The sequence below is a fragment of the Hemicordylus capensis genome, chromosome 2, assembly GCF_027244095.1.
Source record: "Hemicordylus capensis ecotype Gifberg chromosome 2, rHemCap1.1.pri, whole genome shotgun sequence".
Taxonomy (NCBI): Eukaryota; Metazoa; Chordata; class Lepidosauria; order Squamata; family Cordylidae; genus Hemicordylus; species Hemicordylus capensis.
The window spans coordinates 335,395,804-335,467,892 of record NC_069658.1 but is presented as its reverse complement, the minus strand read 5'-3'; the positions used below and the strand labels follow the sequence as shown (position 1 = coordinate 335,467,892).

Genomic DNA, 72,089 nt, shown 5'->3' with positions numbered 1-72,089 from the left:
GGAGGCTGCTCCGCAGGTTAGAGCTTATTGGGGTTGCTGCTAATTTGTTTGTAGGGCCAGACCACAACACCAACAGGAAGTGCTGCTCTTCGAATGTAGAGAGAGGGTGACGACTTGAATCATAGTCAAGGGCCTCTTGGATGTCTCTTCAGTACACTGAGAACCACTTTGGTAGGATTGCTTGTATAAAGGATATCTTTTTGAGGATACTGAAGAAGTTGTACTAATTATAAATTATTTATTGTTGTGAGCTGCCCTGAGCAGTAGTGTCCTGGAGGGGCGGGGTAGAAATATTTTTTAAAAATAAAATAATAATAATAAATAATTGTTATATACTCATGGGACACATTCTGCTGTTATACATGTTAGAGTATATGGTCTACAATGATTATTAATATACCATGTTTCAAGAATCTTTGGACTTTACATCTTTGGACTGACTTCATGGCTTAACTGTTATGAGATGCATACAAAGGCATGTTAGAGTCACATAAGAATGCTGTCATCTCATTGACTTCAACTGCTCTCATTTATCCAGCTGAGAGAGCTGGATAATAGTAGGACTTGTGTTGCCAGGCTATACAGGCACATAAGGAGTTTATACAGGTTATACAGTGCATAAGGAGCCAGGAGGTTGCCAGGCTATACAGGCACATTTTCATAGGGCAAATACTCAGGAGCAATACTTAGGGACTTAAGGAGATGAGAGTTCACATCTAGAGGACATGTCAGGCAGAAAGGGGGACACAATCTTATATGTAATCTGCTGTTATTGAGCAAGGTATCCAAGGCTGGTGACCCAGCTCCAAACATTCCTAGATTATACTGCTTTTCTAGATTCTTATCAGTCTGGGTTCTGACCTGGTTCTGAGACTGTGTCATGACTCCAGATTTGGAATCTGCCTAATTACAGGTGGGGAATGAGATAGGGTGGTAAGACCCTATGACCCAGACCCCAGACTATTGGAATCCCACCCCCTACCCCATTCCAGGAGAATCCAAACCAGCATCTCCACCATGATCACATCTCCACATAGTCCTGCCTTCATCCTTGAGGTTCTGCCAGTCCTAGTAGAGGTCCCTAAGTGCTGCCAGAGTCATTGCTTAGAAAATCGGCACCTTCATATGCTCCTGAACTGTCCTGACAGATTTGGTTTGTGGGGCACTGCATTACAGTGGCTCTGTTTGTACCTGTAGGGTAAATCCCAGAAGGTGGTTCTAGGAGACTACAGACAACCCTTTGGATTATAGGATCCTTTAGGGTTCCATCTTGTCTCCTTTGTTTTTCAACATCTACATGAAATGACTGGGAAGGGAAGGTCATGTAGGGATCTGGGCTATAGTGTCATCATCAGTATGCTGATAACATCAAACTCTCTTATTTTCATCAGAACCTAGGGAGGGAGTAGAAGTCCTAAATCAGTCTCTGAACTCAGTAATGAGCTAGATGTGGACTAAAAAGCTAAAAACAGACAAAACAGAGGTGTTGCTGATCAGTGGAAGAGCTGATCTAGATTTAGATGTGTACAGCCTTTGCTGGATGGGGTAGCACTCCCCTTAAAAGATCAGGTTTGCAGTTTGGGGGTACTCCTGGATCCAGCCTTGCTGTTGACCAACCTGGTGGCGGCTATGGTGAGAAGCACCTCTGCAAAGCTTCAGGTGCTGCACCAACTGTTCCTCTTTCTAGAGAAGGCATAAAAACACTCAGAAACTTCAGCTGGTCCAAAATGTATTTATTTACTTATCATATTTCTATACCACCTTTCATGTGCATCCCTAGGCAGTGTACATGAGTTACAATATAAAAAGAGGATAAAAGGGTTAAAACAATTATGATATAAAACCAATTAAAATTAATTACAAGCCTGAGAAAACAGATACATCTAAAGGGTTATTTGTGGATGCAAGTTGTTGAAGTCTTTGCTTGCAAGGGCATGATTCCCATTGTGTTCATCTACATTGATTGCCTATTCACTTATGGCTGATGTTTCATGATTGCCTTTAAAACCCTGAATGGTTTGAGACCAGATATTTAAAGTACTGCCTTGCCCCATATAAGTCTCCCTGCTCACTCTGTTCTTCATCTGAATCCCTGCTTCATCTTACCTCACCTTTGCTGTTAAAAACAAATTGCCTGTCGTTAACCACTGTTAAAAGAATAACCCTGTGCTGAGTCATTACAAACAAATAATTGCAACACACTCTGGTGATGACTGTAATGTGTGTGACACTACCTTGTGGAGGCTACCTTTGCAAAGTATTCAGAAACTTGAGTTAGTTCATCGTAGCAGCTAGGCTGCTGTCAGGAGCTAGTTATAAGAGGTATGATGTGACTCCCTTGTTGTACCATCTACACTGGCTCCTGGCTTGTTTCCAAGGACAATTGAAGGTATTAGTCATCACTTTAAAGCTCTAAATGGTTTAGGGCCTGAGTATGTAAAGGACCACAGAACAAAGATGCACTAGTTAGGAAGCAGCCTAACAGAACAGTTAACACCACCAGTGCAGCAGGGAAGCAACAATTTTTTTAATTCTCCCCTCCCCCAGAATGTTATTAGTGGCACCCCAAAATATGTCCATGAGGGCTGTACAGCCCTCAGGGACATATTTTTGGGTGGCACAGAGGACTTCCTGAGGAAGGGGGGGTGTCAACAATTGCTGCTTCCCCACTGCACTGGTGCAGTTAGTTGCGAAGTTGTGTTAGGCTGCTTTCTCACTGTACTGGTGCATCCTTCCTCTGTCTGTCAGTCATTAGGTTTAAAAGTTGCAGATGCACAGATATGTCTCATCTTCCTCAACCCATCTTAAAATATATTCAATTCTAGTGAGGGGATGATAAAGTGGATACCTATTTGATTTGATTCGTTTGCTGCTAACTTGTCTATGATGGCTATTTGTTTTTAAGAGAAGCACTTTATTTATGTTATATCCCACCTGTCATGAAACTCAAAGTGGTGTATATAGGGCTCCCAGGTGATCTCCCATCCAGGCATTAAGCAGATCCAACCTGATTAGCTTCAGCTAGCCTACTGCACTGTGTGCCTTTAGGCCATGGCTTGGGTGTTTTTATATTTTGTATTCTATTTTTATGTGATCTCATTGAGCTGCTTCTCAGGCTCTGCCAAGAAGTAGGTAGAAAATTCAACATAAATAGAATTTTAAAAATACTTCTAAATGCATTTACTTGCAAATGTGTGAACTGCAAATAGGTTGTGGAGTAACTTCTTTGCAAGTTACTCTTTTTCACGAATTTCATGAATCCGAATGTATTGGTGCAACTCACAAAAGTGCATCCATGTTCTAAATCATTAATACATGAAGGACTGCTTTAATGACAGGTCCTCACAGATTGATAGTCACTGCCAATCTGCAAGGACTTGTCATTAAATAAAAGCATTTAACACTTTTGTTTCATTCTCTGCTGCTTCTTGAAACTTACAGTATTGTTAACATACTTTCCAACATGTCAATAGTTTCCCATTCAGGTGAATGGGAATATAGGGACATGTTGGCAAGTGTTAATCTATGTAAGGGATAAAGACTTTAAGGCTCTACACACCATCCATGTGTAGAGCCAAAAGGGGGTTTGCGGGGAGAGCAGGCTTGACCCTCTCTCCCCGCAGATGATCACTGGACCATTGCTGGGCGATGCAGATGGCCCGCCCATTCGCGCTGTAGATTCGCTCGGGAACCACACTGCTCCCATTGCAGCACACAGCCAGCCAAAACCGGGCTGGTCTCCCTTAGCCTGGTTTTGGCTGGTCATGAGAATCACCTCTTTCTTTTATCTCAGCTTTGCTGAGGAAAACTCCCCAAAGAGGTTTTGTTTTGGTGCTCTTTTTGCCTTGAATTAAGGAGGCTGATAATGGTAAACCTTGAAACTCCTGGACTTGAGAAAATGGAACTGTAGAAAGTAAGCCTCAAACTGACAAATCCAAGTACTTTGAGCAGCCTCTAGTGAGCTACTATCTTTCCAAAATTCTGCCTTTCAGTATTCAGTCTCAGGGGCTGCTAGCGATTTATAATAATGAAAGTAACATACCAAAATGATGAGAAAATGCATTGAAACAGCAGATACCATAGAAACAAGTAGTGACAATGTGAAAACTATTCAGATTGTATTTTTAATTCCCAAGGAAACTAAAAAGTTAGAGCTTTGAGTTTTATAGCTGTTTCCCTCATAAACATAAAGCAATCTTATGTTTGTTTGACTAAGCTTTATTCAGAAAGCTTTATTTTTCTTCTCCTTCCCTTCCCTTTTCTTTCTGACTTCACACCCCATAATCTTTACAGGATCCCCACCAGGACAAACTTCTAATTAACAAAATATGAAAGGTTGCAAGATAGAATACAGGAGAACCTTGTTACTTGTGGGGGTTCCATTCCTCGCCTACTACCATGGGTAACAGAACTGTGAATAATGAGCCCATTATGACTATGAGAAAAGAGGGGTTAGGTTCTAGAGTAGAAGGGAAATGGTGAAAAAGTGGCTTAAAATGGAGAAAAAACTTACTACTACTACTATGAATATTTATATACTGCTCTTTAACCAAAGTTCCCAAAGTAGTTTACACAAAAAATAATAATACATATATAAGATGGTCCCCTGACCCCAAAGGACTCACAATCTAAAAATAAACTTAGGGGCTATTCACACAATTGTAGAAAATCAAGCTAGCTTCCACTAGCCCGATTTTCTACAATTGTGAGAACCACTGGGCTCGGCTGCAAGCCCGGTGGTTCTTGAGCGGGTAACCTGCTCAAGTAGCCCGCCCCTTAAACCAGGTTTGTGGAGCGAGCACTCCACAAACCCGGGTTTTTTAATCGTGAGTAGCCACGGCACGGCTCCACACCATGGTTACTCATAAGTAGTCCCCCTGCGGGAGGCTGAAAAGCAGCCTCCTGGCTCGGGGGTCTCCTCAGTATGCCCTGCACGCTCGCACAGGGCATACTGGTATTTCTGGGGGCCACATGGCCCCCGAACTCCCCAGTCCCTGCCGGCTCCATCATGGAGCCGGCAATTGTGTGGGTGGCTGATTCGGCCGCCCAGAGCTTCCGCCATGATTGCCACCATGATGGCTTAGCCTGCTCTTCCCGCTGAGCTTCCCAGACTGGGTCTTACTGATTGTGAGACCTGGTTCTTAAAGTTGACACCAGCAATAGCAACTGGAGGGAATCTGTGCTGGGGTTGGATAGGGCTAGTTGCTCTCCGCTTGCTAAATAAAGAGAATCACCACTTTTAAAAGATGCCTCTTTGCTCAGTTAGCAGAGGTTACTGTGACATGTTCTATGAGGTCTGCACGTGTTGAGGAATCCCCCATGTGGCCAGCCCAGGAATGCCCCCAAAAGGAAGAAATGCCCCCCTAATTAACAAAATAGTCAATTTTTTTAAATAAGCAAGCCACTTGTTTGCCACTTGTTTGCCTGCAGACAAAATAGTGGGTGGAAGTTTCCACCTCTGCAGTGGAAACTGGAAACAGGTGTCTATTAGATATGCAGAATAGCAGTTCCACAAATAAAGAGGTTCTCCTGTACAACACTTTGTTTACCCTGTCTGATACGCAGATATAATTGTGCAATTAGTAATGACAGGATGCCTGTTGTGAACCTAATTGTATGCAGTCTCCTCCTGCCCCATTAGCCTTGCAAAGTTTGATTGTAGCCATGTTTCTCTGCTCTTCCCAATTCATTTGTGTGCATTTTTGTGATACCAACTTTAAACAAACAGGTTCAGGAATAATTTAAACCCTACATGAAAAATGCTAAAAAGTGTTTTCACGTGGCAGAATGTGGTGAGCATAACATTTAAAATCCTTTTACAATGGACCCAAGCTGAATACCATCTGGTGTTGGTGTGGAGATTTATCCAGCAAGGTGGGATCAGAGGGCTTCTGCAGCAGAGGGTAGTCAACTGCCAGCTTCAGGCAGGGTACATTAATTCCTTTCCTTGCTCACTTGATCAGTCAGTTCTACTCTGGCAGCTTTTATTAACCAGGAGGGGGCAAGAGTTGAGCATGCACATGGATGACCTCACACTTCTGAGGAGCCCGTCCCTGCCCCTGTCCCCCCTCCCTGGATCCTTAGGTGGATCAAGCTGAAAAGAATTCATAACAGAACAAGCAGTTCCTCAAGCTGCTTCACAGGGAACTGCTATTAATGTAGACACTAAATCATGGCAGATGCGAGCAATTTTATCTGCAAAGTGTAAATGGGTCACAGTTGGCTACAGAGGTGGGGTACTGGAAATGAAAAAGTGCTTGGTTAGGCACAGTACCAAGTTGCTAGACTAGGAAGGGGGATCAGAGGCGTAACTAGGGAAAATGGCGCCTAGGGCAAGCACTGAAATTGCGCCCCTGTCCAAACAGGAATGATGGGACTTGTAGTCAGCAATATCTGGAAATCCCCATTAAAAGGAACACTGTACCATCTAGACATGGTTGTTGATCAAAACCTGAAAACATGAGCCATCTCTGTAAAAGACTTAGAACAACAGTCAGGAGTTATGTGAGGATTCCAAGTGTCATTTTCTTTGTCTCATCTCATTCTTTTTAAAAAACATGACTTTGTCCTAGAAGATCATCTGCCCAAATAGCCACTAGCAAAATAGGGGAAGAAGAAGGTGGTGGTGGTGTGTGTGTGTCTATAAACCAGTGAATGATTCCTGCCAGCCTTTGTCTTATGATGACTGTTGGCTCATGATGGGGTATATGTGCATTCACCACACTAGTGCTTACTTTGACACCAAGAGGGAGGAGGATACATTAGTTTGCCACACTAGACAGAGGCATTTGCAACAGGAGCAGACAGCCAAGTTCTGCCAGGGCCAAAACCAGCCCCTGCCAGGCTAAGAAATCATTGTAATTTGCCCCTTCCTGTCACAAGCAGGGTGCTGTTCTTTTATGATTGACTCTAACTCTCAGATATCCCAGTCATGGATGGAAAATTCAGGGTCAATTTACAAGAGACACATTTTCTACATAGAAGTTTCTTCTGTGCAGGTGTTGTGCAGAAACCCATGTGTAGTGACCGCCAGGGACATAGCAAGGTTGGAATGGGTCCAGAGACAGGATTTCAAAATGGGCCCCCAGACCCTCAAAGTCCAAGGCCTCCACACACCCCAGGCCCCCAAGAATTTACATCTGATATTTCAAAATAAGTATGCTGCCTGGAAATACATTTCACTGAATACACACACACACACACACACACACACACACTTCACAGTATATAGTGATATACATTGAGTACTATATATTTGTGCTACTTTTAATGCCTAGAACACAGTGTAGCAACACTAATTATTAAAATGGACCCCTCGCTGCAGATTAGCAAAGGAGACTTTCAACCATGCAGGGTGAGCCTATGTTTGTTTTCTCAGAATTCTGAACAAATTCAGTAAAGTTTGATTCCAGGAGGTTTTTCACATGAGGCTTTTAAAGCGCTTTAACACACATCTCCTCTGGAATGGAGGTGCTGTAGTCACATCTTGGCCAGATTTACCCTGAAGTCCCTGCAAGTTTTGGGGGAGCAGTTCACACACATGAAAAATAAGATAAGATAAGATAAGATAAAAGCACAACACATGCTTCACAGTTCTCACTCAGACCTTCTGGGTTGCAAAACAACTTGAACTAAGTACATTTATGAATGAAAGAATGAAAATAAATAAAATATACTTGTTCCAGAAGTTTTTGTAATTTTCTGCCCTGAAACAAGCCACTTATAGGTCTTTTTAGATAGTTTTTGTTTTTAAAGCCAGCACATTTTTCAGTCTGTTTTAAATTAAATATTCAGAGATTTCTCAGTCTCGCCCCACCCCCCATATCAAAGCCCTATGGCAAGCAGATTCCTATAGGGGTGGGGGGACCACAACAAGGAATTCACAGCCTACCTGGCAAAAGCTGTGCTGGATGGTCTGGGCAGAGGGTCTGCTGCTGCTGCAGAGAACTCTGCCTGCTTCCTCCTTCCTGGCTTGCTTGGCCTGCCGAGTATAGGCTTCAGGGAGGCCTACTCGGAGGCCTCTCTGGAAGCCCCGCCCACCCACCGATCAGCTGAGAGGCGGGGAAAGAAGAGCTCTGCAGTTTGCAGGCCTTGCCGATCCTAGGTCTCGCCGATCAGCCGGAGCTGGAGGCAAGTGGCTAAGGGGCCCTGGGGCTGGGCAGGTAGGCAATGGGGTGGGGGTGATAGGAACTGGCATGGTGCCCCCACCTCAGTGGCACCTAGGGCACATGCCCTGCCCCCTCCAGTTCCACCTATGAGAGGGATAGAGGCTTAAGAGTGAAAGAAAAGAGAAAGAGAAAAAGCGTTTCTTGTAGCTATCTGAATCTAGCTGGGGAAATTCCTTCTCTCTGGGGAGCTCAAGCATAAAGCACAAAGCACAAAACAAGCTCATTGGAGTGCATCCAGATGACTGATATTGTTCTATTTACAATCCTTGTTTTATTGGTTTCATGTAATATTCTAATTTTCTGGGATTGTGGATTTGGGGTTCTCATGAGCTGTACACCATGATCATCACAATTATAACAAATTAAGGCTTGACTTATCTCGCTTTGCATGTAATGCGTCTATCTCATATATCAGTTTCACCTTTTAATTTGCATTACTGAAATTAATGAACTTTTGCACGATATTCTAATTTTTCGAGTTTCACCTGTAGTCAAGCTGGGAGGTTACCAGCTGATGCACCACTGTTTATAGACTTAACTCTGCATAGCTCCTCTTGTACAATTCTGAGACTGTTAAACATTTGGGCACATTAAAACATATCCAATTTCTCCCCACCCCACCCAACCACTCTCTACTTTGCTTCAAATCCCACCTGATGAAGAGTTCTGGCAAATTTGAAACCTTGCTGCTTGAGACCTTTGGTTGACCTTTGGAGGTGCACCTAGGTAATTTTGGAGGCTAGGCCTAAAGGCCTTTGGAGGCTGCTCCTCCCCTGAAAATTAAGCATCATAATGCTTGGCGAGGAGGACCACACCACTTGGGACAGACTAAAGAGGATTTGGGGTCCCCAGGGGCTGTAGAGGCCCTGGACTTGGGCCCGGAAGTCCAGGGGTAAGAGCGCCTCTCGTCCTAATAAAATGTAGTAACTGGTTGTGGCTTTGGGATTTTTTTCAAGTGGACCAACATGATCAGCTTTCCCCCCATAAAAAATGGAAATGTGCTGTGTGAATCTGCTCATGTGTTGCAATCTTGAAACTCCTTTCTCTACTGACTTCCGTGTAAAACAAAGAAGATGCCCACTTCTCTAGTTTCATTCTAACCAGATTTTGGAGCTTTTAATCATTGTAATTGCTTAATTGCTGTTTTAAAATGTTTTAAAATTGTTAATTGTAGTTATATTGTTTTTAATTTGTTTTAGTTCTTTATTATTTTAGTGGTTTGTTTTAATTGTAAACCACCCTGAGCCATTTTGGAAGGGCAGTATACAAATCAAATCAAATCAAATCAATAAATAGATTAGAAATCCCCTTGATATGTTTTTTCTTGCTTCCCTATCCAGTTATTTAAATAAATAAATGGCATATATGCACTTGCTCAAACCAGTACTAAATTAATTATATCATGGAAGAAAGCAGGAAATACATTGCTCATCCTTGTATGTATGCTTCCTTATATGTCCACACAGATTTACATGGCATCCTGGCAATTGCCCTGGAAATAAATGAGCAAAATAGCTTTTCCTAGTGAGTTTCTTTCAAGAGAGAGTTGTACCTCTTCTTTAAAACTACTGTATGAAACGTTCTACTTACTCCCTTCCCCCAAATTATGGAGAGAGAGAAATCAGATTCTCCATTTTTTGTGTTCTCATTTCTTCCTGTCTGTAAATGTTCAAGAATTTAGTTGTGTTGAGGGTTGGGGTTCATAAGGAGTTTGGCGGCACATGCATCACATCATTAAAACTGGCTATCTGTCAAGGCTGTGTAGGAAATAATGTGCCCATTCCTAGAATCTCACTCCCCCACTAATTTAATGCCCCTCCAGTAGTACACTGTGTACAGTCCATCTGTGTGGGCACCTTCAGAGTGGCTTGACAAACAAACATCTTGTCACAGAAACTGCCCATGGGTTGGAGAATCTGAGCTGTGGATTGGGCTGCTCCAGAAGGGAATTCACGCTATTCAGGAAGACTCCGGAGCATCTCAAAGCACAAGCAATGGTTCTACTTCTTTTCACCCATGCCAGCAGCAGCATACAGTCAGCAGCAGCAGCAGCAGCAGCTTGCATTAATGAATCCTCAGAATGACACATAATTTGAACACTTCTACAGAAGAACAGTTAGCAAAGCATTCCTTTTACTTAGATGTTTTATTTACATTTGTTTACAAAACATTTTTACATAAAGGTAAATGGATCACAAGTGATAGCAAACATGAATTGTCCCCTTTCACTTGGGAATATAATAAGGTGAAGGAAATATTATTTCTCCAGTTACACGATATTGAACGGCAGGAACTTATGTCTTCGGCCAATAGGACTTGCTCCCCTTTACATTTTGGGATTTTGCCACCTTGAGGAGATGGAGGAGCTAATTACTTAACAACGCTGCATTTTTCTAAATTTCGGGTTTCATTTGCTCGGGCCCAGTTTAATGTGTTGCCCTCTTCTCTTTTGGAACGGAGGTTTGCTAAAGATCATCCTGCTACGGTTTTCTGCCCTTGTGGTGTTGGCCTCCTGGAAACTGTCACCCATGTTTTGCTATATTGCTCTTTATATTGGGATGCTAGAGAAGAACTTATTTCCCCCCTGTTACTCAAATTTCCCGGAAGGTGTGATCTCTTTTATACATATTACTGCCTTGCAGATTCAAGCCCCAGGATTAAAACAATCGTGGCTAAATTTTTCTATATTGCCATTAGGTTAAGGTCCCTCTTAAGTGCTTAATTGCGAGAGCTGTCTATTGTTTTTAAGTAATTTATTATGAGTGATTGTATTCTGTTATATTGTGTTTTAGCATTGTTTTATTGATCGTTGTATTGAGTATATTTGTTACTCCTATTTCTGCTGGCCAATGGCCGTAATAAAAATTGTTGTTGTTGTAGAATTGTCCCCTTAGCTAAGCAGGGTCCACCCTAGTTGCATATGAATGGGAGACCACGTGTGAGCACTGTAAGATATTCCGCTCAGGGGATGGGGCCTCTCTGGGAACAGCATCTGCATGCTTGCATGTAGAAGGTTCCATGTTCCCTCCCTGGCATCTCCAGATAGGGCTGAGGTTGCCTGCAATCTTGGAGAAATCCCTGCCAGTCTATGTAGACAATACTGAGGTAGATGGACCAATGGTCTGACTCGGTATTCTGCAGCTTCCTATGTTCCTTTGAAGCAGGAATAAAGCAGAGGAGAGGGGCATAGGTGAGTGGGAGGGGCTTGAATGCTCCAAGCTCCTCAATACTGAGGGCACACCAGCTGCCATTGAAGCTGTGAAAGCTGGCCGACACTGTCTTCATTATCTGAGCTCCTGTTTCAAGGAATAGGAAGCAAAATTACTTTGGGTGCACATGGAAGTGTTTTGACACAGTTTCAGATCATCTTCACAATGAAGCTCTTCTGCACGAAACAAACAAAGCATGTTTGCAAACTAAAAATCACATTAAGTAAGCTGAGAAAAGTGCTGAGACACCCTGTATCAGCTAATTTTGCAGCAGGAAGTATTCTGAATAGGTTGCACAATGTGCACCTGACAACTTACTTGCCTTAATTTCTGCTGCAGTACTGAGGTTCTTAGTGCCAAAATCAAGTCATACAGTAAGTAGGTGGCAATCTTGTGGAGCCTGTAATGAGGCAGAGGGGCTACAACTATGTAATCAAGCCCTGTGTTGTATTTAACAAGAATAGGATAGTCTATTTCTCTACTATTACCGCTGGAGAAGGTATTCTATTTCTCCTTCAAATAGTAAGAGGTAAGGTTTTTTAGCAGCTGTTGTCTGAATCTAGCCTTTGGGAACATAGGAGGCTGCCTTATACCATTGGTCCATTTAGCTCATTCTTGTCTACATGGACTAGCAGTGGGTCTCCAAGATCCAAGGCAGGAGTCTCTTCCAGCCCTACTTAGAGATGCCAGGAGATTGAACCTGGACTGTTTGCATGCAAAAAGACACTCTACCACTGAGCTGCAGCCCCATCCCCTTTGCTGAGACAATTCCACTTGGGATGTGCAAAACTAGCCCAAAAGCCAAGGTTGTTTACCTGGGACGACCAATCCGCAGAACAGGCAGCCAGGATACCTTGGTATATCTGTTTAGGAGCAGGAGACATGGCTATGGAATAGCTACAGAGTAAGGTTTGTACTCCTGGTCTGCCTCTCAGGCAGCACTGTGTGCTCCATGGCACAGAAGGGCAAGAGATGAAAAGACACTGACAGGATACAGACATGTACTATAGTGCATACTAGAGAAGCACTGTCTTATAATGTAGACTGAAATACATTTGGTCTACAATCTTGACCAACTTCTTGTTTACTGGTATCTTTTGGACCATTTTTCTGCTCCAAAGAGTAGTACTTCTTCAGTCCAATACATAAATGTTTTCCTGTGCGTGGATTCCAGATTCTAGACTGTGCTGAATACCCCCAGTCTCTGAGTTTGAGAATATCACCGGACTGTAAAGAGAAAACCGTACAGATGTCAAAAGGGAATATTTGAGCTACCGGTAGTATTTCATTGATTTACTGGACTACTACACTAAGCTCTTCTATTGGCTAATTCATTGACATATATGCTTAGGTATTGGGTGCAATACCTGATGTGGCATGCTACTGCTCAACCCACTTTAATTCTCCCCTAGTTTCTGTCTGTGCACTATTTTGGTTCAGTTTGCATCTGCAAAGGGCAGACCTTCCAACTTGTTATCCATCCAGTCAAATATGGTCTACCTGCCATATATGGTGCTTGATGAGAGGCAGCTGCCCGATTATTTACTTACTTACTTACTACATTTATACCCTGCTCTTCCTCCAAGGAGCCCAGAGCGGTGTACTACATACTTGAGTTTCTCCTCACAACAACCCTGTGAAGAAGGTTAGGCTGAGAGAGAAGTGAGTGGCCCAGAGTCACCCAGCTAGTCTCATGGCTGAATGGGGATTTGAACTCAGGTCTCCCCAGTCCTAGTCCAGCACTCAGGTTTTGCTGCCTGCTTAGGACTGCAAATTCTAGGAAAGAGGGTATCAAGCACCTGGTAGGTCATAATACCAGTCTGTCTGTCTACCTTTGGCATGATACATCACCAATTGTGCAGACTTAATTAAGGTTGCCATCTGGGGCAGAGCCACCATTGAGCAGACGGGTTCAAAGAACCTAGGCTACTGCCAATCAGGGGCCGCACCTGGCACCCCAGCCACACACCCTGCATCTGACATCAGATACAGGCTGCATGGTTTCGCTCCCAAACGGAGCCGCGTGGCCCTGTTTGGGAGCATATTCTGGCCAGCACTGCATTCACAGCATGGCCAGGAACACTCCCCTGCCTTTAAAGGCAGGGAGAGAAGCTCCCGGCTGCACTGAAAACACAGTGCTGGCTGGTGTTTGCTCTCAAACGGTTTTGCGCGGCCCCATTTGGGAGCAAAGCCACGCCCCCTGCATCTGGAGGCACAGGAGGACATGGTGGGAGGTCCGCCAGCAGGAGGAACAAGGGCCGCTGCCTGGCTTCCTCCACCAGTGCTGCCATCTTTTAATCTGGCAAATTACAGAGCCCAACTTTCACTGCATCAGTGCAAAATGAGAAGGAAAAAAACCGTTTTCATTCATTCATTCATTCGATTTCTATACCACCCTTCCAAAAATGGCTCAGGGTGGTTTACACAGAGAAATAACAAAGAAATCAGATAGATCCTTGTCCCCAAAGGGCTCACAATCTAAAAAGAAACATAAGGTAGACACCAGCAACAGCCACTGGAGGTACTGTGCTGGGGGTGGATAGGGCTAGTTCCTCTCCCCCTGCTAAATAAAGAGAATCACCATGTTAAAATGTGCCTCTTTGCCAAGTTAGCAGGGGTATTATAATTGCAATATAATCAAACATATTCGCATCATTTGAATTATGATATGGGGAGAGACCTGTTAAATTTCCTTTCTGAACCCCATCCCTATGCTGAATTATGGAACTACCACCAGAAAGATGGCAACAACAACATATGGACAAATTTTAATTGAATATGGTATATTTATTTATAGACAGAGGTTCTGAAAAAATGAACAAGCCATTTTTAAAAAGATTATGCTCAGGATCCAAAGAGTTAATTTTATGTGCCCAAGAACTTAGATGTGCCAAATGGGGTTTTTACTCTCCCCCATTTTGAGCAGAAAACTTCTATGCCCTTTCGAAATCTGCTTTTGAAGGTCCCCTCAATTTTAAAGGTGGTCTGTCAGGCCTACACTTTGGTCTGCCTCTCATATGAACTCCTAGGTAGGACTGGGAAGGCAGCTGCTGTTTCCAAAGCCCCATTGGTCACATGGAACTAGTTATGTGGGCGGTTTTATTTTTAATCCTGGCTGTTTGCATATATAGCAACTTTACACAAGAGACAACTATTTCCATACTGCTGACTTCTCCAACTCCAGAATTACACTTCATGTAATACCATTGGTCCAAACATATAAGAAGTTATGAAATGATTCCAGTGTCCAGTCTTCCTACTAGTAGTAAAGTAGTAACAGAGTAGATAATAATTACCTTGCAAAATTAATAATCTTCTGCTTCTTGTGTAGATGCCCTAAAAGATATTAGAAACAACAAAAGGATCCTAAAATTAAAAGGGGATATGAAGTGAGAACCGTGCTTCCCTACATTACTTCACTTCAGAAAGTCTTACATTCCATTTGTTTGTCCAAACTCTTTACTTGCTTTTGCGCAACTGAACCATACTGATATTGTAAGTAGGAGATGTCCTATGACTGCAGTTTCAAAAACAGCACAAGACTGAGGTTATGGTGGTATCTGAGTTTGGATGTAACACCTCGGCAGCGAAACCTCAGGTCTCGGTGGCGGAACTTACTGAAAACCAAAGGTTCAAACTGAAGTTTGCCAAGGAAAACTGGAGGTCATTTTCTGCTCAAAACTGCGGTTTCACAAATTCAGACATACTGGAGTTCCAACCCCTGCTCCTTTTAACTCCAGTTTTGTGTTACGTCTGAATCTGGCCTAGATGTTGTCCGAATATGTGAAGAGGTCATTGTTTCAAATTTATACTGCAGCATTCAGTGTTACATTTGAGGAAAGATGGGTTAAAAAAAGAACCAAGTTTCAATAGTTAGCAGATGTTCAGTATTTACTCTGAATCTTACTCTGTGATATTTCTGTCAAAAGTCACAGGAGGCCACAATGAATGCAGTATGTTTCAAATTCTCTCTCTCTCTCTCTCTCTCTCTCTCTCTCTCTCTCTCTCTCTCTCTCTCTCTCTCTCTCACACACACACACACACACACACACACACACACACACACACTTAAATGGTGGAGTGCTTGCTGTCAACAAAAAAGCAAATCTTAAGCTACAGTTAAAACCGACACAAAAGTGTCCTCTAGTAACAGACACTAAGGTCATGCACACAACCAATACTGCTGGCGGGGCAGGGAGGCAGGCTCTTGCCTGCCTCCCAGCAGATGATCAGTGTTATTTTACAGGCTCTGCTGCTTGCGCAGCACATGAGCTGCACTGAGGAAAGAAGTCCTCTGACATCCTTCAGTGCACCACACCAGGAGCTGAGGGATCCTCCCTCAACCGGGAGCTCTTGCCACTTGGCTCTGTGTGTGCGTGTGATGCCTGCAGCCCAAGCACACACATTTGACCCCATACCTGGGGTTAAAGGCAAGCCCATGCCCTTAAACCCAGGTTAAAGCCTGGGGTAAAAGCTGGGCTCGATCCCAGTGCTTCACATGGGCAGCAAAGCCCAGGCTGTGCTGCCCAAGCCTGGGCTTGGCTGCTCGTGTGAACAGCCTCCCTCTGGGTGTAAATAAGAGGAAACTGATATAAAATAACACAAAGATCTATGTTTATGTTAGAACACCAGATATATACATAAGAACGGAAGTTCATTTATAGTTTAACTATCCATCAAAGCAGATCTTTACTGAGAGAAAGCACAAGGGAAGCTGGAAAAGGAGTGCTAAGCAGTGAAGGGATCTGCAATGCCTCTGCTTAGGGTCTCATACAAATAAATGTGGCACCATGGTCATCAATGGCCCCAGGAAAGTCCTTCTATGAGGAATGGTGAAGTGGTTGCCTCAAGCAGCAGATTATTGGCACACCAGCAGAGTAGTAAGATGCCCCCTACAGCCCCCACACCTCACTTGCCTCCAAGCATTTGGAAAAAAGGAAGGGGTCCTCAGGTGCAAAGATGTCTTGGACCACCACCACAAGCCCAAGGTGCTCATCCATGCCATGCTTTTGCATTCCACACACAGCCTGGAGAGAGAGTTTCACTGAAAAGTACTTACACTTTAGTAGCAGCAGAGTAGCAACAATGATTAATAATCCAGCACATGTTCCAATGCCAATATACATGCCTGTCTTGGAGTGTTCGATGTTCTTTTGTTCTTTTAACAGTGTTGGGATCAATAGAGACAGATTCTGTAAAAGCACAAATGTTCAGAAATGAGCAGAAGCAGAAAATAAAGAATATAAAAACCCTGCCATAACAACATGCCAGCATTTTACATCCACAGATTAGGGTTTCTTTTCAGAAAAGAGAACCAGAGTTAGATTAAAACAGAATCTTGTTTTAAAGTAAACTTCTAATCAACTTAAAGTTAAAAAATATTTTTTAAATTTTATTTTTGATTGATTGATTAAGTGCCATCAAGTCAGTGTCGATTCTTAGTGACTACATAGATAGATTCTCTTTAGGATGATCTGTCTTCAACTTGGGCTTTAAGATCTCTCAGTGGTCCATTCATTGCTGTCGTAATCGAGTCCATTCACCTCGCTGCTGGTTGTTCTCTTCTTCTTTCCTTCAACTTTTCCCACCATTATGGACTTCTCAAGGGAGCTGGGTGTTTGCATAATGTGTCCAAAGTAGGGTAGTTTGAGCCTGGTCATTTGTGCCTCAGGATTGATTTGTTGGATTTCTGGATTGATTTGTTCTATGATCCATTTGTTTGTTTTCCTGCCTGTCCATGGTATCCTCAAAAGACTTCTCCAGCACCAAAGTTCAAAAGCATCAATACTTTTTCTATCTTGCTTCTTCAAAGTCCAGCTTTCGCATCCATAGAGGGTCACGGGAAAAACCATTGTCCAAATGATTCCATTTTTTGTAGGTATAGACACACCATGGCATCTAAATATCCTTTCCAAGGCCTTCATTGCAACCCTACCAAGTGCTAGTCTGCAGCATATTTCTTGACTGCTGGATCCTTTACTGTTGATGGTTGATCCTAAAAGACAGAAGCTATCCACCACTTCAATGTCTTCATTATCAATTCTGCGGCTGGTTGCTGTCATCAGTTTAGTCTTCTTTACATTTAGTTGTAGTCCCATTTTTTCACTGTGCTCCTTGACTTGCATTACTATAGCTTGACCCCTTATTAGTTATGGGCCCTACTTTTTTTGCCTGGCTCATCTTCCAGCTGTTGACATGCCAGAGCTCTGTGTGAATAGTTATTTCAGCTCTAGATGTTCATTTCACTGCAGAGACGCTACCATGGCTAACTGGATCAGCAGCCAGAACATGAAGCAGCTACTGTTGAGTAAAGATCTGATTTCCATAGGAATTCAAGTGCTCAAGGGTTCCCAACCAAACTCTGTACACTGAACTTTGGTGGTAAGTTGTTGTGAGCTGCTCAGATAACAATTTCTTATGGAGCGGCTAACAAAGTATATTAATTAATTATCATCATCATCATCATCATCATCATCGCTTGATTCATGAATATTTTTACTTCAGATGAACATGCACTGAGCTTCTCTGGCTGAAAGTGGGGTGAGAGACTGAACTTTGTTACTTGTCAAAATGCCAGCTATCCAGTAGTGTAAGCATTTAGAGTAGAGCTGCACATCTTTGGCCCTCCATATGATGTTTGGCTATAATAACTGTGGCCAGTAGTCAGAGATGATGGGAGTTGTAGTCCAGTCTCTGCAAGAAGGCTAAAGTTGTGCTGTCCTGATTTAGAGGGTGTCCATGGCAAGGATTCCTGCCTAGATCAGGTTTCCTGGATAAAAAGTTATAATTTAGTATACTTGCACTCTATGTGGGGCTACCTTTATATGTAGTCCAGAAACTGTAGTTGGTACAAAATGTGGCAGCCAGGTAGGTCAACCAAAGGCAACAAAAGATACCATATTACTCCTGTTTTAAAAGCATTACACTGGTTGTCCATAGGTTTCCAAGCAAAATTGTTAAACATATAGAAGAACAGGCCTTGCTGAAGGAGAACCAGCATGCCTTCTGCAAGGGCAGGTCTTGCCTCACTAATTTTTTGGAGTTCTTTGAGAGTATCAACAGGCATGTGGATAATGTGGGCTCTTAATACTAAGATCTTCTGGAGAGGTCCCCCTGCAGTTGCCAACAGCTTTTCGGGTGGTGATTCTGGGCCAAGCCTTTTCTATAGTCACCTCGAAACTTTGGCATGAACTCCCTGTGGAGTGTAAAAGCCTCCTCATCTCTGGTTGCTTTTAAAAGAGTTCCCAAGACTCATTTATTTAAGCAAGCCTTTGACTAAGTTGTAAATTGGTTTTATTACTGTTTTCATTTTTTAACTGTTTTAATGTTTGCTTTTTAACTGTGATTTTATTGTTTTATTTTTATAAACCACCTTGGGACATTTATGTGGCAGTACAGAAATGTAATAAAATAAAATAAATATGTTCTTCCCACCTCGAAATTTGGTTTTCTTTCCCTGCTTCCTTCTGCTGAATGGGCAGAGATCTCCACAACTGAAGATGTGTTTGTATGCAAAAGACTTAAGGAAATTGGTTTTTATGTCCAGGGTCTAATTGACCAGGAGATTGTGCCAAAAGCTTCATGGGAACGTGGGTTTTAAGGAGGGATTTGAACAATGGAAGAGAAGTGCCAACCTGGAGGTGTTCTAGATCACTTCTGTACTTATAGTTCTAATGATTCCATACTAAACTGCAAAGAGACAGTAAGGATGCTTACATCTGGTGGGGATTCTGTACTGGCGGTCAATCTTGGTTCCAAAGTAAAGTCAGAGGTAATGGAGTGTGTAGTAGCTGGACAATGCAAAAGTAAAGCAATATGTTCACATTAGTATAATACAAAAATTTCTGTTTACAACTGTCTGTGTCTTTCAAAACACAACATAAAAGGATGCATTTGGGTAAGAGAGTCCCATGACATTTTTGCTCTATTGCTTTAGAGCAGGGGTTCCCAACCTTTTAAAACTAGTGTAGCCCTTGTGTTGCAAACGTTTAGCTCAGGTACTCCATAGAGTGTATGTGTGTATTTGTGTACACATACGTACACAGTCAGCCCAATTTGAATGTTACAGTTATGGGACTGGCTTATATCCAGACAAAATAATCCATTTTTATTCCCACTGAAATTAATAAGACAAGTAAAGTTGTCCCATTAATTTCAATGGGAGTGCTCAGTGCTAATTTTCTGAAGCCTGTCAGTCAGGCTGAAGTCAGAGGTATGTAAGCCATTTTATTTTTATTTATAACTTTGTAAACCACTTTGGGAAATTTTTGTTGGAAAGTGGTATATACATATTCATCGTATTTGTAAGCTGCAGCATGTAGTCAGCCAATCAGGAACAGAGGCAGAGGGTGTTCACCGCCTCCCTCCCCTTCTGCAGCGGACATATTGATGAGGATGTGACGGCTTCAAGTCAACCATTCTCAAATGGGGAACCAATAGTGCAGCATGGGGAGGCAGGAGGGCTCTGAGTACTCCTTGGAAGCCTTTCAAGTACCCCCAGGAGTACTAGTACCCCCTGTTGGGAAGCCCTATTCTAGAGCAAACCTAATGCCCCTTATTGAAAACTGCAATCATGCACGCACAATTGTTCACTGGATTGTAATCTTTATATATTTAATGTGTCCCTTAGGGGATGGAGCCACTCTGGGAAGAGCATCTAGGTTCCAAGTTCCCTCCCTAGCATTTCCAAGATAGGGCTGAGAGAGATTCCTGCCTGCAATCTTGGAGAAGCCACTGCCAGTCTGTGTAGACAATACTAAGCTAGATGGAACAAGGGTCTGATTCAGTATATGGCAGCTTCCTATGTTCCATTATTTCACAAGTGAACAGGTGCACTGCCTAATTTTCAGCTTCCCCTTCCTCCCCCAATTGCCACCCCAAGGTCACTGAGGAACCATCTTGCCCTGAGGGGAGAACAAGAATCCAGTTTTAAAATACAGCATGAAAATATCTGGCAATTTAAAAAAAAATCTGCTGCTTGTTTTTTTGGTTAATTGCATAATATTTTTATTGATGCTTACTGGTTTAATAATTTCATATAAACTGCTTTGTGAGGTTTTCCTGAAATGAATACATCATTTTCTTTCTTTTAGATTGAATACCTGCATTACATGGCTCACGACATTCTCTCCCCATCTTTTCCCAGTTAAACTCATCTTTTTCTTCCTGCTTAGTGTTAGAGAGAGTGATAATAGAGTTTGCATCAGCCCTTCTGACAGGCACTACATACTGAAGAAGTTTATTGTAGGGATGTGCACAAAACGGATTCTGGGGTAGGGTGGGGTTGAGCTTGAAACAAAATGCAGATGGCCGAAATGTTTTATCGAAACAGCAGTCAACCTGGTTTCTTTGTCAAAACAAAACCCAAAACATTTCAAGTGTTTTGGCCATAGAGAACAATGAGGAAACTGGAAACATCCCTTTGTTCCCCATGGGTAGCTCCTCGGTACACCAATGTGGGTTGGGTAGTAAGACATGATGGGTGCTACTTACCGTCCAATCCCCAAAATAAATGAGCAAGCAGGCGATTTTTAACAAATTTTTAACCTTTCCCACAAAGCCCCATAGGATCCTATTGTGATAAACATTTCTATCAAAATGGGGTTGTTTTGTTCCAAGCTTGAAATAGGCCCTTTATTTAAAGGGCATTTTGTTTCAAGCTCAAAATGCTCAAAATGGCCTGTTTTGAGTCAAAATGTTTTGACGTTGAAATGTTTTGTTCATCCCTAGTTTATTGCCCAACTTAGTACTTAGACTAATTTTTCATGGTCTTCATTAATTTAGAACAGAACCCCTCTCCACTAAATCAATATTGTTCCTTTGGTTACAGAACTCCAAGAGATGAAAGATACATCAGAAACAAATGTAGAGACATTTCTGAAAGCTTCCTAAATATTTATCTTTGTAAGTATTTCTCTAAGGCATACCCATGGCTAATCCCATGCATGGTTGCTCTCGTGAGAGGTCGGAGAGCTGCCGGATAGCCACAGGATGGGTGGGGAGAAGAAAATGGTGGTGGTAGCTGGCTGGCCGGCAAAAAAATGGCAGCAAATGGTGCTGGCCCGCTGAAGAAAAATGAGGTGGGAAAACAGATGGCCAGTGGGTGGGCAGGGAAGGAAGAAGACAGCGGGCAGGTGGTGAAACAGACTGCTGGCAGGTGGGGAAGTAGATGGGCAGGGAAGCAGAATGCGGCGGTGGGGGGAGAAAGCAGCGGTGGCAACAAACTAGGGGAACAGATGCTCTCCGTCGGATCAGTTAGTTTTGAATATTTATGTACTGCTTTTCAACAACAACAAAATGTTCTCAGAGAGGTTTACATAGCAAAAGGAAGGAGAAAATGATTACCTGATCCAAAAGAGCTCACGGTCTAAAAATAAACAGAGGGGATACCAGTAACAGCTACTGGAAGAGCTGCATGGGGACAGCTGCTCTTCCCTGATAAACATAAGAGAACCCATACCACTTTAAATTGTGCCTCTTTGCACCGTTAGCCTACCCTTCTTCCAAGAGAAGGTCTAAACAGTATATCAGTTCTTTCCCATGTGATCTTCACAACAACTCTGAGTCTGTGAGGTGGGTTAGGCTGACTGGCCCCAGGCCATGGCGACTCCATGAAGCTCATTTTTGTTCTCCTTTGAGGGTACTTGGAATAAAGAAGAACTTTGTTCCTTTGTGACTTACAAGTTCTCATACTATACTTCCTCACCAGCACTTGCATATCTACTGCCTTATGCCATTGCTATTTAGAACAGAAACTTTTGAGAGGTTTCACTTCTTTTTATGAGGGGAATTGTGTAACCATGCACTGTCTGTAGACACATCCGCTACCAGGCCCATGAAATTAATCTGCATATAAACCTGAGTGATTATGCTTTTTGTTAAAAAGATTAGAAAGCCCAAATTCCCCTCCTCAAAATGCCTCCAGATTCCCTTTGAACTAGAACATAAGATTTTATTTTTTAAAATATTATTGTTTTGCTAGGGAGTTAAACTTGTGAAACTGCAGAACTCTTAAATGATTACAATAATATTGACATACATTGTCAGTTTAGCAGGATCAAGACAACTGCACATGCATACAACAGGAATACAGTAGAGGTTGTACATTCCTATTTTTTTCAGAAGCAGCATGGTTGCTGCCAAGAAAGCATGTAGTTTCAGCAACATCTGAATTCAGCTTCCACATGGACTGGCCTTATTTATACCAAGCAATTGTATAAACAAGCAAGCGCCCAGCAATTTTACTTACTATGCAACATATGAGCTCCGTTACACACAATGCCCTCATTTATTTTGAAGTATTAACCGCTAATCCTGCTGCTGCTTTAGCAGGTGTCATAAACACCTTTGGCCCATCATAAGAGCAAGAGCCAGCATGGTGTATTGGTTAGAGTGCTGGACTAGGACTAGGGAGACCTGAGTTCAAATCCCCATTCAGCCATGAAACTAGCTGGGTGACTCTGGGACAGTCACTTCTCTCTCAGCCTAACCTACTTCACAGGGTTGTTGTGAAAGAGAAACTCAAGTATGTAGTACACCGCTCTGGGCTCCTTGGAGGAAGAGCAGGATATAAATGTAAAATAATAATAATAATAATACCACACAATTAATTGGGAATAATGAAGTGACTGTCACAGAGGGCTGGTTTGGACTAACATTGGCCGGCACACATGATAAGGTAAGGGACACGCCCAAAGCGCACTTGTTCTGATGTCACAGGAAAACATCCTGATGCACTCCTGGGCATCCTTTAGTTGTGTGAGGGGGTGATCATCTGAACAAAACAGATAATCAAAACAGAGTTTTGGAGCTTATGTAGAGAGGTGATTCAAATGAACAGCTCTCTCACAAGATTAAGGCAAACCCCAAGAGTGCATCAGGAAGTCCTCCAGTGATGTCAGAGTGGGTGCAGTTCTGCCACATGCCTGACCTTATCACATATGCCAGCCAGCAATTGTCTGAACCAGCCCAGAGGCTTTGGGTATTCCTAGGCAAGCTGAATGCATGCCTTACTCAGTGAATGGCTACATCATTAGAAAACTGAATTTGTTTCCTACTTGTGTTTCCTTATTCTCTCTCTGGTTAGCAAATTAGTAAAGCTTAATATGGATAAAACCTACACCAGATAAAAGCAGACTTGGGTGAAACCTCTGCTTTGCCTCTGAGGTAAGGTTAATATTCTAAAAATGCTAACTGGGCAGAGAGGCACCTTCCAAAGGGGTGGTTCTCATATATTTAGTAGTGAGGTTGTAAAACTATTCATCCCAGCATAGTGTTATACTCAGTGGCATTGATGTCTCCCTTACATTTCTTTTCAGACTGTGAGCTGCTTTGAGAACTTTTTTGTTGAAAAGCAGTGTATTAATATTGTGAACAGCAACAATAATCATGGTGGCCCACATGGTGGGCAGCCATCCACTGCTGTAAGGGAGGCCTGTTGCTCTGCCATGAGGCTACTCAGCCAACTTCATCTCAATCAGCCATTGCCTTGAAGACAGGAGGAAAGATTCTAACAGAAATGGCTAAGGGGATCTATGGAGTTTCCTATACTACAAACCCACAGGGGAAAGTGCATACATTTAAATAACATATAAGCTGGCATTGGAGACAGCCAAGCAATGTTTGCAGCTTGGCCTCCCTTCATCATATACAGTCACAGAATGCATGAAGTATATTCCTAGTATTTTATACCTGTCCCTAGTATTTTCAGCATTAAGAGACAATGGAGATCACCACACAACCACCACACACATCTGTATACATACCTGGCACTCCATTTGAAACTGGACCTGAGTCTACTGAGACAGAAGGGAAACAAAGTAGCCAGTTACACCACAGAGCAGCAGTGACGATTGAAAAATTAATTCTTTGGGGGCTTAATATAGCATAAAAACCAAGATGAAGATTCATTAGACTGAGAACACTTGCCAAATTAGGAGTGGCCTCCCATTGCAACTAATGGCACTTTGGCTGAGCAAAAGCTACATAAATGAATTTGCTTTGCACTTGTCCAGTGGTGTCCTCCTTTTGGCAGGAGATCAACAACTGTATCAGTTTTATTTTGAAGCCATTGTAAGAAATACTTTGTAGTAGTAGTAGTAGTAGTAGTAGTAGTAGTAGTAGTAGTGAACCCACAATAAATTGCATTGTCAGAATAAAGGAGATTAATAACAAGATAACTAATGTTAATAAGTGTGTGTGTGTGTGCGTGCATTTTTAATAAAGCTAATGGTTGTACGTTATGTCACATTATTCCAAAGCATAATAAACATGCCAGTTTTTGAATAATGAGATGATTACTTATTCTTCTTTCCCTTACTTTGACGTTTTGTTAATTGTACCCTGTAAGGCATGCCCTTAATCGGTATTAGAACTACCTTTCATTACAGCAAAGCTCAGCTGCATAACAGTCTTCTGAGCTCCAGCTAGATACAGTCAATGGTTCCTCCTGTTGACCTTCTTAGTAGTCACGCACCTAATGTTGCAGGCCTAGAAATTTTAACCAGTTCCCAGAAATCAGTTGCTGGCTTTCAATCTTGCTAGAACTGGTTGTTCAGAAACAAAACACAAATATGAAACTGCAGAGTTTCTAGTAGGTACCTAGAAAGAAGGAAGAGCCATTCATAGGAGATGGGAATCCAAAACAAGAAGTACTCTTTGATGTCTTCAGTTGTGTGTATGTATGTATTTGGGTCTTTTATGAAGAACTCAAAGACATGAGAATAAAAGAACCTTGCAGGATCAAACCAAAGGTCCAAAATTGGCTGCTGGGGGCGGGGGACAGCAGGACTTGCGGAGCCCAACACATTGTTTGTGGATTTGCTCAAACCACCAGGACAAGAAACTAATGTAATATAGGCTGTCAAAAATTCAGAATGTACCTGAAAATAGGTGTATGAATATAATTTATGTTCTACATAGAACTACACACATTTAAAATCATAGCATAAAAACATTCCTGTGCAGACAACAATATTATACAAAAATCTCATAAAGGAATATATAAAAACTAGCTGGAACATTTGTGCCTCCGGCCGGCCGGCCCACCCACCACCACTACCTTTTTCTCCCCCGCACCTGCCGGCCCGCTTGGCTTTCTGGCGGGCCAGCTGGCCCACTTCTCACCCACCTACCCCACTCACTTTCTAGCTGGCGGGCCAGCCGGCCGGCTTCTTCCCCTCCCCACTTCTACACTACCCCTCCCCTGGTGCTTTCTGGCTGGCAGACCGGCCAGAAAGCCAGCCCACACGCCAGCTCTTCCCACCCGCCTGCAAATTCCCAGCAGCAGCTGCCTCCTCCTAGTGGCTGGGCTGGCCTGGCCCGCTGCCACCTCCTGCTGGCCAGGCCAGCCGGCCACCAGCCAGCATCACTATTTTCTCCCCCATCCCCATCGCTATCCTGTCCGGCATCTGCTCGTGAACTCTCATGAGAGCTGCCACACATGGGATTAGCAACAGGTACATTTAAGAGAATTAAATATATAGATGTCCCTGAATAGTCAAAGTAGGTTCACAGTGCGCCAAAGTCCTAATGAAGACTGAATGCCTTTCCACCAAACAATAAGAAGTCTTTTCAAAGTATAAGAGACCTTTTCAGTGGGTCATTTCCAATGGGTCAGGCACATTTCGACGTATGTCTTCCTCAGTGACCTCTACCTTCTTAAAAGTGTTGTGACTATTCAGGGACATTTTTATATATCCCTTTATGTGATTTTGTATTATATTGTTGTCTGCACAGGAATGATTTATGGTATGATTTTAAATGTTTGTAGTTGTTCTATGTATAACTTGTAAATTATATTAATATACCTATTTTTAGGTACATTCTGAATTTTTGGCAGCCTATTGGTGGCGCAGAGCCCCTGGTGGCGCAGTGGTAAAACTGCCGCCCTGTAACCAGAAGGTTACAAGTTCGATCCTGACCAGGGGCTCAAGGTTGACTCAGCCTTCCATCCTTCCGAGGTCGGTAAAATGAGTACCCAGAATGTTGGGGGCAATATGCTAAATCATTGTAAACCGCTTAGAGAGCTCCGGCTATAGAGCGGTATATAAATGTAAGTGCTATTGCTATTGCTATTGCTATTATTACATTAGTTTCTTGTTCTGGTCTTTTTTGTTGTTTTTTGCATCTACATTCTTTTTTTGGATCAGCAATACACCCTATTTTGTGTTGTACTTACTTTGCTCAAATCACCACCACCTCTGCACATTCTCCTGCCAAGAGCTGTGGCTTATGTCTCCATATTACTTAGTTATAGAAGCTATTCCTACGATCACTAGAAAGCAGGCTAAGAGCCTAGCCCGCTTTCTAGTGATCGTCAGAACCACCGGGCTCGTGGGCAGGCCCTGTGGTTTCAAGGCAGCTAGCCTGCCTAATCCCCCATCCCCTTAAACGGGGTTAATGGAGCGAGCGCATGCCCTAATGGAGCGGCATGCCCTAATGGAGCAACTCCTGCCTGTGGCTTCCAGTGGCATCTGGTGGGCCACTGTGTGAAACAGGATGCTGGACTAGATGGGCCTTGGGCCTGATCCAGCAGGGCTGTTCTTATGTTCTAACCTTGGTTTTTTTGCTCATGTGCTTCTGCAGCACATGGCAACACAAGAGTAGACCCCTGACCGGGAGGCTGCAGCCAGCCTCCTGGTCTCTGGGGTCCCTCCAGAATGCCCCATGCACTCACACAGGGCATCCTGAGACTTCCGGGGGCCAGGGGGCCCTGATCCCTACAGCCCCTACCAGCTCCGTGACAGAGCCGGTAGTCGTCGGCCACCCAGGGCTCAAGGTTTGATCATCTCAAAGTTCGATCAAGGTTCTTGATTGTCTCGAGGTTCGAGTATGTGTAGAGCCTCATAGAATTGCAATTGCTTCTGTTCTGAGAGCAGAACCTGTGGTTCCAGAAAAGCACATGTGTATTTTAGCATGTTTATAGTTGCTTATGACCCAAATATTGAAAAGCAATTTCCCTACTTTAAAAAAAAAAAAAAAAAAAAACTTGCTGCCCATTGAAACAAAGAATACAGGCAAAATTTGACAGCTCTAGCTGATGTCTTTCTGGGAATCTATTGACTCTTTTTTTACTTTTAAAATGGCGGGGGGGGGGAGAGAACGTGACAGAGGAAAAGGTTGGTGATACTTTTCATCTAGGACTGCAGCCTTACAGTGAAATCTTAAGGATGATAACTCAGAAGTAAGTTCAATTTAGTGCAATGAGATTTGCTCCATGGGAAGTGAGGTTAGCATTGAAGCCCTCTCCATACTGTTGAGCTATTGTTTTAAAGCCGTGTTTTAAAACAAAATATTGTTTTATTGCCATGCTTATAATATTGTTGTGGAGGAAGGTATGAGACCTAGATCTCTAGGTTTTTGTAAAATAAACCCTTGAATTGTAAAATTGAATAGAGATTACCAAAGCTCCTCTTGTTGTAAATAATATTCCTAAAACACTTCTTATTGTTAATAGTATATATAAAATGCTTGCAAAGTCCCTATGTTGCAAAGAATGCTGACAGGGTCAAAAGGTCATGCCTGCTGTATTTTAGTTTCACATTTAGAATGTCAATTTGACAGTTTGGTTTGGGGAAAAGATTTTTTTTTTTTTTAAATGGAGGGAACTTTGTGTTATACGGATTGGATTGTTTAAAAAGAACTGTTGGAACAATTTTTGTATATATAGGAGGCTGCTTTAGAAGAGAGTTAGGGAGAGTCCAGGAGAAAGTCAGAGTTCAGTTTTTTGAAGAGAGTGGAGGGTCTGCTGATACAAGAGCTGGAGTGTGCAGAAGTGAAGGATCAAGGAGAGAGAGACAAGCTGTCACGGAAGGCAGAGTTGGTGCAGTGGAGTGCTGCAGAGAGCTCCGATTCAGAAGAAGAATCAGTGTGGTTCAGAGTCTGAAGTCACAAGCAATAGCTGAAAATCACGACAGAGATTGGAGACTCTCTGAAGGGCGCTCATCACAGAACCACGAGTCTGGATTTAACCCCAGAGTGGTAAAAGCAACTAAGAAAGAACAAGCCAGATATGACTGCAGAGGACTCTGTATTAGGGACCAGTTTAAGTTAGGTTAGTGAATGCATTTCCCCTAACCCTTTTATTTTTCCCCTTTATGCTCTTGTGGGAACTGTTTTGTTTTGTAAGAAACTAAAGCGAATGTTTTTTAAAAATGACCAGATTTTTCCAAAGTAAACTTTTTGTTGCATCTTAAAATTTAAAGCATCTCCACCCCACACCTAAAGCCTTTCCACCCCACTGAGAGATTTTTTTTTTTGTATTTTTGAAAAACTCTAGGACTGTTTTAGTAGACCCAGCCCTATAAAAGAAAAGTCTACTTGGTGACAGGGGGAAAACATAGATATCACGGGGCTGGTGGGATCTGTGGTTCTTCCACATGTGGTATCACACAGGTGCGTCTAGTAAGAGTTCCTCCACAGTTGAGCAATTTAGCAACTGAGGCTGCAACCAGCACCTTCCTCTTTGCTCTGCAGCAGTGTTCCCTCTAACAGGGATTCCCAGATGTTGTTGACTACAACTCCCATAGCCCTCAGCCAAAGGCCATTGTAGCTGAGTATGCTGGGAGTTGTAGTCAACCACATCTTGGAATTCCTGTTAGAGGGAACAGTGCTCTGCAGCCAGTGACTGAGCTAAAAAGTGGCTGACTTTTTCCGCAAGCCCCTTTCTTCCCACTGTCCGCACGGCCCTTCTCATTTCCGCTCTTTGCTGGCTGCCTGGTCAGCTTCCCCATCATCTCTTCTTTGCCTCTCTGGAGTGCACCTCTTCTTTCCCCTCTCCCCATGACACCACAGCAGTAGTCACCTGGCTTCCCTGTCATCTGCTCCTCCTTCCAGAAGCTGGAGCAATTCTCATCTTTGTCTTTTCCTTAACTGATTTCCTTTTTTAGGGAGGAGAAAACCACTAAGAAGCCAACCAGCTGCTGCACTGGTGACATGGGGTGCAGGGATCTAGAAAAGGAGAAAGGAAAGACATACTCTAGGGGCAAGGAGTGTGGACTCCCTGCAGTGCTATCTGCAGGCCAGGTATGGGGGTGTTCCTTGTTCCGTTTCCCCCTTGGTCAAGCTGGATATTGAGGCTCCCTTTGGTTATCATAACTAATAGCTATTGATAAATCTATCATCCACAAATGTGTCCAATCATTTTTTAAAAACCAGCTTTGTTTTAAGGGGGAGTGGGATGTCAGAATAAATTAGGATTGTTGGTCTACCTAGCAGAAGTTGCAAATTTGTTTCCTGAAAAGTTTAAAAATCAAATTTAAAAAAGAATAATATTGTTTGAGATATAACATATGGTACATATGGTTAATGTAACTAAGCTTTGCTCACCTTTCTCAATGACAACCTTCACATGTGATTTGTGATCATTGAACCAGCCTGGTATCTCCACACGGCAACAGTATCTCCCTTCATCATTTTCTGTTACATTCACAATGGTCAGGGACACATTTCCTTGATTAACATCTCCCATTACTTGGTACTTGCTGGACTGTCCGACAGTCACTTGTTTTTCATCGATCCAGAGAATTGGACTGGAACACCAAGAATGAGGACAAGATCCTCGCCCCCAACACATGCTTGTGGTCCCATGCTTAGCAGTAGAGTAGTGGCAGGGTAAATTGATATTCTGACCCACCATTCCTCGCACTATTGTCTCTGCATGTGTTGCCAAGGAACCTGCAGAAGAAGATGCTATAGTGATCAAAAAAGGAATGGCCTTACAACAAATAGCTACCCTGTTTCTCAAACGATATACCAATTTAACCTCTCAACAAAGAGGAAAATTCAGAACTGCACAATGGTACAGAAGTGTAATTTGTGCACATAATGTGCACCACTACAACACACACCACCTGTGAATTTTCCTTGTAGCTTCACACATGCTTTGTTGCCTAGAGTCACATTCCATGGCATTTAGAAGCCTGTACAGAGTGGGAGAAAATCCCCAGAAGCCTTGCTCCACAGGTTTCCTTCACAAATTGCCTCATTCTCATGAAAGAAATCTAGAAAATGGAGGGACATGTTCATGTGCTGATAGGAAGTGTTTTTCTTCCTGCCACAATGCTTATTCATGTTTCAAATGCTCATAAAGTCAGACTTTTCAAAAGCAATCTCACTTCATATACTTCAATAGAATTCTGTTTTTTAAATATTTGGTAAAATCTTTAGTAGGTGGCATAATATGGTATCACTTGAGACATTTTCGGTTACACGGGCTTCTTTTGTGCTTCAGTTTGGAATATCTTTGTAAGTGTGCTTCTCTGCATGGGTGGGTGTACCATGGAAATAAGTGTTTGAAGCAACCCTGCTTTTTAGCATAATGAATGTCACCCACTAGAAACGAAAGAGCACCAATCTAGAGTTTTTGTGCTGATAGGAAGGCCTTTGGTGGTTAGGATTTGTGGTCTGATAAGGTGATCACCCTAAATCATGTTCTGCAAATATATTTTCATTTTTAAATGCTGAACTCTCGATCTTGACAACATGTTACTCATACCCTCACAGTTCTTGCCATCACTATTTCCTGGTGAATAAGGATCACAGTTGCTTTTTAGTATTAAAATAATAAAAAAATACCATAGCTTAGGGTCACCATAGAATAAACCCTACAGCAAGAAATTGCATAGGTTTTCAGTCTGGAAGTTGGATTGCTGCCACTACTGGAACCTTTAATTATGAGCAGGTATTCTGGAAATCTAGGAGACATATGGCAACTTATAGTTTCCATATGATTACTATATGCATCTCTTTCCATGAGACAGATTTGTATTACAGAATATTCATAGCAAGCAAACCAAGCTTGTTTAAAGCCATAAAGATAACCAATCATATTTATTTATTTATTTATTTATTTATTTAACAAATTTGTATACTACCCACTACTGAAGTCTCTAGACAGTTTACAGCATAAAACCAAGAATTTTTAACAGTTAAAAAATTATAGAAGATCAAATTAAAATACCCATAAAAACACACCAGCTACCTAGAAAGCTTGGCTGGAGAGATGTGTCTAGCGGTTTCCTAAAAGCCATTATTTTCCCATAATGCTGGGAAAAACTGAAGGAAAGAGAAGAAGAGGACAACCAGCAGCAAGGGGGAGGGACTCGATTACGACAACAATGAATGCACCACGGAGAGACCTTAAAGGCCAAGTTGAAGACAGATCATCCTGGAGAAAATCGATCTATGTGGTTGCTAAGAATCGACACTGACTTGACGGCACTTAATGAATCAAAAGCCAACAGGGATGGAGCAGCTCTAATCTCAGCAGGAAGTGTATTTCATAGCCCTGGGGCAACTACAGAGAAGGCATGCCTCTGAGTTGCCACCAGATGAGCCGGTGGCACAATCAGATGAACCTTCCCTGAAGATCTTAATAGGCCTCGGGGTTCATAATGAAGAAGGCATTATGCCTGAATTGGGCAAGTTTTAATTCCCTGGGAGGCCGGCAAGGGGAGAGGTAACCTCCACAGATCCCACCACCACCTGAAGCTCCCAGAGGGGGTAAGTTTAAAAAATAAAATATATTTTTATAGTATATATTCCTGGAGGGAGTAAGTTTAAAATAAAATATATATTTTAAAAAAGTATTGTTTGGGGGTCAACCCGAACTGGGCGTGGTGTGGTTTTGGCTCAACCCTGAACCATCGAACCGGTTTGATTTCAAACCTGTTTGCACACTCCTAGTGTGTGCTTGTGCATAAATAAAATGGCAATATTCAAATCTGTCCTCATGTTAGAGCTCAGCTTGGTGAAGTGCTTTTCAGTCTATGAATAACTATAGCCAGGTCCCAAATTCTCTGGGGCTAGGACAGCAACTTTCAATTCAAGGCAAAATACATAATTCCTCCAGAGATATTTTAACCCTGGCACTTCTTGTTTAATGAATCAAGCAATAGTAGAAGTAGATCAGCAAAAAAGGCATATATTTTAACATTTCAAAACTCTCAGGCCACTTCTTTTTAGATGGAATAAGACATCCCATGCTAACCATCCATCAAACCAAATGAACTGCTTTAAAGCCGTGTTCTTCATTGCAGTTAGGCTCCTTGACTAATTGTTTATTGGGCCTGTGCAGAGCTTCAGTCAAAGCTGAATACTCTGCACAGTCTCTGTGGCACGAAACAGAGATGACCATTCCCACTGCTGGTGGCGGGGAGGGCTCCTTTGAGGAAAAATGGAGCCCTCTTTAGCCCATGCACCACCTTGGAAGGTATGGACAGAGTGCTGAGAAAGTGTAGCCTTTCCCAGTGCTTTCCCCACAGAGCTCTTAAGAGAGGGCGCTCTCTCTCTTAAAGGGCTCTCACAGCACTGAGAACAGTGCACTACTATGCAGAGATCAGCAGAGTGGGAAATGGCTCTCACATTGAAGTCTTTTGCTAAGGGAAGAGTTCAATTGGGTTTACTGACACATTGCTTTTTTGTGTTGTTCATTTGTTGCCAAATAAAACTGCAGCAAACTGGGGCCTTGGCAATTTTTTGTAAATGCTGCTAATTACAGAAATATATCTATAAACTACCAGAGAAGAGGTACTCTCCCATCACTATGGTACCAAGTATAGTTCCAGTTCAAAAACACTATACAGAGTTAACACTGTTCATCGTAGATTGTTCATCTAATAAAAACACTTGTCTCATTCTCATAAGAAAATATGACTATCAGAATGATAGAATATGCACATTAATAACATTAAGTATGTCATAATATTGAAGTTGAATTATTGTTAGTTTTCTATTATCTTGAAAATATGTACCATAATAAATAACATCCATATATTAATTTCTTTATTTCATGCATCACAGTCCTAAGCAGGTTTACTTTTAGTTCATGGAACATATTCCCTAGCCTTAAATATTATACCAGAAATCACCATCACTTGCCAAATATCTGATTTTGATTATGGAACATCTTTTCTTACGTTAATTTCCAATAACTCTATAAAATTCTGAAGCAATGAATTCACAAAAGTGTCTTCCACAATCATGTATAATTTTAGGATTTTGTTACCTGTAAATACCACCACTAGCATCCATTCCAGATACAAACAAGGAAACATAGTGAAGATTGAGATGGCATCAGAGGATTGCCTTGTTCCTTCTGTGAATGTATATTTAAAAGAATGTGATTCATTTCCAAAATAAGCTTCTGACTTCTCTAATTTCTGAAGTACATCATGTGACATCATTCACAGAGGCAGTAGCTGTGATGAAACTTGTCTTTTCCTGTGGTTAATTCCGTTTTCTTTGGACAGCCCAGTGCTAGTGTCTTGTGAGCAGTACTGTGGCAAACTAAGTTTCAAGTTTAAATGTTTAAAAAGGTCTCACAGCAGACTAAATTTGGTCTGAAGTGCTCAGCACCACTTCAGAAGATGAGATTTGTATTGTACTTCCCTAGTCTTCAGAAATAGCTCTGCAGATTTAAATATGAAAAAGTGTACCATTTTTTTAAATCTCTGTGGCAATAAATTGGAAATTATGGATATGTGGATGAAATTAGGCTTAGCTGTCAAACCATTCTTTGCAGACAAAATCTCCTGTATTTGGGCTGACTTGGACTCCACTGTTTTTGCGGAGTCTGTTAAGGTGGTGGCCAGCAATCCCTCCTACAGTATTAGATTGGATCAGTTTCAATCTGTGATGCCTGAGGACATGGACAAGCTGCTTGGGGCGGTGTGGCCTAACAGTTGTTCTCTGGATCCTTGCTCAACTTGGCTGCTTCTATCTAGCAGGGAAATTGTTGGAGATAGCCTAGTTAATATCATTAACCCATCACTGAGTGAGGGTAGAATGCCTCCTTGTTTGAAGGAGGCAATGATTAGACCACTTCTTAAGAAACCTTCCCTAGATCCCTTAGTGATAGATAGTTATAGGCCAGTCTCCAGTCTCTCTTGGTTGGGTAAGGTGATTGAGAGGCTGGTGACCAACCACATCCAGGCAGTTTTGGAGGAAACCAATGATCTAAGAACATTTCAAACTGGCTTTAGAGTGGGCTATGGGGCTGAGATGGCTTTGGTTGGCTTGATGGATGATCTTTACCAGGGAATAAACAGAGGGAGCTTGACTCTGTTGGTTCTTTTGGATCTCTCAGCAGTGTTCAATACCATTGACCGTGGTATCCTTTTGGACCACCTGGGGGAGTTGGGGATAGGAGGCACTGCTTTGCAGTGGATCCACTCTTATCTCTCAGGCAGATTCCAAAGCTTGGTGACAATTGCTCTTCAAAAGGGGAGTTATTATATGGAGTCCCTCAGGGTTCCATTCTGTCACCAATGCTTTTTAACATCTACATGAAACAGCTTGGTGAGGTCATCAGGAGATTTGGTGCAGGGTGTTATCACTATGCCAATACATCTATTTCTCCTTATCATCATAATCATCATCATCAGGAAATGGCATTCACTCCCTAAATGCCTGCCTACAGGCAGTAATGCTGGATGAGGCACATCAAATTGAAGCTGAATGCAAGCAAGACAGCGGTGCTCATTGTGGGAGATCAGAATTTGAGGGATGCGCTAGATCTTCCTGTGCTGGATGGGGTTACACTCCCCCAGAAGGAACAGGTGCACAGCCTAGGAGTGCTCTTGGGTCCAGCCCTCTCCCTGGTATCCCAGGTGGAGGCTCTGGCCAGGAGTTCTTCCCATCAATTTCAGTTAATTCAAGAGCTGCATCCATCCCTTGAAGAGAATGATCTCAAAACAGTGGTGCATCAGTTGGTAACCTCCAAGTTGAACTATTGCAATGCGCTCTGCATGGGACTGCCTTTGTACGCAGTTTGGAAACTTCAGTTAGTCCAAAATGCGGCAGCCAGACTGGTCTCTAGGGTAACCTGGAGAGACCATATTATGCCTGTTCTCAAGCAGTTGCACTGGCTGCCGATATGTTTCCCGGCAAAATACAAACAGCTGGTTATTACCTTTAAAGCCCTGAATGGCTTAGGTCCAGGTTACCTTAGAGTGCGCTTTCTTTTGTATGACCCCCATCATATGCCAAGGTCTTCCAGAGAGATCTTACTCAGAGCTGAGCCTTCTCTGTAGCTGCTCCTGGTTTGTGGAATGCACTCCTGACAGATATCCATAGTTTGGACTTCTTGTTGGCTTTCAAGAGAGCCCTAAAGACTTACCTTGCAGCAGCCACATATAAACATTGTACTTAATGCAGACGATAGTGGGAATCTATTTGATGAAGGTATGCTTTTCTTAACTAAAAAGTTCAACCAAAAATTTTATTGGTGAAAAACTTGATGATTTTGTTTTGGTTTTATTGTACATTGCTCACCACAATGTCATCAGCAATAGTTTGTGTTTTCATGACAGGATAGGTGCTATTTAAAATCTATATTTAAATAGCAAATGAATAATCTGTTAGTAGTTTTTGCCCCAGAATGTATTGTTCTTAATAAAAAAGAAACAAAATTGCAATGACTGGCATGTAATACGGTGAGAAAAGAAAGCAGCAATTCATCTTTTACCCAACACATTATGAAAATGAATTACCCAAAATTGTTCAGATGGCAGTCTTACCGCAGCCAGTAGACAATCCCACTAGAAGTAATATGCGCACAGGCCACTTCCTATGCAATAGGCTTGAACAATTTGTATTAGCTGTAATGTCATTTCTCTGAGACTGGTGCAGCCACATCCCCACAAAAAGAAGAAATTGGGCCTGATGGATTTCAAGGCACAAGGTATTTATATTTTTGCTGATTCAACATTCCACAATTTTTTTCCAGCTACAGGGCAGATGTAGATGAAAACATCACACATGTATTATGAAAAGTAATAAAAGACAACCACTTTCCCCAATTATCATTACCCCCACCCCTTTTTAAGGAACTATTTTTCCAGCAATTGCTGCTTCCATAGATGGTTTCTCCACTCATCAGTTGTTAATAGGGATTCAGCAGAGTTGGATTATGTTCCTCCACAAAAATAGGGAGGGTTCTGATCCCTCCCCTTGTTTCCAGGGGGTTGGTGTTATTTGTCCTATTAAACAGTCTTAACCTTTATTATCCCCTGTGATGGAAATATAGCTCTGGCCTTTTCCTCAACCATCACATATAAAACAAGGGCTCATGCAGCCCTTGATGATGATGATGATGATGATGATGATGATGATGATGATGATACCATGAGTGCTGTTAACTACACAGCCTATGCAGGTAGTGAATTGGAGAATGGAGGGCCTAGCCAAATTTTGTTTCTATGGTTGTGATTTTGTAATCCAGTACAATATCTCAGACTGGACCAGGGCTGGAGCCACCATAGGGCAAACAAGTGCCTCACAGCCCCAGACACACATCCCGCGTCTGACGTCAGACACGGGGGGGGGCATTATTTTGCTCCCAAATGGGTGTTTGACCCTGTTTGGGACTGAAATTGGCCCATGCTGCATCAGCAGCGCAGCTGGAGTGATTCTCCCTGCCTTTTAAAGGCTTGGAGAGCCGCTCCTGGCCTCGCTGCCAATGCAGCGGAGCCAACCTCCCGCCCAAACGGGGGTGCGCAGCGCCCTTAGAGGGAACATCCTTAGAGGGAACACTGGCCCCTTCCCATTTCTTTTATGTTCCAGCAAGGAAAGGCAGTCTGCTTCTTACTGGTACACAAACTGGCTGGTAACTGGGGTGAGGGGAGTGGCCAGAGTGGGGCCTGGAGAAAGACTAGTGGCAGCAATGGCAGCCAGAGTGGGATTGGTGGAGGCAGCAGATGGAGTGAGGCAATGGTGGCTGAAGCAGGGCCATAGCAGGGCCAAAGTGGGGCTGGCGCCAGTCGCTACATTAGGTCCTGGAGTGGAGCTGGCGGCGGCAGCAGCAGCAGCTGAGGTGGAGCAGGGCTGGGGTCAGCAGCCAGAGTAGAGCCAAGAGTGGGGCTGGCGGTGGCAATGGTTGCCAGGAATGGGGCTGGAGCAGGGCTGGGCTGGCAGCCAGAGTGAGACCATTACCTCTGGTTCTGGTTGTCAACCAACTGAGCTGCAGGACACACAGAATATCTGTTAAAGAACTCAGGAGGGGAGATTTCTTTATCTGCCCCAGCTATCGCGGACGTGCACCGTTAAGGGAGCACTGCTAATTAATATTGTTTGGAGATATGGAGTTAAAGAGTTCCAAATAAAGTAGTTTATTTAGGAAATCCATCAGGGTGAGAGCCTGAGACCTATCATACTGCATTGCTAGCTACATACAGAAAGTGGGGAGGGAGAATGGAACATTGTACTTACTGATGGCTCAGCGGGGGAATGCTTGACTATCAAGCAAGAGGTTGCTGGTTCGAATCCCTGCTGATACACCTATATTGGGCAGTAGCGATATAGAAAAATGCTGAAAGGCATCATCTCATACTGTGCGGGAGGAGGCAATGGTAAACCGCTCCTGTATTCTACCAAAGACAACTGGAGGTGGCACATGGAGCGGCCAATCCCTCTGCAGGCCTTTCTTTTGTTTGGAGCCTGCGTTGCGAGGCTCGCGAGGGGGCACAAGGTGTGACACCTGCCTCGGAGTGGTCTGCTTCAGGGCCTGACTCCATGTTCAACATGCTCCTCCGTGTGTGTGTGTGTGTGTGTGTGTGTGTGTGTGTGTGTGTGTGTGTGTGCGCACGCACGTCAACTACTCAGTTAGGGAGAGTAGTAGTAGGAAACTCCCTCAAATTAATTGTTTAGTAGTTTTAGTTAGCCAAAGGGCCAGAAATAAAAGAAAATCCAAGAGCACCGAGGCTACCCTGTCTAATCGGAGCGAGACAGGGCGGAACTGGGCTCTCAGGAGAGGCTTCTCCCACTCTCAAAGAGGGAGGCTATCTGGCCTCTTTTCTTTTGCTTGACCCTGTCTAGGAGCAATGAGGAGGCGCAACCTACTGTCGGATGCACTCCCTATCCTCTGCTGGAGAAGAAGTAAGTCTCTCTCTCAAGTGAGAAAATGAAACCTGAGACTATCAGTCTAACAAAGGGGAATCAGAGTAGAGAAAACATGGTCAGAAGGGGAATGCCCTTACTGGCTATCTCTACCCCTAATGCGGGGTAGTGGTCAATAGGTGGTCAATAGGTTGCTGGTGCCAACAGGAGCTGCATCTCCAACAATATCAACAGCTGCTGCTTGGACCCTCGTATGCCAGTCAAAGTTGCACCAGTTAAGTTTCTGCCTGTCACAACTGTTAAATGTCCTGAACCCTCTGGTCCTTCCAAGGAACGCAGCAGTAGGGATGTGCACGGAACCGTTCGGTGCCATTCTAGGAGTGCCGAACCAGTTCCAGCAACCAGCATTTGAACTGGTTTGGAGAACGTGGAGGATTGCTTTAAGGGGCAGGGAAGGTGCTGCCTACCTACCAGCCCCCACCCTGCTACTTTCCCCCACTGGTGCTCTTCCAAAAAGCAGGCATGCAGGGCTGCAGCGTGCCTGCTTGCAGCCAGGATCAGCGTTGTCACGCAAATAGTGGGGCAGGAGCTGGCAGGTTGGCAGCACCTTCCCTGCCCCTTAAAGCAACCCCCTGCCCTCCTGGATGTGTACGGAACCGGTTCCGTGCACATCCCTACTTAGACTTGCATCCAGCTCTTTGGTTGTAAAAGCCATACAGGGGCATTGAAGCCTACCAGTTTTTAGGTTAAATGAACAAAATAGAAGCAGCCAAACGTAAGAAACTGTTCTCCCGTTTACTCCAAATATATGAGTTCTACTGACATGGTTACCCTTTCAAGACATTTCTTCTTTGGGAGTGCAGAAGCATTTCCCCAGCTGGTCCCTTCAAAACCCCTTTCACAGCTATTTCCAGGGCAACAAGAGAAGGAGCTGTTTAGTCCCCACTCCCTTCTCTGACCACTCAAGGAGCCTATTCCCACAATCACTGGAAAGTGGGCTAAGGGAACCTAGCCCACTTGCCAGTGATCGTCGGAACCATCGGGCTTGCAGGCGAGCCCAGTGGCACCAAGGGAGCTAGCCCGCCTAACCCCCCCTCCCCTTAAACGAGGTTAACAGAGTACTCCGTTTACCTTGTTTTTTGCTCGTGTGCCGCGCTGATTTGTGGTGACACACAAGTTGACCTTCAACTGGGAGGCTTGGCCACCCCCCCCCCCCCACACCAGAATGCCCTGCATACTTGTGCGGGACATCCTGGGACTTCCAGGGGCCACGCTGCCCCCAATCCCCACAGCCCCCACCAGCTCCATGATGGAGCCGGTAGTGATGTGGGCAGCCAATCTGGCCACCCAGGGCTGCAGGCCTGATCATCTGTGGGAAGAGCAGGCTTACCTGCAGAGCCCGGTAAGGCGCTTCACATTAATCTTGTGAAGCACCTCAATGCCTTCACCCTCACCTTTTCTCCTCATGAACATTCTGTCTTATCTGAGCATGCCCATCTTGACATTATGGAGCCCTCTTTGTTCAAAGACAACCACAGGGCTCTGTGGTCACCAGGAGTCAACACCGACTTGACAGCACACTTTACCTTTTACCTTTGTTCTTAATTTGGAGAAATTCTAAATCTGTTTCAACTAACTCATGAAAGTATGTCATATGAAACTCAGACCATCTAAAGAGAGCTTTCCTAAAGCAACTGCGTTGATCTGTGCTTCCTTGTTTGGAATTTTCTTTTCTATTTAAAAATTCCATTATAAAGATAGTGGGGGGAGGGAGGAAGAACCTAAATGTGATCTTGAGGCTTCATATCAAGACCGTTTTTCAACTTTTACTCCTCATGACATTGTTCCACAGTTTCCCAACAAAAAATTGATACAGTTGTTGAGCAGGCAATTCTGAGCGTAACAATGCCTCTTCTAGCACAAATAGTGCAAACAGAAAGCTTTGAGAAGCTACAGAAGGTTTTGGGAGGTGGGTTTCAGTCAAAATAACATGACGGAATGTCGTTTTACCTCTGTTAAGTGTTACAAATGGCTCTTGGCTCCTCTGCTTTGGTAATATGTTCTGCATGCATTCTATTACTTGCTTTCCACTTCTGGCATGCTGGTAGTCAGAGAACTAGTAGAAGGCAGAAACTGGGTGGGCGACGAAATGGCAAATGCGGTTCAATGTAAGCAAGTTTCAAATGATGCATATTGGGGCAAGAACTTCACATATACACATATGGGGCCTAAGCAGTTGATGACTGACTAGGAGAGAGAGCTTGGGGTCATCAGCTCATTGATATCAGTTCATTGATATCAACTCAGTGTGCAGCAGCTATGGAAAAAAGGCAAATTTCATACAAGGGATCATTAGTAAGGGGGTGGAAAATTAAAATGCTGATATTATAATGTGCTTCTACAGATCTATGGTGCAGTCACATTTGGAGTACTGTGTACAGTTCTGGTCAGTATCTTAAGGGCATTGTAGAACTGCAGAAGAGGGCAACCAAGATGATCAGGGATCTGAAGCACCTTCCTTATGAGGCATGGCTACAGCATCTAGGGCTTTTTAGTTTGGAAAAAGAGAGGACTACAGCAAGACATGGTAGAGGTTTATAAAATTATGCATGAAGTAGAAATAGTGGACAGAGAGAAATTTTTCTCCCTCTCTCAGAACACTAGAAGCAGGGGTCATCCCATGAAACCAATTGCCAGGAAATTTAGGACCAACAAAAGGAAGCACTTTTTCACACAGCCCATGATTAAATTTTTAGAATTCTTTGCCACAACATGTAGTGATGGCCACTAGTTTGAACAGCTTTAAAAGGGGCTTAGACAAATTCATGGAGGAAAGGCCTATCAATGGTTACTAGTCTATGACTATAGGCCACTTCCAGCTACAGTGGCAAGATTCCTCTAAATACCAGTTCTAGGGGAGTAACAGCAGGAGAAAGGATATGCCCTCACTGGGGGTGGGAGGCAGCGGCAGGCCAGGCCATCCTGGGTAAGGGCAGTGGCAAAGCCCGGCCTGGCCGTTGATTTCATCACCTCACCCCCAATTTCTGTGTGGGTACTTGAAGAATACTGGCAGCAGTGTGCATCCTTTCTCTCCAATTTCGTTCTTTTTTGTTAGCTTTCCAGAAACACATGTCTACTTCTCCACTATGTTTATTTTCTGTGCAAGTCCCCCTTATTGAGTTAATCTAAATGCTGCCCTCTCTGACCCGTTTTCTTGCAACTACTTCACTACATATTAGGCTCCCCTCCCCCCAGCACAGTATGGACAAGCATTTTATTAGTAGTAATAATATTTTTTCAAGTAACTTTTTATTCATAGGTGTTTATTCATAGGTGTTAACTGTCCTAAGACTTTGCTGTTGGTTCAAAATAAAGCGCATAAGTAATTCATTAGTATATTTTTAAAAAGATGCAAGTAGTTTGCTTTATTTTATACAAAAATCTACATTTCCTGGTCACAAGATGGATTTAAATACAGGTGAAACTCGGAAAATTAGAATATTGTGCAAAAGTCCATTAATTTCAGTAATGCAAATTAAAAGGTGAAACTGATATATGAGACGGACGCATTACATGCAAAGCGAGATAAGTCAAGCCTTAATTTGTTATAATTGTGATGATCATGGCGTACAGCTCATGAAAACCCCAAATCCACAATCCCAGAAAATTAGAATATTACGTGGAACCAAGAAGACAAGAATTGTAGAATAGAGCAATATCGGACCTCTGAAAAGTATAAGCATGCATATGTATTCAGTACTTGGTTTGGGCCCCTTTTGCAGCAATTGCTGCCTCAATGCGGCGTGGCATGGATGCTATCAGCCTGTGGCACTGATGAGGTGTTATGGAAGACCAGGATGCTTCATTAGCGGCCTTCAGCTCTTCTGCATTGTTTGGTCTCATGTCTCTCATCCTTCTCTTGGCAATGCCCCATAGATTCTCTATGGGGTCAGTCCAGGCGAATTTGCTGGCCAGTCAAGCACAGTACACTGTATACTTTTCGGAGGTCCGATATTGTTCTATTCTACAATCCTTGTCTTCTTGGTTCTATGTAATATTCTAATTTTCTGGGATTGTGGATTTGGGGTTTTCATGAGCTGTACGCCATGATCATCACAATTATAACAAATTAAGGCTTGACTTATCTCGCTTTGCATGTAATGCGTCTGTCTCATATATCAGTTTCACCTTTTAATTTGCATTACTGAAATTAATGGACTTTTGCACTATATTCTAATTTTCCGAGTTTCACCTGTACTTCCTTTAAATTCCTGTGATCATATTCATGCTTTTCCATTATTCCCTCGCCCATCATTTTCTTTAACCATTTTCTACTTTGTTCATAACTGATCATCTTTTAGAAGATATCTATTTGCTCCTAAATAATAGTTAATGGACTTAGGAAATGTATTGTATTTAAACACAAAAATAATTACCACCAAAGTTAGTTAGCATCAAGTGACTGCCAGGACCATACTAGAAATAGTTTGCAGTTTGTCTGGTGAGATTTTAAAAAGGGAAATAAGAAAAATCACGCAAAGCAGGAAAAAAAATACTACAACCCTTGCCTGCCCACCCAAAAGACAGAGAAAGAGGGAGATTCAGCCATCTAATTATAACCACAATCCTACATGGCTTTTCAAGTAAATGTAGTTCCAAGCTGCTTGTCGTAACTAAATATCAAGAGAAGTGTACTTTATTCTTAGCATTAAGATTAAAGCCCAAAGAATATGGTTAACATGATGATATTAACTGAAATCTTTTAACACCACAAAATTGGTACCACCACTGCTAAGCAATTTCTTTGACGATTTGCAAATAAGTGTGGGGAAATTTTATCTCAGACTTATGAGAAGATTTACCATCATTTGCTAGGGAGGTGCTGCCCTCTTTTGATATCTAAAGGAAAATCCTTGTTAAGTACATTAAATTGCATATATGAACAAACCTTTAATATTACAAGAACAGCAACCCAGGAACTTGCCAAATATATTTAAACTCAAAGAATGTGTGTATTATATTTAAGTAAGTCTAAACCCTTCATTCAAACCCAAACTTAAAATGTAGCTATTTCAAATAAAGACGATACATACATCACATACCTGCCAAAAACTGGTATGATTTTAGAGGCTCGATTTTTGGCAAACTAGTTAGTGAAATGAGCTAGTGACAGTTTCAGTGAAGAACCAATGTTTCCATAAATTAATGACAACTTACAAAGAGAACACAAGACAGATCCACACAATTCAGCATATAGGAAGCCTAAGGAAATGATAGTCAAAAGCCGAAGAACTTGTAAGCCATCGTAATTAGAAGTTTATAGAAAGTAAAGAGTAGAAAGTTCATAGCAAATAGAAGTAAACAGAAGTTGGGGATCCATCTGCTGAAGATAAAACTGATATTGTCATTATGTGCCCATGCAAATGAGTAGCTACCTTGCACATGAAACAGGACAGAAACCATAGGGTTGCCACCCCATCTTGATGCAGTAAAATCAACATCCTGGTTTTACTGTAGAGCTCTTCTTGCTAAGACACAGACCCATTTCCACAATTAGGTGGTCTGTGGTTGAAAGTTGCTGATACAGCTCACTAGCTCCCAATAATGCAGCTGCTTCAGAACTCGCTAGAAGCTTCCACTGCCGTCACAGGAAGATGGCAAGGCTCATCCTGAAAACTGCAGGGCTAACTAGATACAAAGACCCCTACAACAAACAAAACAGAAGTATTTTAAACTAATACATTCCTCTCAACAGTCAGTCAAGTATTCATTCTTTTAAAGGAGTTTGCTAGACACATAAGAATGTGCACAAAACCACAATTGCTTTGATTCATGCACCTAAAGAAAATTTAGATACTTTCCAATTTTAATGAAATGAATGCACTACTGTTGCAATATTGTAGCATATTGCTTTTACTTTGAATATATGCAGATTTCTTAGTTTTAGGCAAATTCTTTACAGAACTTCTCATACTCATTTTATCTATGTGTATCAGTGAGAGCTAGGCAGTGATTCATTACAAGAATGAAACTTTCTAGCAGGAACAGTAATCAGTCTGCCTTTTTTGTTTCATCAAAGGCAAGGCTACAGATCATAGTCCACATGGAAAATCTACAAAAATAAGTTTTATTGAATCTTACAGGTTGTGTTCCATGATTGCTTATTATGTATCACTATAAAATGGTAGCACAGAAGAAAAACTGCAAACTCTACCAGACTCCATAGCATCAGTTTCATTCTTGGTCTCAAGAACTATTACAGTGACATAAAGGGACTCTCACAAGGGTCCCTTTCATGTCATTTCGTCAATAATGCTACACATGGCAGCATCTTTATCTAGAACTTGATCTTTCTTGATGCTAGAGTTCACTCTCTGCTGCTCATTCTGTCCAATACAACTACTACTATCTTCTGTGTCCATAGGTTCAGTTTTCATCCTCATCCCTCCATCTGAGTGAGGCAAATCATCAGGCAAAGAGGCCAGGCAGTTCTGAATCATTTCAATGACTCGCTCTAAATGCTTCTGGAACCTCTCTGCTGTCTCTAGACGCTGACGTTTCTGTACTTCCATCATGACCCTCAATGTTTCTCTGGCCTGGTGGGGGCGATATTCATTTATAAGGTGGTGAACATGAACAAACAGCAGTTTTAAATCTTCCAGCTTCTCTTCCCGTTTTATGCTGCCTGGACTCCTTATTAATATATCCAAGAGATCCAAGAAGTTGATCAGGATAGACATGTTGAGTTTCCTTAGCTCCTTCTTGTGGTCAAACTGCATGGGATGCAGTCGTTCGATGCCTTGACTTTCCAAGGGTCGAATAATGAGATCATCACACTGAAACTGGTTTCCAAACATCATATAGCTATCTTTAATAGGAGGCGGAGGCTTCGGTGCCACACCTTTTCGAATATTTTCATCAGTATATTCTTTAATATACTGCATTGGAGGTGGAGGGAGGGCACTCACTTGCTGAGGTTCACCCATTGTGGATGATGAAGGTACTAGAATAAAGAGTTAAGTTTAGTTTATAACAAATGTAAAAAAGCACTATGATATCTTATTGTATTAGACAACAAATTATTTGGAAACTAGGAGAGAACTTGGGATTTTCTTAATGAAAGGCGGGGTATAAATGTAACAATAAATAAAATAAATAAAATTTATTTATTTTCTTTCTTTTCTTTCCTTCAGGCCAGCTTTGTGCCACATGATTAGCAAACATGTTTACTAGAACTTTTGTGGATGCATGCATAAGGCCGTTTTTAATATGCAGAATGAAGGACAATTCACAGCAGTTACCATTTGTACCACATAATGTTACAAACCAGAGGCAACACCTACGCAAAATTATTTAGGCCAGAAATGGCCTAAATGTTACATAAAAACCAAAATTTGTCACAATTATCAACATTTGTCACCATTATCAACATACAACCAAGTTTGGAACTTGCATACAATCCTAAGGATGTTTACTCTGAGTTCAATGTAGATATGCTTAGGACAACAGCCTACAGAGATCCTACTCATAAGAGATCCTAAATTATTTTAGTATCTTCAGCCAGTAATATGGGTTTCCTGAAAGTTGTTCCAGTGCCCTAAACTGACTGGGACTTGATTTAGTACATTTAGTAAAAACAAGCACAAAACTAAAGAGTATGTCATCAGTTTTACATGGCACATAAATCTCTCAACTTTTTCCAATATCCAGAAATATTTCATGATTCAAGAATTTCATGATTCAAACTTTACATGGAAATCATATTTTTTGGAACACTTGAACATATTTTAAGACATGCCAATTAAATAGTATATACTACCTAATACTTTTATGGGGGAGAGGAAATAAGTCTCTACAGGCTAATAACATACTAATTAATGTGAGCATGTCCAGAGAGCTGTATGCATGTACGTGCCACACAGTTCCTAGGAACAGTCACCACAAACAAGATCTTTGCTAGTGAAAAAATTGTATTTTTAATATACAGTATAGCCTATTTCTACCAAAGGTTATAGAACAAAGCAGTGTATACGAACAAAACCAAAAAATGGTAAGAGAAAAATATAAAACCTAATAATGGCATAAATTTAAAAAAACAGCAGAACCCAGCATGAACTGTTCAAGTTGACAGGTACTTTTACCCAGTAGTTAGGTTACTGGTTGATTTGATGAAACAATGCATTTTGAGAAACAGAAACATTCCCACCCACATGACTCGTTAATCTACACAGAAAAAAACACAAAAGTAACCATACACACACACACACACACATATATAATACACACAAAAAATTAGGAATTTACAGGACTTACTGGCACACAATGCTCTGAAGGAGGTATCGACGCAGAGGGTCAATACCCTTGATGGACAATTCCTGAGGGGGTCAATATACCTGTGGTGGATGCTCAGTTTGTAGAAATTGTGTGAAACTGAAAACGTTAAGTAACCCCAAAGAGTGGTGGCTAACCACATCCAGGCAGTTTTGGAGGAAACCAGTTATTTAAACCCATTTCAAACTAGCTTTAGGAGCAGGCTATGGAGTTCTGTCTGCCTTGGTAGGCCTGATGGATGACCTTTACCAGGGAATCGACAGAGGAAGTGTGACTCTGTTGGTTCTTTTGGATCTCTCAGCGGCATTCTATACCATCGACCATGGAATCCTTCTGGATCTCCTGGGGGAGTTGGGGATAGGAGGCACTGATTTTAAGTGGATCCACTCCTATCTCTTAGGCAGATTCCAAATGGTGAAACTAGGGGATGGTTGCACTTCGAAACGGGAGCTATTATATGGAGTCCCTCAGGGCTCCATTCTGCCACCAATGTTTTTTAACATCTACATGGAACCACTGGGTGAGGTCATTGGAGATTTGGTGCAGGACGTTATCACTATGCTGATGACACCCAAATCTATTTCTCCTTATCGTTGTCATCAGGAAATGGCATCCACTCCACAAATGCTTGCCTATGGTCAGTAATGGGCTGGATGAGAGACAAAAAATTGAAGCTGAATCCAAGCAAGACAGAGGTGCTCATTGTGGGGGACAGGAATTTGAGGAATGAGTTAATCTTCCTGTGCTGGAAGGGATTACACTCCCCCAGAAGGAACAGGTTTGCAGCTTGGGAGTGCTCTTGGATCCAGGCCTCACCATGGTATCTCAGGTGAAGGCTATGGCCAGGGGCACTTTCCATCAGCTTCAGCTGACTCAACAGCTGCATCCATTCCTTGAAAAGAACGATTTCAAAACAGAGGTCTATCAGCTGGTAACATCCAGGCTTGATACTGCAATGTGCTCTATGTGGGGCTGCCTTTGTGCATAGTTCGGAAACGTCCGTTATTTCAAAATGCGGCAGCCAGACTGGTCTCTGGGGGAACCCAGAGACCATATTATGTCTGTTTTAAAACAGTTGCACTGGCTGCCGATATGTTTCTGGGAAAAATACAAAGTGCTAATTATTACCTTTAAAATCCTGATGGCTTGGGTCCGGGCTACCTTAGAGATCACCTTCTTCTGAATGATCCCCATCACACATTGAGGTAATCTGAAGAGCTCCATCTCCAGTTACCACCGGTACGTCTGGTGGCGACTCAGAACCGGGGCCTTTTCTGTAGCTGCTCTTGGCCTATGGAATGCACTCCTGGCTGATATCCACAGTTTAGGCTCGCTGTTGGACTTTAAGAGAGCCCTAAAAACTTACTTGTTTGGCTTGGCCTTCCAAGGTTTTTAAATTGTTTCTAGTATTTTAATTGGTTTTAAATGGTTCTGAATTGTTTTTATATTGTTTTAAGCAGTGTGTTTATTTTTATGTCTTTTTAAGCTTGTGCACCACCCAGAGCATTTTGATGGGGTATTCTATAAATGTAATCAATAAATCAAGTTAGTTAGTCCCTGCCCACAATTGTATGAGAGTATGACATCTAGACGTATTAGAACTTGGATTGTAGAGCATAAAGAGTTGCATATATAGAAAGAGTTGGGAAAACACAGTCACCCTTAGTTAGACATTTTATGGAGTATAACTACCAGGCAGATCAATTAAAATTCTGGTGTGTAGAAAAGGTTGAAGCGATTAGGGGCAACATGAATAGGGCTTTGTTATCCAAGGAGTTGTTCTGGATTCATACACTCTGAACTGAGGTGCCTAGTGGCCTGAATGAGGATTTGAATTGGTATAAACTGGAGGTGTGAGATGTAATTACTGTAGATGGATTACAACTGGAGCCATGTTATTTAAGTTTTAGTGTTGGGAAAGAACTGTATGTAGAGAGCTACTCTACAGAGCATAAGAATTTTGCTTCTGATAGAAGGATCACTGGTGTTGCACTCACTGTGAGTACAGTAATATGATTTTGTCTTCCTAAACAGTTTCACTTGAAATGATAGTTCTGTGGTTTCAATATGGATGGATGTATTTATAGTGATCTGGTGGATACAATGAAATTAGTACTAACATAGCCTGTATTTTGAAGCAACACCACTGAAGGCAGCCTTATTTTGGCTGAAATACATCTGGCAGTTTATCAGGACAGCAGTTATTTTAACTTTTGGTCTTCTTCAACTCCAGAATTTACAAATGAAATGCACCATTGGATTCTTTATGGAACTATTGGAGGAACTGAGGAGTAACGCCTGCTAACTTGGCAAAGAGGCACCTTTTAACATGGCGATTCTCTTTATTTAGCAGGGGGAGAGTAACTGGCCCTATTCACCCCCAGCAGTTCCTCCAGTGACTGTTGCTGGTGTCTATCTTGTGTTTCTTTTAGACTGTGAGCCCTTTGGGGACAGGGATCCATCTTATTTATTTGTTATTTCTCAGTGTAAACCACCCTGAGCCATTTTTGGAAGGGTGGCATATAAGTCAAATATAATAATAATAATAATAATAATAATACTTTCACTCTTTACTTTATGGTGATACTGGTTTAATTCTTGAATTAACAATCTTTTGTATATTTTATGAGTATGTTATTAGTACTGTATTTTTTTTTGTAGTCTACTTATATAGATATTTTGTATTGTCTTGGTGTATGTGAACCCAGTCACAGATGTGTGTGTCTCCTGTTAATCTATAGTCATGGGTTAATGCCACTTCACCTCACTTTCTTGTTACTCATTCAGAAGCTCTCCTGGCCCCAGCCGCAGACGCCTGCCTTTCCCTGCTATACGGGAGGGACTTCAGAAGCACCAAAGGGATATGCCGACGGTGCTCTCAGAGGAAACTTTTCCTTCAAAACCTGGTAGGTGGATTCCAGAGAGGAGTGGAGCAGAGTCCGGGGCGAGAGGAGTCGTGGATGCCTATTCATGCAAGTGCAACTGGAAGAGGAGCAGGCAGAGAGATTGCGGAGGAAATTGGGGAGGCACTCAGGCAATCAGCAGTTGCGATTGGCTCGGAGTGTTCTCCAGATATGGAGACCCTTCTTAGGCTTACCTGTTTCAACCACACAGTCATGCAGACCCTCACCTGAGCTCCCCGTTGCAGCTCCGGCTCCTACTGCCGCTTCGCAAACCCTCTCCTCTGTTCGTTTGTTTGTTTGTTTCTTCCTTTCTCCCCCTCTCTCTCCTTCAACTACCGGTACAGAGCCACTTCCGGCGATAGCCTTCCGCTTCCCTATTGGCTCAGCTCCTAGGGAGGGCAGAGCGGAAGAAAGAGGGCGGGGAACATGGGAGGAAGGAAGGCGGCCGCCGGTGGAGTGATACGTTGCCTTTTCATTGGCTCTTCTGAATGGCAATCAGCGGTTCTACAGTATCCATGTAGCAGCTGTCTCTGTGCGGAGGCTTCTTTACTGTCTATGTTTTTGGAGAGGGCCGCACATTAAATGTGGTGCGCGCGTTTTCAAGGCGGAGGTCTTCGATGTGTTGCAAACCGGGTTTCCTGGTTACATTTGAGAGCGTGTTATGTTTGGTTTTTGTGTTAAGACACAAAAGTGACAGCAACTTATGGAAGGCAATGGGGATCTTTATCCTTGGTATGAGTATGACTGAACAGTGTGTTTCACTCACACACCCCAGTGGAACAAAAATGAGGATTTGTGCTTTTTCAAGCTGAAGTATTGTTTGGAGAAAGTGTTCTGAGATTTATTTATTTATTTTTAAAAAATGCCCTGACGATGTCTCAACCCTAGGAAACGAGAAACAAATTGTCAAATATTATTTTCCCCATATTGCTGAAGCAGGGCATGGGGTGCTGAGAGAAAACCTGTCATAGGTTGGGCATAACCCAGTGTTATCCTGAAATTGCAAGATGGCAGTAGGGGTTGAAGCGGAGAGTGGTTTACGCAACCCGGCAATATCAGTGTTATCTCCATATTGTAGACAGGAGAGGGAAGATTATGCATTATGATCTCCGCATTTCATCATAAAGACTTTAAGAAATGCCGCATAATATTTTTCCTGGTGGCACAGAACTTTCACAGCTACAGGTCTCCACTGCAGCACTGTACACAATTCATATGCTATATGAATGCAGATACAAACGATTACCCTTAGGATATGCTTATCTTTTCTGTCACCTGACATTGTCACACAGTCATATTGAAAGCAGAGAGAGCAGCAAGCAATATATCACTAAAACATACCTCAGGTTGCAACAGTGGTAAACTCAGTGAAGTGTTGTCACTTAAAACATGTGGGCAGTGTTAGGTGCACATAGATAGAAACTGTTAGGTGACACATGCACACATTGTGTGCTGCACACCCCGCTCAGTTGAATGGAGAGCTTCATGCACTTGTGGTCCATTCACATGCAGACATATTGTGCTTTTGCCCAGCTAAGAGTGTAAAACAGAAATCCTATTAGGAAATGGGACATGTGTATCCCAGTGAATCCATGGATTTGAAACAAAGTCTCCAAGAACTAAGCTTACATGCTGACCATTTGACTACATTAGCATGTGTTCCTTATAGAACTTCACATCTCTGCAGAACGTAAAAAAATATTCTCTATTTTTAGTGCACTGAACTAAATTATAAATAGGACATAAATTTTATTAATCCAGAAGACTAACGAGTCCCAACTCCCAACATGTTTCAAGATGCGTGGCCCTTCCTCCAATAGAAACGACTGGTAAGGATGCAGTAACAGTCTTGTTTATCTCTGTGTTGTGCCTGTTTTAGACAGTAGAGAGCAGCAATGAGCTTGATCTGAGGAATGCTCTCATTCTTTTGGCTTTGTGAGAGTTTATGTTTTTATGGTTTTATGGAGATTTTATGGAAAGCACTGGATATGCCTTCTGGAGGGCAAAATGTGATTCAAAATTTCAATGGCAATCTCTTTTTCAGGCTTCTAAAGGGAAAGGGCCAGTGGGGTTGCTTGTGCCCCCGCCCACCGGAAGCTAACAACAAGTAGGTAGTGGATGGATTCAGATGGGTGGGGGGAGTTTAACACCCCTCCCCAGCACTGCTTCATTGATCAAACGATCAATCCCCTACATTTGCTCTGAAGGAAAGAAAAATATGATGGGAGATCCAGTCATGGTTGGGCTTTATTTGTCTTAAACCTATATGTGAAATAACATTTCCAACTGTAAACCACCTTTGGATGCAAAACAGACAAAAAGTTATAAAGTTTATTTTTCATTACAAATTTTGTAACACTGTCTTTCAACAACTGCGAGTACTAAATAGTATCCTTTTACCATTCATCCATAGTTAGTACATTGTCAGAACATAGTAAACTGATTGACTGACTGATTTAAGTGCCGTCAAGTTGGTGTTGACCCTTAGCGACCACATAGATAGATTCTCTCCAGGATGTTCTGTCTTCAACTTGGACTTTAAGGTCTCTCAGTGGTGCATTCATTGCTGTTGTAATTGAGTCCATCCACCTTGCTGCTGGTCGTCCTCTTCTTCTCTTCCACTTTTCCCAGCATTATGGACTTCTCAAGGGAGCTGGGTCTTCGTTTAATGTGTCCGAAGTATGATAGTTTGAGCGCGGTCATTTGTGTCTTGAGTGAAAATTCTGTATTGATTTGTTCTGTGATCCATTTTTTGTTTGTTTGTTTTTGTTTTCCTGGCTATCCATGGTATCCTCAGAAGTCTTCACCAGTGCCAAAGTTCAAAAACATCAATGTTTTTTCTATCTTCTTCAGAGTCCAGCTTTCGTATCCATAGAGTGTCATGGGAAAAACCATTGTTTAAACGATTCTAATCTTTGTAGGTGTAGACACATCACGGCATCTAAATATCCTTTCCCAGGCCATTATTGCACCCTACCAAGTGCTAGTCTGAGGCGTATTTCTTGACTGCTGGATCCTTTACTGTTGATGGTTGATCCTAAAAGGCAGAAGCTATCCACCACTTGAATGTCTTCATTGTCAATTCTGAGGCTGGTTGCTGTACCCATTGCCATTAGTTTATTCTTCTTTACATTTGTTGTAGTCCTATTTTTTCACTGTGCTCCTTGACCTTCATTACTAGAGCTTGCAGATCATCCACATTCTCAGCTGTCAGAGTGGTGTCATCAGTGTAGCGCAGGTTATTGATGTTTCTTCCTCTTCCAATCCAGCTTCTCTCAGTATATAAGTTGAATAAATCAGGAGAAAGTAGACAGCCTTGTCTTCCTCCTTTGCCGATCTGGAACCAGTCTGTTTCACCATGTTCCATCTGGACTATGGCTTCCTGACCTGTATATAGGTTTCTCATGAGAACAATGAGGTGTTCTGGGATGCCCATTTTCCTAAGGATATTCCACAACTTGACATGGTTGACGCAATCGAAGGCTTTTCTGTAGTTATTAAAGCACACATTGACTTATTTCTGGTATTATTTGGCTTTCTCAGTTATCTAGTGTGCATCAGCAATGATATCTCTGGTTCCTCGGCCTTTTCTGAAACCAGCTTGAACATCCGGCATTTCCCTTTCCGCGTAGGGCACTAATCTGCATTGGATGATCCTGAGCATTATTTTGCTAGCATGTGAAAGTAAGGATATTGTGCGTATGGTTTGCGCAATCTGTTAGGTCTCCTTTCTTTGGCATGGGTATGTAGACTGACACTTCCAATCTGTTGGGCACTGTGTTGTCCTTCAAATTTGCTGGCATAGTTTGGTTAGAGCCTTGACTGATTCTTCTTCTGTTGCCTGCCATATTTCTGTAGCTGTTCCATCAATTCCTGTAGCCTTTCCAACATGGTAATGACTGGAGTGCTGATCTAACTTCATCTTCCCATACTAGAGGTTCTTGCAAGTAGGGACTATCTTCTACAATATCTTGGATGTTGACATCCCCGCTGTACAGATTTTCAGTATACTTCTTCCATCTCTGTTTGATCTTCTCTGAATCAGTCACTATCTATCCTTTGGCATCCCTTAACATACCAGTTTGAGGTTGGAACCTCTGAGTTCAGAGATCTTTTGGAAAACATGCCTTGTTTTTCTGTGTCTATTTCCATCCTCAAGGTCTTTACAGATGTCACTGTAGTACTGCTCCTTGTGTCTTCCTGAGGTATTCCTTCCTGAGGTATTTATCTTTCTTGACTTTGGCTGCTCTCCTCTTCTTTGCAATTTCCACTTTCTGTTCTGACATCCATTTTTCTTTCTTCTGTTTCTTGGTCTTTGGCAGTCCCTTTTCACATTCGTCCTTAACAACAATTTTGATTTCATTCCACAGTTCCTCTGGTTGCCTATCAATGAGGTTTAGAACATCAAAGTGGTTCCTGATGTTCTCCTTGAAAATGGTGGGTACATTCTCAAGATCATATCATGGAAGCTGGATAGTCTTGTTTTTCCGCTTTAGCTTGACTTGGAACTTGCGCATGAGCAGTTCGTGATCTGTTCCACAATCGGCCCACGGCCACGTCTTTGCTGTTATAACTGAGCTCTTCCACCAATAATGTAATCAATTTGATTTCTGTGTACTCCATCTGGTGATGTCCATGTATCTAGGCGCCACTTTGGTTGTTTGAAGAATGTTTCCTAAGCCATATAGGCTGACTGTGTTTTCCTGCTTACCTTTCCCAACTTTGGCATTCCTGTCTCCAACCACCAGCATCACATCTTGCTTGCATGTTCTGTCAATTTCAGACTGGACTTGAGCGTAAAACTCATCAACTTCCCCTTCTGCATCATTTGTTGGGGCATAGACTTGAAGAACTGTCGTGTTAAAGGTTGTCCACGAAATCTAATTGATATTAGTCGGTCACTGACCGCATTGTACCCAAGTACTGTCATTGCTATATCCTTCCTGACTATGAAAGCAACACTGTTCCTTCTTTGGTATTTGTGTCCTGAGTAGTAAACAGTATGGTTTTCTGACTGAAAGTTTCACATTCCAGTCCATTTTAAGTGACTGATGCCCAAGATGTCAATCTGTAGTCGATTCATTTCCTTTTTCACTGTGTCGAGCTTTCCTATATTCATGCTTCTTGCGTTCCACATTCCCATTGTAATTCTGTCTTTGCAGCTTTGGATTTTCTTTTCCCGTACAGCAACATCAGCTGCTAGACATCCAAAAGGCTTTAGTCTAACTACGTCATAAACAGCATTGGTACTCTAAGAGATCCTCAGCTCTTCCTCAGTAGCATGTTGAGTACCATTCGACCTGAGGGGCCCATCATCTGGCACTACATCGATAATCATTCTATTTTGTCTATCGATGTGGTTTTCTTGGTAAAATACAGGAGTAATTTACCATTGCCTTCTCTCACGCAATATGAAAAGATGCCTTTGTCATTGTCACTGAAGTGATTGCCCGCCTCCAGCAGCTTCCTGTATTGCTGCTGCCCAATATAGGTGCCTGCTTGCTTTAGCTGGGATGACTTTCGTGCTTTGGATGACCCTACTGGGTGTATACCTCCTGGCGTGCTTCACTCATCTCTCCAAGGAACACACACAGACGCCAAAGTGAGGCAGCATAGCAGGACTTGGGGGTGCGGGGAGGAGATAGTAATCTACTCGGTAGGAAATCCAACACACCATTTGCATATAAGCTGCAGAATAACATAACAAAATGCACAGCACCATGTGGCCGCATCTGCTTTTTAGCCCTGTTGATCTGGTTATATATACAAGAGGGAAAGCAGAAATGAAATTAAGACTTCTGGTACAATATGTGAATTTCCTCCAATGGAAATTCAGTATGAAAGCTTTGTCTGTGGTATTGATCTACGATAGCAGTTCAACATATACAAGGTCCTGTATTCTTCAAGTGATGAATGTGCATGTTTAAATTCTCCCTAAAGAAAAAGGTTAATAGAGGACACCAAAAAAAGTCAAACATCTGTCAATATGTTTGTCAAACAGTCCCATTTGTCAATAATGCTAGCAGCAGTTTCTTCAGGGATGGCACATGGTAAATGTGCACTGACCCCAACAGGGAGTCCTCGTGGTTAATACGCCTCAGCAGGCTCTTGAAAGAACATGTATTTGTGGCATTGGACAGCAAATGCTCACGCCACTAGTTAGCATTTGTTTCTGCACTATTCTTCCTTGCAAAAACAAAGCCAGTGAACAAGAAGCAGATGAAATGGTGACCGGACACAGGTTCCAAGGCATCAGATTTAAGTGGAAAGTGAAATGCCACCCCCTGCACAAATATAAAATCTCTTCCAACAGAGAAACCCTCAAATAAACAACAGGGAGAGGACTGAGTAGGTGCACTAAATGGGAGAGGACATGAGCGGGGCTGGGCCTTGTCAGATAGGCGGGCCATAATTAGGAGCATTTGCATTCATTCAAGCTTCCCATAACAATGCTGGCATTTCTACAATGTACAATGCTGTATACAGTCACTATCCATTTGAAGTTAGGAGCAGTGCTTCACATGAATTCATTCCAATCCCTATGCCCAGTGTTGATCAATCTACAACACTATGACAGATTGGGATTGTGAAATTGATTGGATATGTGGATTATAGTTCACATTTCATACACATTGTTGGAAAATATATCCATATATAGTTTAAGATTATTTTGTTTGCATTCACTGTCATAGGCACAACCAACATAAAGTTATGGACACCTAAGTGTAATTTAAATTAATGGCCATAAGAACATAAATAGCTCTGAACTGATCACAGTCAATCACAAGCTGACCATGAGTCAGTCCTGAGCAGTGTGGTGCAGCTACGAAAAATGCTGATGCAATTAACAGAATCATAGTTTCTAGAAACAAGATGTAATAGTACCACTTTATTTTGCACTAGACAGATTTCTTGTGCAATACTGTGTCCAGTTCTGGGGTCGTACTTTTAAGATGCTGACGCATTGAAACAGGTCCAGAGAAGGGTAACAAAGAAGGTCAGAGTTCTGGAAAAGAAGCCTTAAGAGGAAACGTGGAAGGAACTGGGTATGTTTTGCCTGGTGAAGAGAAGACTGGTGGAGATGGGGTGGGTGGGATTATGATAGCACTCTTCAAATATCTGAAAGGCTGTCACACAGATGAGGGCAAAGATTTGTTCTCTCTGTCTAGAGGGCAAGACTAGATCTAATTGATTTAAGTTACAGGAAAATAAATTTTGGTTCAACATTAGGAGAAAAAGAAATTGCCTTCTTAAAGGTAAGAGCAGTCCAACAATGGAACTAATTGCCTGGGGATGGATGGGTTTTCCTTGCTGGAGGTCTTCAAGTAGAAGCTTTGTTATTGTTATATAAGAACAGCCCTGCTGGATCAGGCCCAAGGCCCATCTAGTCCAGCACCCTGTTTCACACAGTGGCCCACCAGATGCCTCTGGAGAGCCCACAGGCAGGAGCTGAGGGCATGCCCTCTCTCCTGCTGTTGTTCTCCTGCAGCTGGTATTGAGAGGCATCTTGCCTCAGGCTGGAGGTGTCCTATAGCCCTTAGACTAGTAGCCATTGATAAACTTGTTCTCCCTGAATTTATCTAAGCCCCTCTTAAAGTCATCCAGGCTCATGGCTATCCTCACATCTTGTGGCAGAATATTCCATAGGTTAATTATGTGTTGTGTGAAAAAGTACTTCCTTTTGTTGGTCCTAAATGTTTTGGCAAGCAGCATAGGATGACCCCTGGTTCTAGTGTGGCACGGGAGGGGGAAGGTTTCTATCCACTCTCTCCATACCATGCATAATTTTATAGACCTCTATCATGTCTCCCCTCAGTTGTCTTTTTTTCTAAACTAAAATGCCCCAGGTGTAGCCTAGCCTCATAAGGAAGGTGCTCTAGACCGCTGATCATCTTGGTTGCCTTCTTCTTCACCTGCCCTAGTTCTATAACATCCTTTTTGAAGTATGGTGACCAGAAATGTACACAGTATTCCAAATGTGGCCACACCATAGATTTCTATAAGGGCATTATGATATCATATTGTATCGTATCACTGTCGTGAATTTGTCAGGCTAGCCAGAAGGAGTGTAAAACAGGCAGAGGCAGAAGTAGAATAGCAAAGTCTTATAGGAAAAAATTCTCCAAACCAGATTCAGTCCAAGTCAAATCCAATCAATCCAACAGAGTCCAAAGTCCATGGGCAAGGTCAACACAGTCCAGGGTCTAAACACTGTCAGGGCATACACGAACACAGCCGATTAGCTCACAGGAAACTGACGTTGCTATCAGCAGGGTAGCTGTGGTGCAGTCATCTTAAATAGGCTGACCCCCGGTGCTGTTAATCAATAGTTCCTGAGTCAGCAGCTTTGCCTGTTGTTCTACGCATGCGGTTCCTTAATTCTTGCTGTCTCTTGGACCGCCGCCTCTCCACAAGAGCTCCTCACCCGTCTCGAACCCATTTTCAACTCCCTGTGCGTCAGACCCACTCTCCTTTGCAACTTCTCGTCCTTGCCCTCCATCCTCTGCTGTAACCTCCGTCCCCTCCTCCAGTTCCTCCTCCGAGTCTTCCAGCATGCCCATGACACTCACAAGAAATTGGGCAAAGGGCTGCTTTTTAAATGATTTTTGAAGTTTACACATCTTATTCCCTGTGGGAGAGAAACTTAAAGATGCACAAACTTCAGAAATGCTTTAAAAATCACCCCATTCACTAACTTGTTTGAAATTTGAATGGTAGCAGGCGCCCATTGAGGCACTACCACCTGACCCACTCTTCTGCCCCCGAAAACCCCCTTTCTGCCCTAAATTTGCCCCAAAGACATGCCAACTTCAAAAGTCATTTAAAAATCACCCCTTTGCCCATTTTTTTTTTAAATCTGGGTGGTAGCTTCCTTGCACCCATTGGGACACTACCACCCACCACAATTCACTCTGGGCCACTCTGGTGCCCCCCACGTGGTGCTATTACTAAGGCTGCTGAAATCCCCATCATTCCCTATGGAGAAAAACTTAAAGATGCATAAACTTCAAAATCACCCCTTTGCCAAATTTGTTTGAAATGTGGGTGGTAGCTTCCACCAATTGGGCACTACCACCCACCTCATTATTTTGGCCCCAAGACCCTTTTTAAAAATCCAAATAGGTTCAGAAAATTCAGGTACAAATAGAATCTGGGGTGAATCAGGGGGGTCAGATTCAGACCCAAAATAAATTGGAGGTGTTTCAATTTGGGTACAAATCAAAATGAAAAAATCGATTTGTGCACATCCCTACTGCAGATCAGTCTTCAACTGGTGGCCGCCTATCTTGAAGAAGCGATGTGCCCCTATAGTGGGATCAGAGCAATTTCTCTACAGATGATTGGGAAAACGTTAATAGGCTCCCCAGTCCATCACATCTTTGAAAGAAAAATGGCGAAGAAACAATTGAAATGTGATGAAAATGGCCTCTCTTAACTATGTTCAGGAAGATGTACAGTGGAATCCTATGCGTGCTTAGTCAGAAATCTAACTGGATTCAGTGAAGATTAACCCCAAGCAAACAAGCATGCATGGATTGGGGCTAGATTCATGCCCTTTGTCATCTGTTTGACGTGTTGGGTATTCCTCCTCTCATACAATGTAACACATTGGAATAGATTACCTTGGTATTTGTGAATAAAACAAGACACATTTCACCGACATATATTCTGAATGCTCAAATAAAGTGTAGGCATATATAAGAAGTTTATGTTTATAACTGGTGTGTGTGGGTGTGTATAACACAGTTTTATTTATCTATCTATATATACACACACACCCTGTATTTTCCTCTACTTCATATAAACTGGGTTTAAAAAATAATAATGGGTGAAATTCTGATTCCATCATATTCAGTGAACACTTTCCTCTATTTTGGGAGGGAGTGGGGTTGAAGACAAGATTTCAACCTCTGTGTATATACATTTCATACATTTATGAAAACATCCTTTCTCTCCTCATGGTCATGCTATAGGAATCTATGAGGTGCTTTAATACAGCAGAAGGAGTGACAGGCAAGCTGTTAATTGGCATTGTCTGCGTAGACAAAGAATGGGGATGCATGACCTACTTCCTAGAGGGTGGTTCATTGGACATATGTTTGTTTATTTTGCATTTATTTATTTCTATATGTATTAGGTTAAGAATGAGCTACTGCCCCTCAGCTTTTTATTATAGCTAAAATCTTGAATTGCATGTTTCAATAATATTAAGGATGCCTTTCAGTTTTTCTTATTCTATGTTTTTCACCATATGAACATTCAACATATAGCATGCACTGTTCATAAGACAGTGTTTGAAAGGATGTGGTTATGGTTTTTTACATCAGAAAGGAAGTTGAACTGCACTGCCTGGATGACAGATGGAAAGATAATGCACCTACGCTGCTTTTTGAATAGATTTTTGCGAAAAATCAACTATCTGCTGGCTACTCTTATCTGGGCTCATGTGTGGCGTTCAGGTACTGAGGCCAGGTGCCTTACTTCAAGAACCATTACTTGCTGAACAATGAGTGACTCTGTTTTCCTTGAACAACTGCTCATGAAAAGGTCCCAGCAAAAGAGGAGGACTTCTCCCTCCAACTTTAAATTCCGACTCTTCACTCTGACCAAATCGAGACTGACATATTTTGAGCATCGTGCTGGGGTACGTGAACTGTCTTCCATATCTTTTACCGAACGCTGAATCAATTAAAGAAGGGTAGAGAGAAACAGAGTGACATTTTAACCTGGAAATCGAGCTGAGTTCTGAGACAGGATTCAGACTTACTTGTTGTTTCTGTTAGTTTATGTGAATAATGTGCTTTATAGTTCTTATCATCACAACAGTCCTGAGAGGTAGGCTCAGTTTTGTGATAGTGGTTTTCCTAGGGCTATCTAGTACGCTTTCTTGGCAAAGACATACAATGAATGTGGGCAGAGAACACAGCTGGTTTTGCCTGTTGTTACTGCACACAGTTCGTTATTTTGTAAAGGAACAAGCATTATTGTGCCTTTAGGCTACAACAATACAGATCATGAGAAAGCTTGGTTTGAACATAGAAGAGCCCTGCATGGACATAGAGACATTGTTTTCTAAGACTTTTTGAGCCACCATTGAATTGCACTGTGTTCTAATTTCCTCTCTGTTGTTCTGATATTATATGGGCCTTTTCTTCTTTTTGAAATGGGTTGTATCTTTTTTTTTTTAGTCACTTTGAGCTGCCAGCCAGACTAAATTACTCATAAGTAGCCCTACTGAAATTAATGGGACAAATTAATATCAACTAACTTGCCTCTGAATACCAGTTGCAGCAAGAGAGAAGACATTCCTTCATCTCTTGCTTGTGGGTTTCCCAGAGACACCTGGTGGGCCATTGTGGGAAATAGGGATGCTTTACTAGATAGGCCTGATCCAGCAGGGCTGTTCTTATGTTATATACTCTCGGAGGGGGGCACGATATTGTGGGTGGATAGGCTAGCAGATTGTAGGTGGATAGGCTAGTATTTAGGCTCATGTTGCTGGGATTTTGGTTCCCATCTCTTACTACACATTGCCCTTAAGTTCTCCAGTTGAAATGGGAGAAAAAGCAGCTGTGGCTTCTTTCATCCATTCCCTTGGCAGTTCTGCTGTTTGCCGCCCTCCCACACCTGCTGATCAGCACATGTAACAATCTGTTCACAATAGCAGGTAGGGTCATGGATGGAACAGATCAAAGTATCCATTAATTTTAAGAACAATGTCCAGTGTCTGGGGTAAAAGCAAGGTAGCAAAACGTAGCAAGGATGCAGTCTTGATATTGCCAATAAGATTGTCTTAGGACTGCAGAGATGGAAAGAAATTCAGAAAAATATTTTTAAAATTTTGTTTAATACATTTATATACCACCTACTACAGAAGTCTCAAGGTGGTTTACAGAAAAATAAAAGCAACCAAGAATTTACAAACACAATACATATACAATTCAAATTCAAACAAATCAATAAAATTCAACCAAGAGCCTGGCTGAAGAGACTCATCTTCAGATTGACTGAATATTACTTAGGATTATCATAATTAGGATTTCTAGAGCAGAAAGTATGTAGTAGGAAGATGGAATCTTCCCTTACACTGTTTCTTTGTTCTCTTTCTCTCCTGTATGTTGAGGGACAGCTCTTCCATGAGACAGAGTAAGGTGGGTGCCTCGGGTGCCGGCTCTAAGAGCAGGGCCAGTGCCAGACTATTTTGCGCCCTAGGCAATAGGGTACTTTTGGGTACCAAGTACTTGCCCCCCCCCGCAAAAAAAATTTCAACTTCAGTTTTCAAAAACATATGTTTTGTAGAAAAACTGAAAAGCACAAAACTTGAAACTGCTAAATTTATTTTAAATTGCAAGAATACATCAATTTTTTTATTATCTTTCTCAAAAACAAAAGAAAATATTTTGGCACACAAATCATTTTGAACTAGAAGGGCACTCGGTAGAGTGCATTCCTCCCCCAAGAGCAATATAACCCTCAACACCACATCAAAATCTCACTGTGTGAGCCTTTTCCTTTGCAAATTTTGTCACCAATTCAATCAGATCAAGTGCTGATGCCTGTTAATGTTCAATTGATATAGTTGCCAAGCCAACTAGTCTCTTTTGTGACATTGTTGAGTGTATGTAAGGTTTTATAAGTTTGAGCTTTGAGTAACTACGTTCACCACTTGCCACTGAGAGTGGAAGTATGAGAAGGATCCTTAGAGCAACAGAAATATTAAGCACATTATCCAGGAGTTTTTGTTGTAGTATGAAGACAAGTACTCCTCGTGGCGGCATGGCGTTTGGAAGTCTTCGAGCTATTGCTATAAGTTCACAACACAGATCTTCAGCGTCAATATCTTTGTTTCCATTATACATCAATGATTTTTCCAAATTCTTGCAGGCCTTAAGTACATCTTCAGTATTGTTAGTGTTGAAAACAATGAACTGTTTCCCCACCCCCCATGTTTCTACTCATTATTCTAGTTTCTCACACTTAACACATTGACGCTCTACACTCTGCACCCCTCTGAGGTCTGCACCCTAGGCAGCTGCCTAGTTGGCCTAATGGTAGCACCAGCCCTGACTAAGAGGGATGTAGGGGGTGACAAATGCTGCCCCCGCCACCACAGGTGCCACTCCATGAGCCTTTCTATTACCCACCACCACTGTCCTTCCTTACCCCACTTGGGCATGCTGTTCATGTTCCCCGCCTCACCTCACCGAGACATGCCTCTTTCCCCTCTTTCCCACTCCAGTGTGAGCTAGAAACGTCCCTGCCACCACTGCCTTGCTCAGTGCCATAGTCTGAGAATACTTGCATGCCAGTACTGCTGCTTTGGCAACACTCACACACAGAGGGGGTGGGGGAGAGACGACCTTTCTTCAGGCAGCAACTCGTCTTGGACCACTTTTGTGTATCCAAGCAGCAGGAAGGACAGAATGATGGACTAAGCTATCCCTGGAGCAGTGAGATCAGATGCACCATGACTATATTCTCTGTGTCTGCCCTTGACCTCTTAAATGGCAAACAGAATCTCTGAATTGTGAGATAATTGCCTGTGGCACAGATTTTAGCTTAGGTTTAGGCCTATGCAGGTTTTTTCAGAAGTAAGTCCTATTGTGTTCCGTGATGCTTACTCCCATATAAGTGTTCATAGGACTGGAACTGTAATATATGTAGCCTAGTCCCACTACTTTTAATAGGACCCTGTTGATGTACACCCAGAAGCCATGTGATGTTAAGAGTATAAAAGCAGGAAAATGAAGCACAAGTGAAGTATTCCACTGAGGACCTGGAATGAGTACATCTGTGAAAGTTATGTGCCTGTGCTGAGTGAAGAGCAACGTTTTCCTGTACATCTTAGACATGTAAATGTAGAAATCTGATACAGCATATAGAGTCAAATTATCAGGATCAAAACAAACAAGATGTGGGAGGTCCATAATCAGATCTACTCACATTTTAATTTTAATTTACAAACAGTTATGGGGTCTGCAATTGTATTAGGGCAGTGGGATTGCGGGTGGGGAGAGTGACCTTTTCCCCATGCCACGTCCTGCATCTAAATCCCATCTCACCAGGTGCTCTTAGCTCCACAATGGAAAAAATATGGTATGCTTTCCACTATGAGTGGAACCTCAATAGCAGAGGGGGGTAGGATTCAGCCTGGGAAAACAGTGCAGGAGAAAAACTGAATTGAAGCAGAGCATCAGTGCTAGTGGAAGAGGTTTCTCAAATCCGTTTTGAGTAAGTGTGCATAAGATCAAGGCATTAGGTTGCAGTCCTACTTTTGCAGAAACCAGTGACAAAATGTCCATGTTGGGAGTTGCCCAAAGTTTATTGGAAAAGAGTCGAAAAGCAGGGTGGACCGTTGCTAAATGAGCAAAGAGGGAACCTTTTATGGCTATGGTTCTCTTTTATTTAGCAATGAGAGAGCAGTTTTACCTATTCAACCCAACATAGCATCACACTCAGTTGATGTTGTTCCCTCATATCTCTTTTAGACTGTGAGCCTTTTTGGGACAGATCATGTTCTTGTTCCTTTTCTTCTTTGGGAAAACTTTTTTGTTGAAAAGTGTTATTACAACAATAATTTTAACGGAGCCAGATTGTAACTCTGGTGAATGAAATCTTCTGTTTTCCCTTAGATAAGATAAATCTTAAGTACCCATATATTTTTCCTCAATGGGGGGGGAAACAGCTTGGGAGGGGGTGATTTTCAGCATGAGAAGAAAGGTTTATGGGGCCGCTCTTCCCCTGCATCAGTCTTCCACTTAAAATTGTGCCCTCAGTGGCTCAACTGTATTTTTTAAAAAAAGGTTTCTCAAAAGAATAACGGAACTAAGAGTAATATGTGGTTTTTCCCTCATTGAAAGGACTGAAAAGGGTTTAGCCCTGATTGAAACTTGGTTCAGGTATGCCCACTTATAATTAGGCTTACCCATTATATTGAGGGCTGTGTGTATAACGGTCAGAGTACAGAATAACTGGGACACTTGCAGTGTACACACACAGAAGATACAGTCAGCATCGTGATCTTAGCATTTATTTATTTCCTTACTTAAATAGTGAGCTTCAAGACCTTATGAACATGAAGATCGGTGTGCAGGTATAGACTTGTTAAATGTCAGAAGGGAATGGAAAGCTGAGCTTGATGTTGTTGGTGTAGAAGCCAACCCTTCAGCGACCAGCCTAGCTCTTTTATCCTCACTCTACTTAGGATAAGTAGATTAAATCATGACAGTTTCGCAAATACATGCTTAATTTGCATAACTTATACAGAAGGGTAAAATTGGGCATCTCCTGATGCAAAATGTAAATCATTTTTATGGGATATTTTATTTTATTTTAGCACAGGGTATTCACACAAGCCTGGCTATAACTGCTAGTTAGTCTGGGGAAGCAGGGCTGAGATGTTGGTCTGCCTTCCCATGAACATGCTCAATTTTTATTAAGGACTGAACTACATGATGCATTGAATGTGTCTTTAGAATATGTGCTTAAACTGGAAATGGACCAGATGTAGTCCTTTCATTTTAGAAATAAAAGACAAATGGAGCTTCAATCTGGGCTGGGAGTATGTGTGTGGTGGCATGGTGGGGATTAGTAGTTTCCCTGTGCCATTTCCCTGCAAAATTACCCACCCACCCCCAGTGGCACTTTGCTCCCAAAGTGGCCATGTGCAACAAATCACCAGGTTGGAAGCAAATTGTCTTCAGGGCAAAAAGGACATAAAGGGAAAGTATTATCGCCTTGCCCCACCACTATGTGCCACATTCCTCGTCCGAATCAGGACCCCATTCCACATATTTTTCAAAATAAAAGGACTGCTTCTGGTCCAATTCTGGCTTAAGCATGTCTTCTAAAGACGCATTCAATGTTATGTATAATTTGGCATGAAAAGGCTTGAGTTACTAAAACATTTGTAGCCCACATGAGCCTCTTTCTTTACTCATGAACAGACCCTTGTTGAATTCAGTCAAATCACGGGCGTATGCATAGTTAGCATACATACGTCAGTATATAAGATATCAGACTATCTGCGGGGGGGGGGGGGGGACAGAGTTCTGTCTGTATTAGTAATTTGCATGTTATAAGGAAACCTATTATAAGACACTGGTGGACTTACGCAGAGAGGCAAACCCGAAAACACACATCCATTATGAGTGCTTTACTTCAGGCAAGACGACCCTCATTGTGCACTGTATAATGAATTTCAGAAGACACAGATCCTTATTGTTGCTAGAATTTCTGGGGTCCATTCTTCCCCTGGTCTATGTACAAACCTTTTATTAATGTTAATGTCAATTACATACTAAATGCAAGAGGAGACAAAGCTTTCTGTGCCAGGGATGAGAAGAATTATAACCCCCCCCCACACACACACACACGCAAAAAAAGGCAAAGCTTGCTTTTAAGAAGATTGTAACTCTTCTAGTGTTCATTTTCTTAAGACACCCCATTTTATTGTTTTTTCCCCTTAAAAAAAGAGGATATGAAAATAATGCAACCATAATTTGCTCTTTCAAGGTTTTTAAATTATCATTATTGTTATAATATTCAGAAGTTGCTCAGTCTTGATTAGTGACACCCGTTCAGACAGGGTAAAAACACACAAAGCTAGAATTTTAGTCCATTGCAGCCTGGGCTTTTTGCTTGATATCAAGCATCGCTCTAGACTTCAGCCACACCCAAAACCTTTTAGCCTGTTGGTCCCATCCTCCTTAGATGAAATCTTATTGGAGTTTTCTTCAGAAGACTTTTACTGTAGGGTTAGGAGCATTTTGCTGTCACATATAAAATGGAATGTATGCCCAATAGCAGAGACAATAATAAACGGTGACACTGTTCAGCAGTACAGAACAACCACATCTGATATTACTATCATAAACGTATTGCTGATACTGAACAATCTATATATTTAATTGTTCCTAAACGTACCCGTCACTAATCCCATGCGTGGCAGTTCTCATGAGAGCAGCTGCCTAGGGGATAGCAAAGAGTATGGGAAACAATGGCAGCGGGGGCAGGCCGGCCTGGCCGCAGGTCAGTCAGAGGAGGCGGCAGCAGCAGTCTGGCCTGGCCTGGCTGCCCGCCGGGAGGAGGAGGCAGGAGGAGGTGGCGGGCTGGCCTCGCAGGCCAACCTGGCCCAGCCACTGGGAGGAGGTGGTTTACCATTGCAGGAGGGGTTTACCATTGCCATCTCCCGCTCAGTATGAGATGATGCTTTTCAGCACCTCTTATATCACTGCTGCCCAATATAGGTGTTCCCCATACCAGCAGGGATTCACACCGGCAACCTCTGTCTTGCTAGTCAAGTCATTTCACCAATGCGCCATTAGGTGGCAATGGCATGGTACCACATGTATTATAGTGCACATTGCAAAGAAGAAACAGCAAACAGTTCTTATAAGAACTAGGAATTTCAATTATTCTTAGAAACAATTTATTGTCAGGAATTTAATTTATTTTTGTCACTTGGCTCACACATGTATAGTAAGATCATGCTAATGTAGCAAGCAGGTGGAACCACAGTCAGGGGACCATTTAGATTCTCAGTAAAGTAACTTCTATGTTCCGTGTGTGCTGATTTGAAGACTTTGGTACTGTAATGGAAAACAAGAACTAAAGTAGCTGAATCAGTAGCTCACGTCTGATGCAATAGTGATCATTTTAAATAAAAATATTATTATTTATTTAAAATATTTATATCCCATTCCTCCAGTACAATATCAGACTACTGGGACTCACAACAGTAAAACAATAAAAGTAATATACAATTTAAAACAAATAAATCACAATGAAGTTGCATACTTGACGACCTTTTCTCAGAGCTGGGGAGGCAGCAGCACGGCATTCTGGAGGCTATGGAAATGCAGCCTGGCCTCCAGAAATCCCACAATGCACCAAGCAAGGAGTGTGGTAACTTGGGGGATTTCTCCCAATGACTGGGGACTAAGCTGAGAGGGTCTGTGTCCCTCTTACTTCAGTAAAGGCCTAGGGGAAAACTCCAGGCTATCTGGCAGGGCAGCACTGGGATCAGCCTCGATCCCAGAGCTTCACATGAACAGTCCTACCCAGGTAGGGCTGCTTGTGTTAACAGCCTTAATGCAGAATAAAAACAATTAAAACTAAGATATAAGCAAGAAATTTCCCAGTCTGTATATCAACCAAGATACATTGTTTTTGACATTTGTCAAAATTCAATAAATTTTCAGCGTTGGAATCTTATCAGTCAAGAGCGGGGCTGTGAGCAATGTTCAAAATTATGAGCTATGGGCCCTGGCAAATTCATATGGGTGAATGTAGTGCGATAGATACCCCAGCCCCAAGCCGTGTATGGCTTTAAAGGTCAAAATCAACACTTTGAATCTAGTCTGGAAGCAAACTGGCAATCAGTGAAGCTGCCGCAGGATGAGTGTAATATTCGAGAAGTGACTAGTACCCACAAGCATCCTTGTGGCAATATTCTGGACCAGCTGAAGCTTCTGAACCATCTTCCAGCATAGACCCATATAAATCGCACTGCAGAAATTGTGAGGAAAGGTTATTAGATGCCAAAGAGTCTAAACACTTGAAAAAATTCATAGCATAACTGAGCAGCACTCCATTGCCTTGCAGGTGGGAGGGGGGTGTAGTTGGCACGTGACAGTTGACAGCTGGCACTGCCCAAAGACAGTCAAATGAATAGAAGAAATGAAGGTGTGTAATGAATCCTCATAGGGATTCACTGAGGAAAGGTTATTATATACCAAATAATCCAAACACCTGAAAAACATTTTGCTCCATAACTCCACTTCTACAAGAGCTAGAGCTCCCCCCCCTTTTTTTTTTTAAATGAAAGCTGGGAATCTGGGGAAATTAGGAGGAATCCGCATCTCAAATAGATTTGAATAGAATCCAGCACGATTTGGTTTGGACCCAAATCTAACCAATGGACCATGGGTGATTTGTTCTGTCTCCAAATCAACTAGATTTGGGTACAAATCATCTGAATTGATTTGTACATCCCTAACAAAAAGTCACAATAAAAAACCATTAAAAATCTTTATCACCAAAATCGTACATCAATAAATTCAACATCCAGCAATCAGCGCCTCCATCTTATAATTATCTGGATAAGAAAAAAGAAAACCTGTTAAAAACTAGATATGTGCAAATCGATTCGGGTTATGATAGGGTGACTTCGAATCCCCATTATTTCCTATGGTGGAAATATACAAAATCAGCAAATACTAAAGAAATTAATTAAAAATCAACCAAGTGTACTACTGCCTTGAAATTTGCGTGGTAGGTGGCACCCATAGGGTCTGACTCACCAACCAAATTTGGTGCCCCTAGTACCTTGTTAAGTGGTCCAAATAAATCCAAATCAAATCAGATACACATCAAATTTGAGGGGGGTAGATTTGGACACAAAACAAATCAGAGGTGATTTGATTTGGTCACCAATTGAACCCAAAAAATTGATTTGTGCACACCCCTATTAAAAACCCTCTTAAAATCCTGTGAGATCTTCAAGGGAGCTGCTCACCTGATGCCATCTTGGCACACTCTGATCGAGATACGTTATATAATATAAACACTATTATGGTAGTCCCCCAAAGCCAGCAAAAAACCTAGCCACCTAGGAACAACATTTTGATCATATACTATCTATCTATCTATCTATCTATCTATCTATCTATCTATCTATCTATCTATCTATCTATTTTACACCTGTTCCTGAAATGAAAACTAGTCGATGGGCAAATGTTTTTCTACAACTCCCTAGTCTGTAATTCCTTCCCACTTTCATCATTGATCCAACTTTGCTCAGTTTTGCCTCACAAAAATTTCTGGTTTCAAAAGAACATGCATAAATAGAATGGTGTGTTTGTTTCTCTATCAATCTAAGAACAACAACAAAATATTTAGCATCTATATACCATTGTTAGGGTGCTCAAAGCATTCTCTATACATTACCGTGTTGTAATTCTTTTAACGAAAGCCTATAAGGTAGCCAATATTATTCTCCCCATTTAATACAGATGGGATATAAAGGCGAGAGATAGGGCCTGGTTGTAGGTTCAGGGCAGATGTGAAATTCAGACTGGGTGATGTCCTCATTCACAACTCAGTCTCTTAGTTACTGTGCTACATCAGCTCTCAGACTAATATAATTATACAATCTAAGAAAATAAGAAACAATCTAAGAAAATAAGAAATAGTCCGGCAATAGTCAGAGCTGGCCTGTTTGCAGCGCAAATAGCATGTCCTCATTCTCTCCCGGCACGCTATCCCCTTCCATTCATGTGGGAAGGCAGTTTATCCAATCCACTTCTGTCCAAACTGCCCAAATACTACATGTAATCTTTAGAGCGTATGTGAGGGTGAAGTTCATCTGAACTGCCTGTCAGCCCTGAAAGAAGGGGGTGCGTGCTAGGAGCGGAACGTGTTTGTGCATATCCCTAATTGTGCAATAGGCAAGCTAGCTTGGACGTATGTAGCATACAAACTAGCCCTAATCTAATTATACATTATAAAGGGACATTAAAAAAAATCGTGACCATAAATGTTCATAAATGATGAGACCATTTAAAGCAAGGAAATAGTAATTCACATTTCTGTTTCCTTTCTTCCTTGCACCAACCCTCTACCATTAGTTGTGCTTTCTCCTTTCTCAAAAAACTGATTCAGTTCTAATCGTTTTATGAAGTTTTTCAGCAGTCCTCCTGTATCTCATTCCTCTTCACAGAAGCCTGTATAGTCCCAGGATCAACACATAGCTTGTATTGTTGTGGCTGTTGATCCTTGATGTACATGGATCAAGAATCATTCAAAGTGTGATTATACTTTCAGAAATGACTGCTATAAATGTAACCTTGCTATTCAAAGGGTCTTCTCGCTGTGTGCATCCTGATTCATATCTGCTGGCTTCAGCAGTGGTGATAATAATTGTTTTCTCCTCCTTAGTTCTAGAAAACCAAGAGAAGTAGGTGTGTGTGTGTGTGTGTGTGTGTGTGTGTGTGTGTGTGTGTGTGTTTTGAAGGGAGATTTCTTCTTGTGCATCTTTGAAATATTGCTTTCCTTTCTTTCATAACTCTAAGATCATATTAGGTCAAGATTCTTAAAACGATGTACCTAGGGAAAATGAATTCTTCAATTCCTGACACAACTTCCACCCGTCTTCCTCAAGGGCAAAACTGCTTCACAAGGTGGTTGGATCCACACAGCCATGTTATAGAATAATCACAGAGAATGACTGATGTTTGATATGTATTGGGAAATTCTATTAAATATCCTCCCTGCCCCCAGCCAAGCTAGCATTGTTGCATTTTTTTCCCTGGGTTCCCCCCCCCCAACACACAGCTGTTAAGCTCCTTTTGTTGCTTCTGTGTGTCTTTCTCACACATGTGCACACACTTCTTTGAACATATGAAGCTGCCTTAGACTGAGTCAAACATTGGTCCATTCGGCCCTGTATTTTCTTTGCTGACCGGATGGCTCTCCAAGTTCAGGCAAAGAGGTTTCTCAGTCTTAGTACTTAAAGTGTTCTTCTTAAATTGGAGATGCCAGGGAATGAATCTGGGACCTTCCGCTAGGGTTACCAACCCTTTAGGATTGGTGGAAAACCTCCAGGAATTGGCATCAATCTCCAGCTGACTATTGAAAGCAATCCTGGAGTGTATCATTTTAATGACTTCATAATGTAAAAAATATTGTGCTGTGGGACTCTCCAGAGTGAGCCTTAGTCAGAGCTGGCAATCTTAGCTTCTGTGTACAGAAATATACTCTGTCAACTATGGTCTCTCCACTGCCATTTTGTTCTCAACAGTTTACGCTTGTTACTTAATGGATCTAGAAAGTAGTGTAACAACTCACACCCATCAACCCCTTTCTTCATCAGTGTATGCCTCCCTGGTTGTTGCATGGATAGATAGAGAGCCAGTAGAAATACCATATTAATGTAGTGCATGCATGAGCATATTTCTCTAACACCCTTCATTTACAGGTCTGCAATGCATAAACAAGTCTTTGGTTCCACCCTTTCTGTGGAGCTGCACATTTTGTTGGGGAATCTTAGACTTGGAAGAGACCTTGTAGGTCATCTGGTCCAATTCTTTGCTCAGTGTAAGGAATTCAGAGCTAGAGCGTCCCAAACATATATCTGTCCAGTCTCTGGTTGAAGATTTCCAGTGGAGGAGATACCCCACCCCCACCCAAGAACACAGTCTTTAATCTGAACAACCTAATGACAGTTCCGTTTAGCAGGTAGGATTGTTTAGTGCATGGGACACAGGATGGCACATACAAGCTAAATCTAGGTGGGACAAAGGTTGGAAAGCTGAAAAGTGAAAGAGGTCATGCAGGTCTCCAGGAGAAGTAGCAAAGCCAGATATTTGGAGGGAAAGGATGGGAGAATTCTGACAGTTTTGCAAGAGGTGGCAAGCCTTGGACATGGAGGGAGGGAGCAAAGACAGGGGAGGCATAGACCCATCAACCAGTTCTCCCAGCTTCCCAGGGACCAGACTTCAATATAATATGAATATGAATATATGCCTGTAACAGGCAGTGAGGTCATTCACACAACCAAAAATTGGGTATGACAAGTTTTCCTCTCCAGGTTTAGGAGCTACACATGCTCCCAATTTTTGGTTGTGGGGGAGCAAATAACT

The 72,089-nt window shown here is 42.3% G+C and overlaps 2 protein-coding genes across 5 annotated transcripts; both read right to left on the bottom strand.

The window, feature by feature from the left end:
- Positions 1-10,304: 10,304 nt before the first annotated feature.
- On the bottom strand, positions 10,305-33,662 carry LOC128342130 (hepatitis A virus cellular receptor 2 homolog). 3 transcript variants are annotated; one of them, XM_053289036.1, is made up of 7 exons: positions 33,384-33,662; positions 29,705-30,052; positions 24,142-24,174; positions 19,094-19,167; positions 16,437-16,569; positions 14,674-14,713; positions 10,305-12,604 (listed from the first exon to the last, which is right to left on the bottom strand). In XM_053289036.1, the coding sequence occupies exons 1-7, from the start codon at positions 33,559-33,561 to the stop codon at positions 12,511-12,513; spliced, it is 900 nt and encodes a 299-aa protein (XP_053145011.1). In that variant the 5' UTR covers positions 33,562-33,662; the 3' UTR covers positions 10,305-12,510. The 3 variants fall into 3 exon arrangements, with proteins under 3 accessions (XP_053145011.1, XP_053145012.1, XP_053145013.1); XM_053289037.1 differs by having other exon boundaries at positions 24,142-24,171; XM_053289038.1 differs by lacking the exon at positions 24,142-24,174.
- A 10,661-nt stretch (positions 33,663-44,323) lies between these two features.
- On the bottom strand, positions 44,324-49,869 carry MED7 (mediator complex subunit 7). Of its 2 annotated transcripts, none has more exons than XM_053287763.1 (2): positions 49,641-49,869; positions 44,324-45,215 (listed from the first exon to the last, which is right to left on the bottom strand). In XM_053287763.1, exon 2 carries the CDS (start codon positions 45,196-45,198, stop codon positions 44,506-44,508), a length of 693 nt encoding a protein of 230 aa, XP_053143738.1. In that variant the 5' UTR covers positions 45,199-45,215; positions 49,641-49,869; the 3' UTR covers positions 44,324-44,505. The 2 variants fall into 2 exon arrangements, with proteins under 2 accessions (XP_053143738.1, XP_053143737.1); XM_053287762.1 differs by having other exon boundaries at positions 49,674-49,861.
- Between the last annotated feature and the right edge of the window lie 22,220 nt (positions 49,870-72,089).

Bases quoted from the DNA above. Each gene is read 5' to 3' on its own strand.
- MED7 (XM_053287763.1), bottom strand. From the start codon at position 45,198: ATGGGTGAACCTCAGCAAGTGAGTGCCCTCCCTCCACCTCCAATGCAG.
- LOC128342130 (XM_053289036.1), bottom strand. From the start codon at position 33,561: ATGATGTCACATGATGTACTTCAGAAATTAGAGAAGTCAGAAGCTTAT. The intron at 19,168-24,141 runs GTATGTATACAG...TGCATTGTCCAG, and splicing joins AGTTTCAAATGGAGTGCCAG to CTACTACACACTCCATTACC. The intron at 16,570-19,093 runs GTAAGCATCCTT...GTGCTTTTACAG, and splicing joins GTACAGAATCCCCACCAGAT to AATCTGTCTCTATTGATCCC.